General features: G+C 35.4%; 2 protein-coding genes, 1 non-coding gene and 1 pseudogene across 3 annotated transcripts; 1 reads left to right on the forward strand and 3 right to left on the reverse strand.

Moving 5' to 3' along the window:
- Positions 1 to 9,532: 9,532 nt before the first annotated feature.
- On the reverse strand, positions 9,533 to 9,614 carry TRNAS-AGA (transfer RNA serine (anticodon AGA)). The gene has a single exon. It is a non-coding gene; the product is annotated as a tRNA-Ser (tRNA).
- A 3,876-nt stretch (positions 9,615 to 13,490) lies between these two features.
- LOC131151794 (glutamyl-tRNA(Gln) amidotransferase subunit B, chloroplastic/mitochondrial-like) lies at positions 13,491 to 47,471 on the forward strand (annotated as a pseudogene).
- Positions 47,472 to 47,886: 415 nt separating this feature from the next.
- Positions 47,887 to 51,361, reverse strand: LOC131151795 (probable aldo-keto reductase 5). The gene is made up of 5 exons (XM_058103211.1): positions 50,903 to 51,361; positions 50,522 to 50,725; positions 49,651 to 49,823; positions 49,451 to 49,553; positions 47,887 to 48,563 (listed from the first exon to the last, which is right to left on the reverse strand). Exons 1-5 carry the CDS (start codon positions 51,125 to 51,127, stop codon positions 48,231 to 48,233), a joined length of 1,038 nt encoding a protein of 345 aa, XP_057959194.1. The 5' UTR covers positions 51,128 to 51,361; the 3' UTR covers positions 47,887 to 48,230.
- A 10,692-nt stretch (positions 51,362 to 62,053) lies between these two features.
- LOC131151796 (probable aldo-keto reductase 2) lies at positions 62,054 to 67,670 on the reverse strand. The gene is made up of 5 exons (XM_058103212.1): positions 67,266 to 67,670; positions 66,971 to 67,174; positions 63,435 to 63,607; positions 63,239 to 63,341; positions 62,054 to 62,613 (listed from the first exon to the last, which is right to left on the reverse strand). Exons 1-5 carry the CDS (start codon positions 67,479 to 67,481, stop codon positions 62,281 to 62,283), a joined length of 1,029 nt encoding a protein of 342 aa, XP_057959195.1. The 5' UTR covers positions 67,482 to 67,670; the 3' UTR covers positions 62,054 to 62,280.
- Between the last annotated feature and the right edge of the window lie 4,419 nt (positions 67,671 to 72,089).

A 72,089-nucleotide genomic window follows, 5' to 3' on the forward strand; every position in this document is an offset into this window, starting at 1 on the left:
GAAGAGAAGATCATTCAGTTCCCTTTCGTTAAATCTGAAGATCAGTTAGTTGACATTCTTACCAAGGCAGTTTCCAACAGAAACTTCAATGACTCACTTGACAAGTTAGGTGTTAGAGATATCTACACACCAACTTGAGGGGGAGTGTTGGCGTGAGTCCCGCAATTAGCCAACTATGGAAATCTTAGATTTAGGAATTCTTTTATTCAAGGGTCAAACATGATTATAGCTGTAAATATTGTATAGACATAGAATAACTTCCTAAAATAGTTTCTTGTATCTCTATATCTTGTACTCAATTTTATGGAAATGGTATGAATGAAAGTTACGTTTGACAGTCTCTGTCCCATAAGAGAGATCGATTTGGTTAAGTCTGGCATATTGGACTGGGGAGTTTCCATCTCATAAGGGAGACCAGTTGAGCTCAGCCTAGCAATTGAGTTGGGTTTTGGCACTGCCCATAAAGTGTGGCAGGCTTTTGGCTCCGCCCGGTAAGTGTAGCTGGGGTATTCCTCGCCCCGCAAGGAGAGGTTGTAAACGGCTTCTGCTCCACCCGTTTAAGTGAGTAAGGATAGTGGAATCCTTTGGAGGTATACCTAAGGGGGAGGAAGTAGGCTGATTTGGTCGAACCTCGATAACAAATCGTCTCTCTCTCTCTCTCTCTCTCTCTCTCTCTCTCTCTCTCTCAAATTTCCGCACTTTAATTTCTTTTTGTGTATGCTTGTGTTATTTACTATTAAACTTATTTGCATGCACACATTTAATTTAAATGAGATATGTTGCACTCGTGTATGTTTGCATTAATTGGTAAATCATTTTACATCTACGCTTATTCTTTGAATGAGATATGTTTTGTGGTGATTCGACACAAAGCTTAAATTAGCCAAATATTTTTAAATACCCAATTCACCCCCCTCTTGGGATTACATCAATTGCATCGGTCTTTAATTTCATCTAGAAATTTATCTACAAAGTCAATACTCATATTGATTGGAATGATTGTCTCATTTTCAATATTGTGTCCAAGAAATCTGATTTTTGTTTGGAATAAGATAGTCTCTTTTGCCGAGACAACTAAACCATTGATTTTAGTGATACTAATGAAAGTTTCAATATGTTTAAAAATGTTAATGAATATTTTTAGAAAATATTAACACACCTACATAGACAATGATAGATTGTGAGTAGGAATTAAAAATATCATTCATGATACTTGGAAATTCACTTGGAGCATTCTTTAAATCAAATGACATAACATTCCATTCATATTGCTTAAATGGTACTGTAAAAGCTGTTTTGTATTTATCTTTCTCAACAATTTGGATTTGCCAAAATCCAGATTTCATATCAAATTTTGAAAATATATTTGCATCATAAACTCTTTTGACAAGATCTAATTTGTTTGGAATTGGATATCTTATCCATTTTAAGACTTTGTTTAAGTGTTTACAATTGATAACTAGTCTTGGAGCACCTCTTTCAATTCGATGCAATTGAACTCCTAAAGTAGTCAAATTTTTATTTGCATAATTGTTTTGTTTTACTAAAGTTTCAACTTGATTGTGTTGTTGATTTTAGGGGTTTTTCAATATATGTCTTTGCAAATGGTGAGACTTCAATTTATTTATTTATTTTTCATTTGTTGGATATAAACTTTTTCTTTTGGAGGATGAGTACTTGCCACAACATTTGTTTTCGTTTTGTACACTTTTTGCCAACTTTATTAATTGCATCACAATTTTTCTTTCTATTGTAAAACCAATCAAAAAAATAAATATTGTTCCCTTATTTTTCCATTTCAGCACACTATCTTTGTTTATGTTCTTCAATTTTCTTTTCTATATATCTTTCAAAAAATTGGTTTCTTAAATTTTTATTTTCTTTGTAAAAAAAATGTTTAGTTATTTTTTTCTTGTCTATTTGAAAAGGTTTTTTTTTTTTCAATAACATGGATTTCATGGACTTTGTGATTGTGTTGGAAAAAAATTTTGTTTTGGTTCGTCATATATCGATTGAACAATTTGTTCTTCTATTTTTATTCCTTTGAGTTTTTTAGGGATATTAATTTTTAAAGAAAATGGTCTTGATTCTTCAAATTCAGCGATGTTTTGCCTATATTGACTAAAGAATCTTTGCCGCGAGAAACTTAGTTTGGTACTTTTGAAGTCTTCTAGACTCTAGAGAGTCGTGTCAAAAATTATATTGTTTCTTTGGAATATTAATTCCTAAATCTCCAATGTTATAAGTTATAAATCCTTCAAACTTTCTATTTGAAGTTTGAATTTGAGGTCTATTTAATTTTGACTTGGTTCATTTTTCAGCAATTCTATTTCTTCCTATCTTACGACTCTAGGGACCATCAAATTTATGAATCGTATTGTCTCAAAATAAATTGTTTGTCCTAGAGGAACATTTGGGAAATTATACAAATGGGTTATTGCAGATGTAAGGATTCAAATTTTGTAAATTAATGAATCTACATTTATCCATCTCTAACTTATGATGATGATGATGTTCATTGATGCATATACTAAAGTCCCACACATTTAGCAATAAGTTTTCTTCAAATGGTCATGTTTACTATTGAGAAAATAGATCATGTGAGAGTATATATAAATATATGATGTTTTGATTGTTTAGAATATATCGATTATAATGCATTATTAGTATTTAATTATTTTAAATTATATAATTTATTATTACATGCTATTTATATTTAGGTAATATGAAAAATTTTGTATTTGCTAATGTTTTTTTAGAAAAAAATTATTACATATTTTTTTATAAAATATTGTCCTCGGCTCTTGGGACACACAACTAAACCACTAAGAGAACATTCTTTTCTTTCTATCCTTTTCTACATAAATGATGAAGTTTTATTGAATTTACTTTTTTTGTAACCGAAAGATTATTTTGTTAAAATTCTATTATATTTAGGAATTTTTTTCTCCTTCTCATTTAGGTCCATTTGAAACTCAAAAAAATACTAGATAAAGAAAAGGAAAATGTAAAGGAATCCTCATTTTCATATTTGGTTGTCAAGGAAAATAAGAAAGAAAATAAAAAATATACCAAATCTATAAATAAAAGTTTAGTTTTACACATCATTAATATTTAGTTTTTAAAAAATTTTTGTCATATTAAAATAAACTTTTATTTTTGATAGTTTTTAATAGAGAAGGAAAATATAAGAGAAAATGAGTTTCCTCCTCATTTTCATTTCTTTTTCTTTTCTCACGTAAAATTCTTGACCCGAGTAGACCTTTAAATTCAGAAAAAACAAGAAAATACAGGAATAGCAAGAATTCTCTAGATTTTCTAATAGATTTGAGCCCATAATTGATGATAGAACAACTATCTGTTTCTAAGAATCTTTGTAGATTATTCCATTCGATTTTTTTAGTTGCCTTACTATTGTTCAACCTAAGACAGTTGAGAGAGAGAGAGAGAGAGAGAGAGAGGAATAACAATTTAACGTTTGACATCAATAGTTTGAGTTTTTTCCCATTTTATTATTAAAAATAAATAAAATATCAAATAATACTCTGATTGGAAAAAATTTCCCAAACTAATGCTCATGTAATCCCACAGCTTGATACTATGAGATTTAAACTGATGGACCGCTGGGAAGGTGACGCGTGGCACGGAAGGGAGCAAATCTCGTAGCTTAGTGCCGCGAGATTTGAAGCAAGTAGCCAGCGGGAAATTGACGCATGGCACGAAGGAGAGCGAATCTCGCAGCCCCAAGCTGCGAGATTTGTATACATTTTTTTTGTTAATGAATACACCTATATATATATATATTATATATTTATATATTTCTCAATATAATATATGGATTAATTTAAGGTATTCTTTAAAAATTCATGGGTGCTTCATGAATTTAAAATTCAATTGAGATTAGGAGTTTAAGCTATTGGACTCTTTTCCTGTTTTAAGTAAATTAAGAGTTAGGGTCTAAAATTAGTTTAATTTTTTTTTTTTTGACTGAATTATTGGAGAAAAAAAAATTATACCAAGAACTCGAATTGATTAAGTCAAAATAAAATTATTATAAGGAGAGTCAAAATTAAAATAGTTTAAGAATGTCATTCATGCCACTTGACGTATAGTTCCATAATGTATAGGAAAATTTGTAAATTTTTTGCAGTGATTTGTTACGAAAAAAAAGAACAAAAAATTTTAGTAACAAAATCCTGTAATCAAAATAAAGTTATTACAGTTAATTACATGTTCTATAAATTATACAACTAAATTTTAGTAACAAAATCATAAAATCAAATTTTTTATCAAAACAAGTTTTTCCCCAATCTTTTGTTCATAAACCCATAAAACTTCTAGTAGCTCAAAAATTCAACCTATAATCTCACTCTCATTGCATCTTTCTAATTTTTTTTTGAATACACAAGTAATCTTGCTTTTACTGCCCACGACACTAAATACATCAACAAGAGTAAAATCCATTAACCAAATACCATACAAATTTTAGCTATACGAATTTTGCAGTAAAAGATTATTCAATTTCAAGAATGAACTTAAATATTCAATATCTTCAATATTCAATTTTTTGTTCAATATTCAAATTAAAATTTCTATGTTCAAATTTATGCCAGAATAAACTAGTTAATCAAATTTATAAATACCATTCATACTTAAAATAACAAAACTTTGTTATCCATTGTCATCTTGAGTGAAGGCTTCCGCAAGTTGCATATTGCAACAAATATATAACTATTATGTGTCATTTTTTATATTTGGCAGTATTTAATTTTTTGGAGCAAAGGTCGAATCTTTCACTGTTTAGTTAAATAAAAGTTATTTTATTCATCTCAATTTAATTTGAAAAATTTTATAAATAAACTTTAAGAGTATGAAGTGTGCACAAGACACATGACTATATAAATGAAATTAAAAATAATCAAATATTATACAAGTAAAATAAAAATAATCAATGATATATACAAAAGAATAAAAAAATAATTAATACTATACAAATGAAATCAAAACAGTCAATGATATACATACAGATAAAATGCAATAAAAATAATGCTAAACTACTTCGTGCCGCAGCGAGGTCGTCTACGGGGTCGTGGTGGCTGCCGTCTGCGTCTACCCTCTCCCTGCTGGTCAGTAGCATCAGGTGTCCTGTCTCGTCGTCCTGGATGTGGATCCTCTCCGCCAAGAGGCACTGCATAATCAGCATCCATGCGGAGCGCACACGGTGAGAACTGATACGATGTCTCGGGACATGAATGAGGCGGCATATGGGGTGCATCGACCTCCACCCCATCGAAAAGATCATCCAATAAAAATGACATCGATGGGGTAGCAGCAGAGTCAGATGGGGCGTCAGCCGGTCTACTCGACAGTCTAGCAATATCAGCTGTAGTGGAAGGCGCATAAGGCGCTGACGCGCTGAACACGTACTTTGCCTGTACGACTAGTGGCGAATGCAAGGGGAAATATTTGCCTATATGCATCCGGACATGTCGCAATAAGGAGTTTTCCCTTGTACTTACCGTACAAGTGTGTCCCATCTGCAAATATAACTGGAGGACACTGGGGAAAACCCTGTATAGATGCTGTGAACACCCAAAATACTGATACAAATGTTGTGGTTTGATCGCTACCTGGTATAAGAGTCCACCTCCACTTGACAACAATACAAGGATTATACGCGCACATTGCTTCCATCCACCTAGGCAAAGTCTGATAAGACATCTCCCAATCGTCGAATACTTGGGCAATTGCCTTCTGTTTGCCCAACCAAACCTTCTTGTATGAGATGGAATAGGCGAATCGACGATCTATGAACTCCTTCAATGTAGCGATCGACGTCGACGCATCTCCCCTGATCATATTCACAATCTCCTTAACAATGAAGGACGACGTGATTTGGTTATGGTCTTGCGAGAGAAGTTCATTCAAGCATATGTGTGGACTACCATATTGAGTGATTTTGAAAAATCGGTGTTTCTGATGATACATCGCACGCAGTCTCCAACTGCAATCAGAGTTCATACACCTAACAACCCATAACAGTGGGGTCGATTGCACGACGTGGAAGTCATGGTGCGTTCGAGCGTAGTATATTCGCACAACAGCTATCAACTAATCTTTTGACCCAAGGAACATCCCTTTACTCAGCTCTGACGATTCATCCCAACGAGTTATCCGTATAGGAAGCTCCTCACCACGTGACAAATCTGCAGTATCTACGTCAATTACACTATACATAGGAGGTTCGTCCATGAACTCGATGGTATACGTTGCATCGTTCGTTTCACCGGGGGGTGGGTCGACATCAACGGGGAACTCGTTTGTCCCTTCACCAATTTTCTCCTCGTATGTGTCATCTTCTAAATGAACATCATTCGTGATGTTCATCCCCTCGTCTAGCGCGTTGTTCGCCATTGCAAACAATGATCCTAGTTGTTCTGTTGGAACTTCTTTGCAAACACCATGATCATCCGTGTCAATAATCCTTCGAACGTCTGCAGCTCGAACGACGATCCCGGACATTCGTTCATATCCACAACAAGCATCCCACCAACATCTGGATCTTCTTTCTCTACTTCAACCACGTGCTTAATAGACGTTCCCGGCTGCCCATCCGCGACAACACCCATGTGAGGAATGTTTTCGACATATAATTGCACAGTTAAATATGTCAGCCCTGCGCAGTATGCATTTAACACAATACGCAGACCGTAATCATCAGTTACGGGAACAGGCTCATAGAGGACTGTATCATGATGCCCTTTAATCGGGTATCTTGCGATCATCCGCAATACATATTGATTTGGATCAATATGCAAGTACTTGTATATCTTCGTATATAATTTAGTTAATTTACACCTATGGCCAATTCGAATAGGTCGAACTGGCGGAATACTATAACTAACACCGGTTTGTCCGGTTATAATGTGACCCCCTATGTACAACAATATCGTCACCAGAGTACTGCTTGAACTTCCTGTCATCTAGATTGACGCTCGGGAAAGATAAAAGACCTACGCAAAACAACAATTGTATGTATAAGTGATATGCTAAGTCAATAGTAATCAAGTATTATTTTCACTACGTTCATGTGCATGCAATTTTCCCTAAATGTTTCATTTGTCACTTCAAAAATATTTTTGTATGCATTTATAACTTTTATAGGAAAAGTCCTACCGAAATTTCGGTAGCATGCCGACTGTAATTTGAACATTTACCATTTTTACAATAACCCTGAAACATTTGCAAGCAATATAATAACATAGTTTGAGTACGCGAGAACCTATGATATCTACTAGCATGTAATTCACATCACTGCATCAGCCATGCAGGAGGCATTTAAATTCGCGTTCGGAAAAGAAAAAAGACTTATTCACTTGATAACAACGTATTTTTATACTTATAATAAAAGTAACTATCTTAATACTACTTGTATAAGAAAATGTTTGACAAAGTAGTGGTGATGAAAAAAAAATCATGTGTTATAAAATATGAACCACAGAAATTGAAACACTATGTTTTTTTTTTACGAACCCTAGCTAACATTTTGAAGCACAACACAACGCATTATTCATGGTTGTACCTTTATTTGAAAGAGTTTTGTTAATTACGTAACTAAAAATGATGACAATGGTAATATTTCTTTTACAACACATTTTTCTACATAAATGGATTAGTTGATTATGAGTTTGATCAAATAACAATAAATTTAAAATGATAAGATCTAAAACAATATGGATTAGTTGATTATGAGTTTGGTTAAATAACAATAAACTTAAGCATGAGAGTAGTTGTGAATGTTTGTTCATAAAACAAAATATTTATAAGTGCTCATTGTGATAGACTCAGTTTACTTAAAAATTTCTCGTTTTTAAATGAACTGTTCAAAAATATAAATTATAAGTTGAGTTCAACTTTACTTAGTCTCTTTGACTTATGTAAGAGATGAACTTAAAAAATAAATTTTAGAAGTTACTCATTCTTAATAATACCTTACTAAACATAACTACTATATTTTAACAAAAAAAACAAAACTTGATTCATTTGCAACTTCACTAATTTTTAAACATAACATAAAGGAGTCGGTGTTCAAATCCTTTTAAATTGTCATTATTTATTTAAAAATTAAGAAAAATAGTTGTGAATTAAACAGAAACTTTAATTTTATATTTCATAATAATATATATTAAATGGACCAACCATAAACGATAAAAGTAGCTACTTGTAGCATATAGGTTTAATTAATTAATTAAAACCGGAACCCATAAAACGACAGCAAAGAGAGGAGTCATTCACTAAATAAGTCTTTTACACTACATAAATTTATAATGTCAAGAATGTGATTTATATGGTGCAATATCTAAAATAAAACAATTATTCTTAAAATTATTCTTAGTATTATGTATGTGAGCAATAAATTTAACAGCCAGAACATGAAAAAAAAATATAAAAAATAAATAAATTGAAACTAACTTTCGTCTAGATGCAGCAATGAACCGAAATAATCCAAACAAAGCTATGAAATATATCGAACTCGAAGCAAAAAATTTCTCAGTAAGTAAAACAATAAATTCACGTTTTTGCTAAATAAAAAATACTTACCCCATCTTCTCCCTTAAATAGCCTCGCCTTCACTTGAACGGTCACCTGCAAGCGCAAACGGTCACCTGCAACAACCTCTCTGCAATTTGTTTCTCCTCTGCAAACGGTCGTCTTATGAGGGCTTGGGAGAGATATGAGCAGACGAAACAAATCTCGCAGGTCTATCATGCGAGATTCTCCACGTGTTACACGCCACGCCATTTCAAAGACAAATCTTACTGCGAGATTTCACCACGCGTCACCTTCCCGCTGGCTACTCCCTTTAAATCTCGCAGCTTGGGGCTGCGAGATTTGTTCCCTTCCACCACGCGTCACCTTTCCGCTGGTTGCTCGCTTTAAATTTCGCAACACCAAGATGCGAGATTTTCTTGCTACGCGTCACCTTCCCAGCGACCCATTAGTTTAAATCTCGCAGCATTAAGCTGTGAGATTATGTGAGCATTTGTTTGAGAATTTTTTTCCCAATCAGAGCATTATTTGATATTATATTTATTTTTAATAATAAAACGGGAAAAAACTCTCAATGGTTTTGTGACTTTAACTTTTTTTTTTTTTTTAAATTTATAATTTTTTTTGTTTTACATATGAGTTGAAATTTGAAATATTGATTTGGATTTGTATTGATTTGAAAGAAATTCAGAAAAAAAAAAAATTCACAATTTGAGTTTTATGTTTTGTGCATAAAATAAGAAATTAAAAATATAAAAAAATAAAGATGAATTTAGATTGTCTGTATAATTTCAGAAAATTAAAAATTAATGTGATATTTTTGTAATTGTTTAAGAAAAATTAAAAATAAAATAATTTTTACAAATAAACGGTATCAAATTTTTTACCGTGTTTTATGTCTCATATGAATGTTGTAAAATTTTTAAAAATAACAAAAAGTATAGAAATTTGAAGAAAAACAGTACTATGGTATGTAAAATAACGTGGGCGGCAGGATTCGAACCTGCGCGGGCAGAGCCCACATGATTTCTAGTCATGCCCGATAACCACTCCGGCACGCCCACTTGACGTTGTGTTCGCTGAGAAAAATAGATATTCCTATACATATTGCTCCTTTCCTTCCCCATCCTCCTCATCAACGCTGGAGGGCTGGAGTCCCAACCAGCTCATGAGTTTCTTTCAGCTGCAGACGAAGAGCAGCAATTTTACAAGTCCAGCGGCAATCAGCAGGTACGTTTCTCTCTTTCTCACTCTCTCGTAAGTTGTATCTAATCCCTTTGGGGAGGTAGCTCAATATGGGCGCATGGCCTAGGACGTAGGTCATGTTCTGGGCGTATGGGCCGTATGGGTCTGTTTGACGGCTGATGTTAACGGCTCTTTTTGACCGCAAGCTGCAAAGTAAAAATAGAAGAAGAAGAAGAAGAGGAAGAAGAGCGGGGAAGATGATGATTGGTGCGGGCCAAAAAAAAATGGGACCCGCCATTGCCGGCAACTGCTGGGAGCCCTTCTGGGGTTACGGTTGGCGGCAAACGAGTCAAGCCTTCGCGAGAAATTCTGTTGATTTGAAAATGGCTCGTTCAAACTCCGTTCATCAAAATATACAAGCCAACCTCCAGTTAAAATTGAAGTTAGTCAGTCTCAGTCAGGCAAATTAGAGAGAGAAGCTCTCACCTCTCTCTAGAGAGAGGCGCTTGCCCGCGGGAGATTCTCGTCCATGACTGAACCTCTGTCAAGATTTTTGGATTCCGATTGGCCTTGGGAAGTTTTCTCCTGCTGTGCCATGAAGATTATCACTCAGAAATTTCGATTGAAGGAAACTAGAGATGCCCAGGATTGCGTATTTCCTTGGGTCAAGATGGTTCCACTACGGACCTCTGTGAAGGCTTGGTGGATCTCAGTGGAGACAAAGCGTTTTCGGGGTGGTGTTGTTTGTGCTGGATTTTTCTTTCCCAGTAGGAAATTGCTCCCTGATGGTATGGAGTTCCATCTTGGTGTTTATGATGATTTCCCTACTTTGAAGGACTTTCGGCTTAACATTGTTGCCATCCTGGGAATTGTTACTGTTTTTCATCAAGCTGTGGAATTGGAATTCTGGTGGGTTGTCCGGTTTTGGAAGCTTAATATCATTTTTGATTTGGATCTGCAGATAAGAAATCACAGTTTCTGGGTCCGTAGATGTTTCGTGCGTCTTATTCCCCTCTCTGTCTGAATGGAGGCTTCTTTGTTTCGGTTCTTTGGCTTTTGTTTTTTTTTTAGTTCTTTGTTCCAGTTATTGTTTGTTCCTTTCTCATTTCCTAAGTTTGCCTTTGTCTTTCTGTTTGTTCTGTTTTTCGATCGGGGTCTTCATTTTGCTGTTTTGTTTTTGCGTTGGTTTTCTTTGTTCGTCAGTTCATGCCTTGTTCTTGCTGGGCGGTTTCCGTTCATCTCCCTCTGTTCCCGTTTGGAATTTGTGTTGTGATTCTACTGTTCGTGTGTTTGTGGTCCGCGTGTCACCCTTCCCATGGCCCTCTTGTTTGCTGATTTTCAATTTTGAATTTCAAATGCCGTCCACTTTGGCGCTTCCCTGTGTGCTTGTCAGAGTGCATTTATTACTTGTCAGCGTGCATTTATTCATGCCAGTCACGGGTTTGCTTGTTCTTTTGGTGGCCATGTGATATTTTTTTTTTTGGAATACGCACAGGTATTCATGTGTCCGTTTTACGGTTTACGTGACTAATCCTGCGTCCCTTAAAGTTGACCCCATAATTTCAAAAGGAGGGTAAATTCAGGAGTTTAGAGACGAAAACGAGTCCAAAAGGGTTTAAACACATGACCTTGTGAAAGGCATTCCTACAACCCGTACTATCACCTGAATCACACCTTGGGAGTGTGGCCATGTGATCTTGTTTGCCTTCTGATGTGTGGGTTTTATTATTTGTTTAATTTTTCCTCCATTTAGTTTGTCCTTTTTCTGAAGTGCCTACGTGTCCAGCTGTTGGTGTGTGAGCCTGCGAGATTTGGTGGAAGTTTTTGTTTGCAATTTGTACCAGCGGGTTTTGCAGAGTTTTTTTCCGTTTTAACCCTGACGTAATCTCTTTACTTAGAATAGCGAGATTTAAGCAAATCTCGCTATTTGAAGTAGCGAGATTTGCCACATGTCATTTTCATAAAAAATATATTATTTAATATATTTTTTAAAAAAAAGATAAATCGAGAAATAAATTAATTTGCGTAATAAATTATTTCTTGATTTATTATGCAAAATAATTTATTACGCAGAATAATTTTTTTAAAATATATATTTTCATATTAAATATAAAAATAAATATATATTTTTTTGAACAAATCTCAAAATTTTAAAATATATATTTTTATATTTTTCACTAAATCTCAAAAGCACTATCTTCTGTTTAAAATTTTAAATTAAAGCGATTCATATATTATTTTAGATACCACAATTTAATTTTTAAAAATTGCTAATAAATGACATAGTTTAAATGTCTTGTTGATAATTAGGTAGAATTATATTTAATAAATAATAAATTAACAAAATGTAAAAAGAATTATTTAGAGTTTGAAATGGTTTTTATTTACCGTCCCGTGACAAATCCCCAAAACTGTCATCGATTTTCTCTCCTCTTCAGAAAATCGTCGCCGATTTTTCTCCTTTCTTAGCCAAAAATCTATTTTTTTCAATTTCTTTTATTTATTATATTTTTTGGGTATTTACACCCAATTCTATACCTTTTTTATATGTATATTCAAAATATTTTTTAAAAAAAGCTAAATTTTTATAACTTTTTAAAATTTTAAATATTAGAAAATAAAAAATATCTTCCACAATTAAGCAAGTCTTTATCATTTTTTTTTCTCATCTCTTATAATAAAGATAATCCATCTTTACTTTGAATAATAAATGTATACATAATTATCATATCTTAATCTTCTCTCATCTTTTTTTATTAATTGAACAAAACAATAAGTGGAAACACACTTTTTAAGAAGTAGTCTTAGAAAGAGTATCCCACATAATTAGAATCCACAAATAAATACATTAATTACACAAATTTTTGAGTTAAAAATATTTAACCTCAAAAAAGGCAACACACTTTTTTTTTTTTTTGTTTCTTAAAAAGAATCAATTTTTTCTTTGATTTTTCTTATTCATCGATCATAAAAAATAAGTTAATAATTAAAATAAAAATTTATACTTGGGAATTTGAATTCGAGAGTCAAATTTAAATTTGGGTAAAATTATAAAAAAAATATTTATTTTTTGTGCAAATACATAAAAATCATATTCATAATTTAAATTTCAAACTCTAAATATATATTATTATTTTTAAATATTTTTTAAAAATGAATAATATTTTTGAACGTTATATTTTCTATCCCTTTAACAAACTGTCAGTGTATATATACATATATATATATATATATATATATATATGTTGTGTCAAACTCTAAATAATATTTGTTGTGTCAATATATATATATATATATATTAATTTCAGGTACAATTAAAATTGATAATTTAAAATAAAGTTTAAATTTTCAATTTATTATATAATAAATTTTTTTAATATATATATTTTAAAAATGATAAATCGGAAAATAAATTATTTTGCGTAATAAATTATTTCCTGATTTATTACGTAAAATAATTTATTTCTTAAATTTTTATTTTTTTTAAAAATATATTACGTTAGGGTTATTTTGAGAAATATATTTTTAGAAAAGGTATTATTTAATATATTTAAAAGAGAAAGGGATAAAACTCGGGTTTTGCATCTCCCACTTTTGAATTTTGGACGGAATTCTTTTCATCCGGTGGTTGACTTTTGTCATTGATCCACGCTTTTGGTTTCAGAAGCTGTCTTATTTTCCGTTGCAGTGGGTTCGGATATTGCCCTCACTTGCATGGTATTGTGGTTGCCTCAGGCGTGCATATCTTATGTATTCTGGGTACGCCCAGTATTGATTGTAATTGCCTTGTGCCCTGGGTCTGCCCAGGTTGATGTGTACTTGTTGCTAGGTTTTCGTTTCCTAATTTTGATGCTGTTGTATTTGTTTGGGAGCTTTGGCTACCCCTCTGGTATGTTTCAGTATTTTCTGTACATACCCTTTGATCAATATAATTTACCCCTAACTGATAAAAAAAAAAATAAAAATTGAAGTTTGTAAAGTAGACTAGGCAAGCTCGAATGACATCATATTCTGCTCTCCAAACTTGCTAGCTTAACGCTCATTTATAAATTCAACGATGTGTTTATTGAATTCGCTCGTTACCTAAACTTGTTTATATATAAATTTTAATTTTTAAACGATGTCATACCGGCAAGGCACCATGTGCGATTTCATTTCCGAAATATTTCCTTGTAACCTCCAAATTCAAATTTTTTGAAGTTTCTCGCTGACAACATCAATCTCAGCTGCGGGAAAATTTTGAGCTTGTTTCCTATTCTGTTGTTTTTGTTATTCTCGTTAATTTTCAAGTTTGGAGCACAGGGATAGGCTAATGGTATTTAATAATGTTATTTCTCATTTAGATGGTAGTTTTTGTCTATTGGTTAATCCTTGCTGATGTCCTGTTTGATGTTTTGCAGAAGCAGTCATCACTTTGTTTGATACCCTAACTTGGTTAAAAAGCGACTCTGATGGCTTATACATTCTTCAGAGGAATTCAAACTTATGGCCTCTTATTCTTTCCATCAGCATCGCTCAGGAGAACTGGTTTTTTGTATTGTACGATGAAAAGTGCACAAACTCATGCTAAAACCCATGGCAAGCCACCGCCAGAGACTAAAGTCACACAACAGTCCCAGAGCAAAACCCTTGATAGATTCTCACAAGATTATGAAGCAGTTATTGGTATAGAAACACATGTTCAGCTCTCCACTCTCACCAAGGCTTTTTTTAGTTGCCCGTACAATTATGGGTCTCCACCAAACACCACTGTTTGTCCCATTTGCATGGGTCTGCCTGGCGCGTTGCCAGTTTTGAATTCAAAGGTCATTGAGTATGCAGTGAAAGTGGGGCTTGCTCTCAATTGTCATTTGTCTCTCAACTCAAAGTTTGATAGGAAGCAGTACTTCTATCCAGACCTTCCAAAGGGTTATCAGATTTCTCAGTTTTACCTCCCAGTTGCAACTAGTGGTTTTATTGATTTGGATTTGCCAGTTGAGTTTGGTGGTGGGCATAGAAGGTTTCTAATAACCAGAGTTCATATGGAGGAGGATGCTGGAAAGCTACTTCATTCAGGAAATGAGAGTCACTCCCAGGAAATTACTTTCACCTTTGCTAATTTGCTACTCTGCTTTGACCTGTTTCCTTTGTGGATTCAATATATACCTTTTTTTTCCTAGAAGATTAGATGCTAATTGCTTATATTTTTGGGTTTTTGAAATTTCCTTGACTATTATTATTTTGGTTGTAGCTATTAGTGTTATGGTTGCATAATAGAGTTTCAAGTTTATCAAGCACTCTTTTTGTTGTTGCTTATTTTTCTGGTGGTTGATTATTCTTTCTACTACTCTAGGGCTTATGGCTGGTCTTAGTTAATAATATTTTGTATGCTGTATGCTTGTTGACTTTTTCATGCTTTTTTTGTGCAGGTTGATTTGAATAGAGCAGGGGTACCTTTGCTTGAGATTGTTTCAGAACCTGATATGCGAACTGGTATTGAAGCTGCAGAGTATGCTGCAGAGTTGCAGAGATTGGTTCGATATTTGGGAGTGAGTAATGGCAATATGCAAGAAGGTTCACTTCGTTGTGATGTGAATGTCTCAGTTCGACCGCTTGGACAGTCAGAGTATGGGACAAAGGTAAATGTAGTTCGATTTTATGCTTCACTAAGATATGATGTAGACATATTAGCATGGAGAGATAGTACTTTCATATTGCAATATAATTGTTTCTTCAAAATTTTTCTTACAAAGTATTTTTGCGGCCTTCCTCTTGTTTTTAATTTGTTCAGTAAATTTGTTTAGAATGTGCTTGTTGTGCTGGACACCCCACTTGTGCCAAACACCAATATTACAACTAATGCTATTGAATATATAAGAAACTAAAGCAATGCAGAAACTAATAATAAAAACAGTAAAAAGAATAAGATAAGAAATTAACAAGGTTCAGTATAGAATTACCTACGTTCTCGGGCGCCGATGATCAATCCACTACTTCTTGACAAAGTACAACTTTGATGTGTGTTTTACGAATTGAGAGTTGAGCACTTTATATAATTTCAACTTCAAGTCCAAAAAACACTTCTCACCAATATGGGACAAACAAAGAAAAAATTCAAAATAACTTTTTCTATCAATGTGGAATTATTCTACAAATGTGAAACAAAAAATAACAAATCTTCACCTTGACGATAAATTTAACAAAATTTTTAGTCATCAACATTTTCTGGAGTTCCACATCATCGACGCCTTTCCAAAAATATTCAGACTTGCAGGATATTGATCAATTCCAAACAATGTTTGAACTTGATTGTTGTCACAATTTTGGTCAACAGACCTGCGAGATTTTCAACTGTAGCAATCTTCTGAAGAAGTATCTTCCCTCTATCAATAATATCCCGCATAAAATGAAACCGAACGTCAATGTGCTTCGTTCATGCATGGTAGACTTGGTTCTTTGGTAAATGAATAGCACTCTGGCTATCACAGAACACAACAATGTGCTTCTAAATAACTCCCAAATTTTCAAGTAAATCCTGTAACCAAATAGCTTCCTTAACAGCCTCTGAAGCTACCATGTACTCTGCTTCTCTTGTAGACAAGACAATGGTAGACTGTAAGGTAGACCTCCAACTCACTGGACCATTAGCAAATGTAAAAATATATCTAGTAGTTGATTGACTTTTATCTAGATCTCCAATAAAATCAGAATCCACATATCCAACAATCTGTTGATCAATAGTATTATTTTTCTCAAATACTATACCAACATCAATCGTATTTATAATATATCTCAAAATCCATTTCACAGCTTGTCAATGTCTTTTACCTGGATCATGCATATACTTGCTCACCATACTAACAACTTGTGAAAATACTAACAACTTGTGAAATATCAGGTCTAGTACAAACGATTGCATACATTAGACTTCCAACAGTTAGGGGTGAGCAAACGGTCGGTTCGGCCAAATTTGGGTAATTAATCGAATTAATCAAAAAATTAATAATGCTGTTAACCGAACCGACCGAATTACTGAATCGCACCGAACCGAATTTAACCGAATTTATTCAATTATACATTAAATAAAAATTTCATAACTAATTTATTTTAATAATTGTGTTAATGCATTTACTCTATCACATAGGCTTATTTATTTTGAGGTGCAATAAATTTTATTTATTTATTTATTCTAGGTCTTCGCAAATCAAGTGGAAAAAAAAAAAGGCGATGTTTTTTTAATTATTACAACATTGAAAATAAAAAAATGAAAAAAATTTTGTTGAAAAAATTTATTGTCGGCGTCGTCATCCCCTTCGACGACGACATTAATTTTCATAAGGTATATCCATGTTCATAATTAAAAACAATTATATTCATAATTTATACTTAAAATTTAATTAATTAATAATTCGGTTAATCGGTTAACCGAATTATTTTTGGTTGTTAACCGAACCGAAACCGATTAACCGAATTTTTGTAAAATCCCAACCGAACCAAGTTTTTTACCAGAACCGAACTGACCAATTTCGGCCGGTTAATTCGATTAATTCGGTTTTCACCGAATTATGCTCACCCCTACCAACAGCACTTGCATAAGGAACCTGTGACATATACTTACGTTCCTTGTCTGATTTAGGAGATAAAACTGCACTAAGTTTGAAATGAGGAGTAAGAGGAGTGCTTATTGGTTTTGACTGCTCAGACATGTCAAAACTTTGTACTACCTTCTTCAAATATTGTTTCTGAGACAAATTAACTCTTCCTCTCATTCTGTCTTTGCGAATCTCCATTCCAAGTATCTTTTTTGTTTCACCAAGATCTTTCATCTCAAACTCTTGATTTAACTGATTTTTCAACTTGTTGATTTCTTCCCTGTTATCTGAAGCTATCAACATATCATCAACATACAAAAGTAAATATATAAAAGATCCATTTTGTAATTTGCGAAAATAAACACAATGATCATGTCTATTTCTGATGTAATTGTGACCCATCATAAACTGATGAAATCGTTTGTACCACTGTCTTGGAGACTGTTTTAAATCATTCAACGATTTACCCAGTTTACATACCCAATTTTCTTTTCCAGAAGCCTGAAATCCATCTGGCTGAGTCATAGATTTCCTCTTCTAAATCACCATGTAAAAACTGCAGTTTTTACATCAAGTTGAACTAGTTCAAGATCAAATTGTGAACTAAAGCCAACAAAATTTGAATGGAAGAATGTTTAACAACTGGAGAAAATATCTCATTATAATCAATGCCTTCCTTCTGTGCGTAGCCCTTAGCTACCAATCTAGTTTTGAAGCCAACATTATTTGCATCTGGAAAACCTTCTTTCTTTACATAAACCCATTTGCAACCAATTGCTTTCTTACCCTTGGGCAGCTGGGTTAGCTCCCAAGTCTGATTCCGATGAAGACACTGCATTTCTTCATCTATCGCTTTTTTCCACTTGTTTGATTTAGAGTTCCTCATTACTTCTTTGAAAGTGTAAGGAACATGATGCTCCACAACTGGAAGTGCATAGGCCACCATATCAATATACTGAGCAGGTTTCGAATTTCTCGTCTTGGCTTTTGAGAAACAATTGATTCTTGTTGTTATGAAGATTCTCGAATTGAAATCTCCTTTTCTACACTATTCCCCACTGTAACTGGAGAGTTACCTTGTGTAATCTCATTTCTCACTGGGTTTCCCAAAATTGTCTCAACCTCCACCTGTTGTTAAGTACCACTGGTATTTTCTTCAACTCGTGATTCCTTGCGTATTGTTTTTTTCATCATCACAAGTTCATCAAAAGTCATATCCCTGCTTAAAATCATTTTTTTTTTTTTGTTCCAAGACACCAAAGATGGTATTTTTTGACTCATGCACTTATCCCCAAGAATATTGCTTTCTTGGCTCCTGGATGCAACTTAGATTCTTTAACATGATAATAAGCCATAGTACCAAATGCATGTAAAGAATCATAATCAGTACTAGGCTTTTCAGACCATACCTCATAGGGTGTTTTCCCCCCTATTGCAGATGATGGTAGACGATTGATGAGATGACACGCATATCTAATAGTCTCAGCCCAAAACCTTTTGTCTAACCTAGCATTAGACAACATATATCGAACTTTCTCTAGCAAAGTCCGATTCATGTGCTCTGCCACCCCATTTTGTTGTGGTGTATCTCTAACTGTGAAGTGTCAAGCAATACCTTCATTCTGACATACGTTCATAAACGGGTCACTATTGTATTCACCACCATTATTTGATCTGAGCCATTTAATCTTTTTGCCAGTTTGAGTTTCAACTAATTTTTTCCATTTAAGGAAAATATCACACGCTTCATTTTTATTCTTCATAGAATACACCCAAACTCTTCTGGAAAAATCATCAACAAAAATGACAAAATAATGTATACCACCCAATGAAGCCGTTTTTGTGGGCCCCCATACATCTGTATGGATGTAGTCTAAAATACCTTCAGTCTAGTGGATTGTAGTGCCAAATTTCACTCTAGTCCGTTTTCTCAGAATGCAATGCTCACAAAATTCAAGTTTGCACACCTTTGCACCCTTTAACAAACCTCGCTTAGCTAATTGTTGCAAAAATTTTTATCTTGCATGTGCCAATCGCATAATGCCATAATGTGGTTGTATCTGAACCTGCATTTTTCTTAGAAACAACAGCTGATGAGCCAATAACTATACTATCTTGTAAATAATATAAGTTATTTTTCCTTATTCCTTTTATCACAATCAGCGCATTTAATTTAATTTTTAAGGTTCCATCTTTCAAAGTGATAGTGAACCCTTTAGATTTCAAGGCACCCAATGAAATCATATTTTCCTTTAGGCTTGGAACATACCTAACTTCAGTCAAAGTTTTAATAGTTCTGTCTGGACATTTCAACTGTATTGATCCTATTCCAGTTGTTTTATAAGTATTATCATTTCCCATAAAAACAACCCCACCATCTAATTCTTCAAAATTAAAAAACCATTCCGTATTGGGACACATGTAATAGGAACAACCAAAATCCAAAAACCTACTAAAATAATGTGATGAAGATATTCCAACAAGAGAAAAATTTGACTTACTTCCATCATCATTGGCTATATTGACATTAGAATGTGTTTTGCCTTTATTCTTCTGCTGTAATTTATGGCAATCTTTCTTTTAATGCCCTCTCTCATGACAAAAGGTGCATTCGTCTTTAGCAGGTCTCCCACAAGTTTTACTCCTTCCATGAGATTTACTCCTCCTTCCAAGCATACGACTTTGAGAACGTCCCCTTATTGTTAGTGCGTCTGCTGTTTCCTTATGGACCATCTGATCCTTCTTTCTGCATTCAGTACTAATCAATGCAGTACAAACAACATCAGAAGTAACTTTATCTTTTCCATACAATAAAGTGGTGGTCAGATGTTCATAATCATCAGGGAGAGAATTCAGTAACAATATGACTTTAACCTCATCTTTTCCCTTTTTATCCAAATTTAACAAATCAGCCAAAATTTTATTGAAAGCATTTATGTGGTCATTAATCGAAATACCTAGTTGATACTGGAAGCGAAACAATTTCTTTTTCAAATAGAGCCGATTTTCTAGACTCTTGGTCATAAATGTATTTTCCAATGTCTTCCACAATTTCTTTGTAGATGTCTCCCTCATAACACAATATATCTGATTTTTAGCGAGACACTGACGAATTGTACCACATGCCCGACGGTTGATCTTTTCCCAGTCTCTGTCACCCATATCTACTGGTTTATCATCCAAAGCAATATCCAATTCTTGCTGATACAAAATGTCCATCACCTCACTTTGCCACATGCCAAAATTATTGATACCATCAAATTTCTCCACCTCAAACCGAGCATTAGTTATTGTCTTTGACGATGATGTCGAAGCCGAAGGGGTTGGAGTTCGTGTGGATAAAGTTTCTTCTATTGCTGCACGAGTTTCTGCCATCTTCTATATATTCAATAGCAAACAACAAAGTAAAAGGCCTAGGATGAGTAGTACGTACCAACTGTCTCTACTCTGTTTTATCTTATGAAATTTCACTTTGACCAGACCGACCTCCACGGAACGACTAAGCCACAATGGTCTCTGAGTACTCGCTTAGACAAGTCTTTCTTAGGTATCAAATGTGGAATCAAGGATCCTAACAGAGGAACACCTCCATATCAACACTATTCAACCTAACTTTGATACCAATTGTTGTGCCGGGCACCCCACTTATGTCAAACACCAATACTACAATTATTGCTATTGAATATATAAGAAACTAAAGTAATGCAGAAACTAATAATAAAAACAGTAAAAAGAATAAGACAAGAAATTAACGAGGTTCGGTACAAAATTACCTAAGTCCTCGGCCGCCGACGATCAATCCATTACTTATTGACAAAGTACAACTTTGAGGTGTGTTTTACAAATGGAGAGTTGAGCTCTTTATATACCTTCAACTTCAAGTCCAAAAAACACTTCTCACCAATGTGGGACAAACAATGAAAAAATTCAAAACAACTTTTTCTACCAATATGGGACAAAAAACAACAGTGCTGACTAGGAAGCAACATTAACTCATCAGCTTTAGGTAATTTACTTGCCAATACAAAATTTGGAAAATTATAGGAAACTTATTGCGGTTGGATGATGAGAGTGAGCTTGTGCCATAAAAACATGGTTAGAATGAAAAGGAAAAGAACAGATGTTATGAAAAATCATCATATTTTGTCACTATAGAATTATTAACTTAATTGGTGAAGTGACATTTGTTATACTATGTGATTGTCCACATCATTTAATTTAGTGCTGAATTGGTGATAGGGGCTGAACTTTGAGGATCATGCAAGCAATATGGAGAGCTCAGAAAAATCAGAAGTAAAGAAAAGCGGCAGTGGAGGGGATCTTCTTTGTGGAAGGAGGGGGTTTTTGTGAAGAAATAATTGTCCAACGCAGTTGGGATGGAGTATTGCAGGCCAAAGTCCAGGGCTCCAAGGTTAAAAAGAGAAAAATATAAAGTCTCCTCTTTTATTTATTTTTAAATTTTATAAATACTATAAATATTAAGAGAATAGCGAACATACACCATAAATACATTTTTATCAGCAAGGTGGTGGTGTAGGAAGAGGAAAGAGAAAGGGACAATATGCAAATTCTAACGTAGCCAACTGAAACAGTGAACCATAGACCACTGGTTGATGGTATGGAATTTATTAGAATCCTGGATGAATCATCTGGTTTCGGAGGCCTCTTGGTGACAATGAGGTGTTGGACACTTGTTGGATCCTGATGGATTCACTATGGCCTTTTTTTTAAAAATAAAAATAAAAATTGGTATTTGTTGAAGGAAGATCTTTTTGAGGTGTTTTCTGATATTTATGTGACAGGAGATTTTGGAGGAAAATCTGAATAGGAAATATTTTGATTGGAGAATTATCAATTTCGTCTTAGAAAAAAAATTGACATTGATTTGGGTCTTGGATTGATATCAATACCAACGACACCTTCTTTGCTTTGATTTGAAGAAAAGTGGAGCTACTTGCATTAAGGGTTTTTGACTCATTACTTTAGTGAGATGTGCCTATAAATTGCTATTGAAAGTCCAAGCCAGGAGGTTAAAGTAGCTGATGGGGCTGTTCTAAAATGCCTTTGCAAAGGAAGACAAATCAGTGATGCAAAACTTGTGGTTAATGAGCTTGTGGGTTGCAAATTAAAAAAGGAAGAAAAGGGACTATTGAGCTTGACAAAGCGATTGGTGAAAGTGTATGATCATGCTTGTTGGGCCTTTCTTGTATGTGTATTGGAGAAAATGAATTGGATGTGGAAGTTTTTGTACAGTCATTTTTCCATTCTCATCTATGGGACTCGTTTTTCACTCATCCAGGGGGCTTCTTTCCCTTGGCTCCTTTTTATTTTGTTATCAAGGTTCTAAGAAAAATTTCTTCAGCACATGGATCATGGTCTGATAGCAGGTTTTGTAGTGGTGGAGGACAATAGGAGGATAGTTTTGCACTTGATCGTTGCTGATACGCTATAATATTTCGTGATGCTAAGTTGAATGAAGTTCTAAATCTTGGTTGCATTTCGCTTTATTTGAAGGTTATCTTTGAGAAGAATGAGTTAATTCCTTTAAGAGATGGGGTTGAAGGTGAAATGCTGCAAACAATTTGGGATCCAAGGTTGAGAGTCTCCCTTTGACCATTTGGGGGCTTCCGTGAGTTAATTCTTTTAGGAGATGGGGTTGAAGGTGAAATGTTGCAAAGAATTTGGGATCCAAGGTTGAGAGTCTCCCCTTGACCATTTGGGGGCTTCCTCTTGGGGCTAAATTTGAAGATGAATGGATGTGGCCTATGTGAGCCAGTGATGGAAAGATTCAAAAGTGAATAGGGTGAAAAGAGATTATCTATGAAAACAAGGGAGAATTGCATTCGTTAAAATACTTCGCCCAACTTTCTTGTGTAGTTCATGTCTCTCTTCTTGATTCAAAGCCAGTGACAAGGAGGGTTGAAGCAATTTAGAGGGATTTTTAAGGGGGCAACATTGGTGGGCTGTTTTACTACCAGTTGATGAGGTGGTAGGTAGTAAAACAACTGATCTTTGAAGGCTGGGTATTAAAGATCTGACCGGCTGTGGGCAGTCTTGCTAGGGAAGCGGTTATGGATATTCATGGTGGAAAAAGGAACAGCTGTGGAGGGTGAGTGTTTGGGCTAAATATGGGAGGGACTACAGTGGGTGGAACTGTGAATAACTAAAGAGAGTAGGGGACTGTATGGGTTTGGGTTGTGGAATCATATGAGGAAAGGCCGGGAATGTTTTTTTGACAACTATGTCAAAAATGGTGACAGGATGAGGAAGCTAGTTTAAAGCCTATGGAAGGTGTTAATGTGACGAAAAAGGAGGAAACACAGGCCAGTATTTTTGATAAACAAACCAACATTTTACAGGAAATGAGGGAGCTTAAGCTCTGAATGCTTCCTCAATTGAAAATCAAGTTATAGTGGACGAAACTTTTGGTGCATTTCCTCTCCTTTGAAGATATGAGTGGGTTTACAACGACAGCAAGGCTGTGCCACTGATGTTGACCTATGAATAGTTGCAACAAAAATAAGGCTTTTGACAATGAGCAACAAGAAATTGACAAAGTAAGTAGTTGCTGCTACCCTAGCCAAATCAAAAGTGAGACAACAACAAAAGTTTTGGAGGCAATGATAGCTGTTAATGTACAGGAAATTAAATTAAAAAATGATACTCATTTCCAATTTCTGGTGATGTGGAAAGGAAAGCCCAACCATTGGAACTCTTGGATAGGCAAATAGGAGCTTATATGGAGTGACACCAAGATGTGTACCATGAGATGGCAGCTTGCACAATGGTGAGTTTCTTCTAACAAGAGGGTAATGATGCAGTGCTGGTGCAAGAGTGACGCATGGTTAATATTCTTAGTTGCTAAAATATTTATTAGTTATTATCTAGGTATCATTACTAGGGTTTAGTCAAAGTGTGTCATTTCCTATGTCCAGCTTTGTTTTCAGAGTTCATTAATGAGGTTTTCAAAGTCTAAGAGAAGTTAGAAACAGCCATAGTCAACAATAGTCATTTCTCAAGTCACAATAGTCAACAGCTGTAGAAACAGCTGCGCAAGTCTCTTGGGCTAGATAATGAGGGGGCAGTACAGAATTTTCCTTTTATTTGCTTACCAATTTTGACTTGTTCAGAATTTCGTGAGAACCTGGAAGTGTGGGTTGGGGATTTACCAGTGGTTCCTTCACCCTCCACTGCTGCATTTCGCACAAGAGGACCTCACTTTTGCCTCTATATTTCCACGTAATTATGCCTAATCTGTAGTGAAAATTTGAATTGTTTTTTTTTTATTAGTACTCTAATGCTATGTTTGACTTTATATTGTAATAATTATTATTATAAATGAGTAATTGTAAAAAATTGACTTAATAAAATAAAAAGCTTTCAAATGTGTTATGCATGAGACCCTTAGCTCGCACTAAACATAGGTCCCTAACTACCTTAAGGGGGTGTTTGATTCGCGACATGTTCCATATTCTTGGGAATGTAATGTTTATGACATTTCATTCCTATAATTGTTGTGGGGGTTGGAATTTGACGTGGTGGTAATTTCTTATTCTTGGGAACAAAGGATTCTTACAAAATATGGGAATCTCGTTCCATGCTCACCCATGAGTAAGTTCCATAGTAATTCATTCCCTTGGTTATCCTGTTCTTGAGACTAAATTGTCCCCACTATTTCTTTTTTCGTTGGACTTTATGGCCCCCATAATATTGTATTATTAAATCCAAATAAAATATTATAACAAAAAATAAAAATCTATAAAAGAAAAAAGTAATATTATTTGTGTTAATAATATAAAATAATGGTTGAAATTTTGAGATCATATTGCCCCCATTATTTTAGTTAATTTTATTATCATGTGTTGATTCTTTTTCTAAATTTATGATTGAAAATTTTAGGACATGGATTTAATTTGGTACTGTTTATTTTTTTATTTTTTTATTTTATATTTCTTTTTACGGTTTTTGTGCTAAAAATACGAATATTCTTGATTTATTATTCATACACCGGTTGTTAGAATTGGTGTAATCCCAAGAGGGGGAGTGAATTGGAGATTTAAAAATTCCAGGTCAATTAGTAGCAGCAGTATAACCCCACCTAAGGTCTTTTCAAAACAGATCCAATTACAACTGATTCAAGCTAAGCAAATAAAGCAGTTCCAGTATTACATAAGCAATTACAAAGTTTTAGTTAAATGTCCGTGCAATGAATTTAGCGGATAGAAAATAAACAAGCAAGCCCCAGAATGTAAAGACAGTAAAGGCAGAATGACGCACAATATGTTATCGAGGTTCGGAAACTATGCCTACGTCCTTGCCTCAAGCTTACAAGAAAGAGGATTCCACTAAAGCTCACTTGTGGGTGGAGCAACACCAATTACAACACTCTTTCCTTATTGGGTAAGGGAAACCCCAGGTCAGATTAACAGGGCTGACCCCAATCTTTACAACTGATCCTTACGGGCTAGATCAATACCCCTTGAGACCACGCTTGGATTACAATCAATCAATATAAACTTTGTGTACAATAGAGATACTTCTAAGTTAAGCAGATACGTACAGCAATAAGTACAATACAACCAACTCACTCAAATATGATAAAGATTTAATGCTCAGTAGAGAATATGTGCAAATATCCCTTCAAAGATGTATATGAAATATGTAAGAGATATTGATCTTTGAATAACCACAATATGTATATTAATAACACTTAAAAGATCTAGTGCTTTAAAAAATTTATCCCCAAAAGGTTATTTTCAAGAGCAAGTGCAGGAGATATTAGATATTGCAAAAATAATATTTAGCAATAATCACAAAGATTAGCTCTTAAGTCTTGCAATGAGGATGCAAAAGACTCACAAGCAATTGAGATTTTCCCAACGATATTTATCAATATGAAATAATATGGGAAAAATCTTTAAGCAACTCTCAAGAGAAAATATTAAAAAAAAACTATCCAAGGTGGGAGTTTAAGCTTTTAACCACAATATGAATGAGCACACAATACAAGAATTTAATCTCTCTCAACGTTGCAAAGAATTTGCAAATCAGTAGTACAAAAAGCTACTCTCCTTTTGGGAATGATTTTTGCAAGAAAGATTCAAAGAGAGCGTATAAAATAGGCTTGGAAAATAATTTTTATTAGCAATGGAAGCACAAAAATTTGAGAGAGAATTTTCACTAATCAAAAGTTAATCTTTTTACTAATCAAGGCAAATGAAGGAGTGTATATAGTTTTTCCAAAAAATATAACCGTTGGGGATATAATGGGAATTTTGGAAAAGTTTAATGAAAATTTTAACCTTTATTAACACGGTAAAAATGCTGGAACTCGAGAGGTTCGGTCTACCTAAGCTCGGGTTGATCAACCATCCAAGGCAAAAATAATATTTTCGTGTTAAACTCGGTTGACCAAGGAGTGGGACGGTCAACCTAACAAGAGGCGATTTGGAACCCTTTGTGGGTTCGGTCGACCAAGGCAAAAAGGCCGGTCAGCCATTCATGAGGTTTGGTCGACCATGGTGATTTTGAACTAATAGGCCGGTCGACCAAGGGCAGTGGAAAGTCAAATTTATTAAGGCCGGTCGCCCGTGGAAGATGCGTTCAAATTGGGTCGGTCGATTTAGGCATGGTCAACATTTTGACTTCGGGCAAACAGTGCTTCGGTCGACCAATGGATTATAACACAAGATTGATCAGTCGATCGAGGGCATTAAAAAGTTAGTATTTTTTGCCCTTAATTTAACCCAGAAAATCCAACGTCACCGAATTCCTGTTTTTGTCCTTTGAACTTAGTCAACCATGTGTGAATAAGTTAGCATTTTGCTGTAAGGGTTTTGGGTCCTAATGGTCAGTCTATGGCCATTTGAGCATTAAATCCTATTATGCATGAGATGCAATTATTATAGACCATAATATTATTACAGACCCAGAGAAAATATAATGCAATTACAATTGACAAATTTTGTTTTCATTCCTATTACACTTCGTATTGCCATGCCATACAATATGTGATGTTGAATTTCAGCTCCTCATGGCTTCTATTTTATCCTTACAATCCGTGCAAGCAAAGTGATAATCCTGCTCACATACTCAATGCACAGCTAAGATACTTTGTATTTGTCATAATCAAAACGAGATAGGACTCAAAAAGTCAACACAAGTCAAGCGTATAATAGTAATATTTTTGAAATGCGTGTCAGGATACCATATTTCTATGTTAACTGAACAATGGCATGGGCATCATGTGCACAGGAATGAGATTTTTAGGAATGTCATTCAATGGGGATATTTATGATCTCATGAATCAAATCCCACCTAAATGATAATTGGCTTAGAACTCTTTTTTTCCCGAATTCAGCGGGTAGTATTTTGTAACTATCAAGCTAGTCATTTAATTCGTTGATGTACTTTTATGTGTAATTCCTGTCTTGTCCTTGGGTTGCACCGCCTTGGTGCTTCTCATAATAGTCTTCTTGTTGCATTAAAAACAAAGTCAGGCTACTTTTGAACGATCTGTGGAATAATATGCAATAAAATAAGGCTAAATCTGATTTAATAAAAAAGGGTATAACTTGGACATATAATTCATTTTTATAGCTTACATACAATTTGTTGCATATGATTTTCTTATGGAATTTGTCACTGGTTTTCAATATACTATTTTTATTGTAGTAAACAATATCGTCTTGATGTTGATTCCTATATGAGGGGATCTGAAGGAGATTTACCAAATTTATGTTAAACATTTTCCTGCGATCTAGAGTGATATATTGGACCTGGGCTATTTAGTTGGCCGTTTAACATGAAAATCATATGTTGTCCAATTTAGGGATCACAGAGTCCTTACTAATTTTTCATCTACCAGAAAAAGTGTAAAAATTGATTACAAAATAATTTTCATGGGTCAATTGGGCACTGATTTCCAAGTTCACCATCCCTCCTGGTTTGTCTTGAATGAGCAAAATTTTAATTTCTTTTGAGTGATAGGTTGACTTCATGAGAACTGGTTTATTGATGCAGCTAAATTAAGTCTAAGCTAGATTATACATGATGGTCAAGTTCTATGGAGATAAATACCTTCTGATATCCTAAGAATGATTTCCATTTCTGGCGCAATTTAGGCACCATTTTTTATTTTCCGGTCTGATTTGTTGCATCATCTGAATTCAACTTTGAGATAACTTTAACTGAATTTGTTATCAAAACTGAAATACAACTTCTTTAATTATCTCTTATGGCATCTTAGAAAAGCCCTTCTTGTGATTTGTGATGCATACAACTTGAAATGCATCATCTATGTCTTAAAGAGTCTGTCCAATACTATTATACTGCATACAAAAGTACAAATGATTTTGAGTTTGTAAGACATCATGTTTCCTCCAATTACCCTTACAAATTATTTGTACTTTCCAAATTTTATTTACATAGAAATACTCTTATATGGGCCTACCTTAGGCACTGGTGCAACTAAATTGTATGCTGAATCAATGTTTTGGAAGGCTCAATCAAGGCTCTCCTCAAGGCAAGGCAAACCTAAAATGCCTTGGGGTTCAATGCAAAATGCCAAATCCCAAAAAGGCTACCGCATTACACACTAAGGCTTAAGCATTAGCACAAAAGACATGCCTTTTAAGCTTTTTTAGTTGAGGCTTATGCATTTTGTTGTGTGAATCTGAAGTTAGATTTGGCTAGAAAATTTTAACTCCGTGTTTATATAGAAGGAATGTCATAATATGAGTTGATTTCCAAAACTATTGAACCCTCGGCCTTCCAAAATAATGGAGAGTTGTATCTTAGATCTTGAAAATAATTTTATCTTTGTAATTTTATAGCTATCTCTTGTCATGATTTGTGTAATGAATCCAAGTTAGAAATTTTTGTATACCCAACAAGGAGTTTGCAAAATATATTTGATTTTTTTTCATTATATTGTGATTTTCTTTATTTTTCTTTATTTGTAAAATATATGTAATTTATTAAAATATGTGTAATTTAATTATATATTTTTATCTAAACATAAATTCCCAAAAGGCTTATGCCACAACGTCTTAATGCTTACGCCCCAATGCCTTGAGGTTGCACCTCTCCTCTTAAGGGTTGGAACGCCGTGCCTTTTACCTTCGCCTTTTAAAACATCGTGCTGACTGCTGAATGAAAGAATATCTTCCTAGAACCAATAGCGCTGTCATTATCATCCACAATTTCATCCATTAATATTTGATAATAAGATACAAGAGTAAGACACTTTAAAAATGTCAATTCAGAACATTTGTTACTAGAAATTCAGTGACTTGGATACACTAAGTCAAACAGGCAAATTAAAAATCTCATTATGACTTGATGGGAGAAAAAATATTATTATGAATGTATTCCCGAAGAATTCTAACATGCAATTTAAAGTCATGCTCATACAAAGATACAATGTGTTCCCATAAATTTGAATTTCATGCAAAAAAAAAAAAAAAAAGGTTTCATCATATCTGTATCAAAATTAATGATTAACATTTATTTTATCTACATCCAACTGTGAAACAATAAAGTAATATAATAGTGTAATTCTAAACAAAGTCTCATCATCTTGCACTAATTCTTGTATTTTTTTTTTCACAGGATATGTACCTGTGTGTTATAAGTATCATATTTTAGTAGTAGCAAATAAAAATATAAAATGTTGATAGATTACATTACTTTTTTACATGTCTTTTAGTTCATGTTATTTGATTGACATATTCATTTATAAATTAAGTAGTTTAATTAGATATACTCAACATTAATAACTTGCAATAATGTGCAACGTGTGACTGTTCCAAGAAATGACGCAATTTCATAGTCATAAGTTTTTTTTAATTATTTCCCTATTTTTTGTTGTAAATCCGTTTTTAATAGTGAATTATTCCTTCAGATGCTTTGATAGCAAACAAGGTGGTTTTGAGATTGAATTATTCCTTCAAATTTTGTTCAGTATTGAAACTGCCCTCTGAAGTATTTGCATTCCTAATCGGTATTGGCAGGTTGAGATAAAGAACTTGAACTCGTTTTAATCAATAAACAGGGCAATTGATTTTGAGATCTCGAGGCAGGTTTCTCTGTATGGTCAAGGTCATGGTGATCAAGTTGTTCAGGAAACTTGACTCTGGGAAGAGGCTGCTCAGGTCAGAGCAACATCTTTTCTTTTTCTCTCATAAATTGTGGCAAAAACTATATCTTGAGCTTACTGACTTTTCAGTTCCTTACTTTATTAACTGTTGCATACTGCGTAGAAAACAATTACAAATAGAAAAAAGGAAGGCCTTTCTGATTATCGTTATTTCCCAGAGCCAGACCTTCCAGAAGTTGTTCTCACTAAAGAATATGTTGATATTATTCGGGATTCTTTACGAAAACTTCCAGAAATGAAGCGCCGACGGTATGAGAAAATGGGCCTAAGCATGCAAGACATACTTTTCCTCACCAATGATACAAGTGTAAGTTGTGTTCATTATAATCCTGAGTGTTGTTATGTATATTGCTACCTGGAATTTCTTAGCTTTTCATTTTCAAGAGTTTTGGGGCAAAATAGCGAAGGAAGGAAGCTCAGATTTAATCATCAATTACTATCTCACAACAGGATTTCAAAAAGTAAAAAAAATTATGTTGCTGCTTAATGGCTGCAGAAAGTCTGTTATTGTAATCTTTAATTTATATGGAATCCTTAAAATTTTGATATAATTTCATTAATTAATTTTCCAACTGTTAAGCATAAAACTTAATTAGCGAAATCAATATTTTAAAGGGCTCAATTGTGGCTTGCCTCAAGACGAGGCATGGTTAAAATGCCTTGAGGTTCGGTCTAAAATACCAAATCCTTGAAGATCAATACATTATACACTGAGGCTTATGAATTTGTACAAAAGGATTGCCTTTTGTACTTTTTTAGTTGAGGCTAACACATTTTGGGTGTGTGAATCTCAAGTTAGATTTGGGTAGAAAATTTTAACTACATGTTTCTAGGAGAGGAATGTTGTAATGTTAGTTGATTTCTAAAACTCTTGAACCTCAACCTTTCTCAAATGATTGAGAGTTGCATCTTTGATCTTAAAAATAATTTGAACTTTGTATCTTATAGCTGTCTCATGTCATGATTTCCGTAATGAATTCAATTTAGTATTTTTTGAATGGGCAATAAGTAAAATTCACAAATTATAATTGCTTTTCTTTTTTACATTTTTTTTTTGTAATTTTCTTAATTTTTCTTTATTTATGAAATATATGTAATTTATTTGCATACTTTTATCTAAAAATAAAATTCTCAAAAGGCTTACATCTTAACCCCCAAAGGTTTACCCTTTCCCTTTTAAGAGTTACATGCCTCACCTTACGCCTTTGTCTTTTAAAACATTAAGTACAATATCTCTATAGCTGTCAGATTCATAAACCGCCAGATATTTGGTTTCAATTTCCTTCCAAGAACTGTCTTTGAAGCTGCAAATTGAGACTTTTTTTTTGAGCTTGACCCTGACACAGCCTTGAAGCATGGGGTGCAGATGGACTTTTAGATCATATTCTTTGAAAATTATAAAGAGGCAAGAAAAGGTGCAAAAAAGGCTGTTAGTGAAGCCAAACGTAGATCATTTAATAATTTTTATGCTAGATTCGGTACAAAAGAAGGGGAAAGAAATATATTTAAACTTGCTAGAGCTAGAAAAAGAGAGAGTAAGGATTTAGGTAATGTAAAATGTATAAAAAGTGAGGATGATATTGTCTTGGTTAAAGAAGAATACATAAAAGAAAGATGGCGAAGTTGCTTCAGTAATCTATTTAATGAAAACCAAGTAGAAGGTTTAAACTTTGAATTGAAAATTGAGGAAAAGGCTAAAAATATGGGATTTATTCGCAAGATCAGAGATAACGAAATTAATTTTGCACTAAAAAAGATGAAAAATGGAAAAACTAGAGGACCAAATAACATCCCAATTGAAGTTTGGAAATGCTTAGGTCATAACGGAATTTTATGGTTAATTATTTTATTTATCACAATTATAAAAATTAAGAAAATGTCAAATAAATGAAGGAAAAGTACTTTAATACCTATATACAAAAATTAAGTAGATATTCAAAATTGTAATAACTATCGTTCAATTAAACTTATGAGTCATACAATGAAGTTGAGGGAAAAGGGTAGTGGAACAAAGATTAAGGTTAGGAACGAAGGTCTCAGAAAACAAATTTGGTTTTATGTTTGGGAGATTTACTGTAGAAACTATATATCTTTTAAGAAGATTAATGGAAAAGTTAAGGGAAAAGAAGAGGGAGTTGCATATGGTATTTATTGACTTGGAGAAAGCATAGGATAGGGTACTGAGGGAAGTTCTATGATGAGTGTTAGAGAAAAAAAAAGGGTGTATGTAGTAAGTATACTGATGTTATCAAGGATATGTATGATGGAGTAATGACTAGTCTTAGGACTATAGGTGGAAAGACTAGAGAATTTCCAATCATAATAGGTGTACATCAAGGATTTGCCTCGAGCCCTTATCTTTTTGTTTCAGTGATGGTTGAATTGATTAGGAGTATCCAAAATGACTTTCCATTGTGTATGTTGTTAGCAAATGATATTGTCTTGACCAATGAAACTAGGGGTGGAGTAGAGTCTAAGTTAGAATTATAGAGAAAAATTTTAGAATTTAGAGGTTTTAGGATTAGTAGAAATAAGACAGAATGTATGAAATGTAGTTTTTGTAATAGTAGGTGGAATATTGGAGACAGCTAAACTTGATGATGAAGAAATCAGTAGCACTACTAGATTTCGATACCTTGGATCTATTATGCAAGCTGAGGGAGAAATTGAAAAGAATGTAATGCATAGAGGTAAAGCAAGTTGAGTAAAATGGAGAAGTGCTTCAACTGTGCTTTGTGATCGTAGAATACTCTTAAAATTAGAAGGGAAATTTTATAGGACGACTGTAAGACCAACTATGTTATATGGATCAGAATGTTGGGCAACTAAGAAACAAAATATCCAAATAGTAAAAGTTGTTGAGATGAGAATGCTTAGCTGGATGAATGATGTAACATTAAAAGGTAAGAAATGAACAAATTTGTGGTAAGTTAAGCGTAGCTCCTGTAGAAGATAAATTAAGGGTGAGACGACTAGGATGGTTTGGACACTTGCAATGTAGGCCACATAGTGTACCACTGAGGAAGAGTTAGTTACTGTGAGGGGCTGTAGGAGGGGTAGTGCTAGACCTAAAATAACTTGGAATGAGATAGTGAGCAAGGATTTAATAGCCTTGAATTTGTTGAAAGAAATTGTCCATGGCCGCGTAAATTGGCGGAAAAGGATTCATGTAACCGACTCACCTAGTGGGACTTAGGGCTTGGTTGGTTTTTGTTGTTATGTTATTCTTTGATGTCATTGCCTCAATGAATGATCGCTACAGGTTGCAGATTTTTTTGATGCGACTGTTGGAAAGGGTGCTGATGTGAAGCTAGCTACCAATTGGATAATGGGTGATATTGCTGCTTACATGAAAAATGAAAAGGTGTCTATAAATGAGGTTAAGCTTAGCCCTCAAGAGCTGGCGGAGCTGATAGCTTCCATAAAAGGTGGTACCATTAGTGGAAAGATTGGGAAAGAGGTAAATCTTTGCTTCTGGCAATTCCTTTTATGCTGTATTGAGGATTTTGTTATTTGCGTTGCGATATTTTATTCAATGAACAATTTAGATGTTTGAACTACCATTCTGGTGTCTAGATATGGTTAGCATATCGTTTTTGAAGTTTGATTCTTGTCCTTGTCTTATAGTTTAACCATGAAGGCATTCTCAGTTTGCATGTTCAACTATCTGATGAATATGAACAGTTTGCAGCATCGCTTCCCTTTTTTATTAATTTTTAATTTTTTTTTCTTCAAGATCCGTTCTTCTCCTCTCGAATTTCCTTTTAGTATTGGACTATGATAGCCTTTTTAACATAGATACATATGATGTTTTCTATTGACATGAGAGAAATTAGGCATGGAACATACTACCAAAAAACTACTTGGCAAACATAAGTTCTTACTTTCAATTGGCTGATAGTTTTCGTGTTTAATAGCTGAGCAGCCTAACATATTTGAACATAGCATGGAAGATGATTTTTCAAGTGGTTAAATCTTAAAATGTTTATTATTTATTTATGTTTAGTATCTTTGGTCATCCTACCATGCTTGTGTTTATTTTTAAGTTTTTCTCCTGTTAAAACTTGCAGATACTGTTTGAGTTATTGGCCAAAGGGGGAACTGTCAAGGGATTAATTGAAGAAAAGGATTTAGTTCAGGCAAGTTATTTCATTTGTTGCTGGAGTTCTATTAGATATTACAATTTTTTATGCTCAAAGATACTTATACAATGCTCATTACTCTTTGATTAGCGGTCTAATTGGATTTCAAATAAGTGAAAACTACAATGAATAATAAAAAAAGATGAAAGAAATTTGGCAAGAGATTTAATGCACCAATTGAAGATTTTTCACGCACTTAGATTTAAGTTTAAAATAAAATCTTTATGAAGATGTGCGAGCGAATCTAAGGTAAGAATTTAATGACAGAGATCTTATATTAGAATGTATTTCAAACTTCTATTCTGTGCAGAACACCCCGGGGGTGGGGGGGGGGGGGAGTGTGTCCTCTCCATGTACCCTGCATTTGAAGTGAATTTTTTTTTCTTTTTAAGGTGGTGGGTTTTTTTTTGCCTTCTGATTTTTTATTTGAGGCATTTTTTTTTTTTGTGTGGGGGGTGGGGAGGTGGGTGGGTGGTGGTGTTGGTTCTTCTACCTCCTTTAAATATTCTTTCCCCTGCAAGAAGTTTTTTCTTGTACCAGGGCTAGTGCACCAACAGCTTGCATGTGTTACCCTACAGTGTGTAGTAACCCAAACTTCTTTAGAGAAAACACATGCATTTTAACATGTGTTATTTATTTACATTTTGTGTGTGTGTGTGTGTGTTCAAATATATGCATATAATTTGCTTATATTCTGATTTTTCACATGGTTTAAGTGTTAAACTGAAACAGAAACTGAAAGATCAAATAAAAAAAAAAGTGAAACTAATTAATTTCACAAAAAATCCGAACCAAAATGAAAAGTAGTTCACCATGTATGAAAGGAACTGTGCCAACCGCCCTGAGAGACCCCCTTCTCTCATCTTTTGCCTGGGTGCAGACGGATTCGGGGAGGGAATGAGTGGAACTTTACCAGTTGACTGAAGGTGAAAGAACTCAATTACTGAGAGGATAAGTGCTATTGAAATGTCTTAACCTACAAATACCAGTGTTAGGGCTAATATTGTGTGCTTTATTCTTTTCATTTAGCAGTAGATAGGATTGTTGGTCTTGTGCCATGTTGTGATGGGAAACCTCATTTCTTTTCTCTCCTTTTATTTTTATTTTTTTTGGGGGGGGGGGTGTGGTGAGGAGGGGTTTGCTCCAGTAGGTAGCATTACATTTTTTGAATATTTTTCCTCAATTACTTTATAATTTTCTTGTTTTGGTTCCATTGATGATTTGTCCTGTTAGCAAAGCTTTCAATTTTATTGGGTTTATACGTCTTCTGTTGTAAAAAGAGTGCACATTCACCTAAATGTCCATGGTTTCTCCACAACACATGCATCTAGTCTTCGTGAAACCATCATTTTTAATCAGAGCTGGACCCACCTTGGGGCTGCGGCAGTGCTCATGTGTTAGTTTTTGGGGATGCAGCAGTGTTATGCTAGTTTGTGACTCATTCAAGGTCATTTTAGTTATCCACCTTGTTCGTGGTTGTTTCTGATTGTTGACGTTGTTGTTTAGGTTGTTTCTGATTGTTAACCTTGTTGGTCTCATTTGTGAGGGGTAGGATGGAGTTCACAAATACCAAAAGTATGGTTCCCTTATGAGTCACTTATTCGGAAATTCGTTAATGGCATACTTTAACTATCTCAGAGGAAGAGTATTCATTGTTCCTACACCATCAGGCGTCCAACAAGCATCTCATCATTGCATCTTTTGCTCAGAAAGGTAATACTGCAGCCTGCATGCCATTTGGTACCTGTCCTTGCTGGTCCTTGGGCTATCAATTCTGCTGCCATGAACAGATTACAAGTTTAACGGACTTCTTCTCTGCCCTCAAGTGTTCTAAAAATATACCTTGAGTCATACTTGCTGATGGCTCCACTACTACAATTAAGGGGATGGGAACAGTAAATCGTACTACCATAATCTCTATTTCTTCTCTTTTGTTCATTCCCAAATTTCCCTTCAATATCATATCTTTTAGTAAGACTATGAAGTCACTAAAGTGTTTTGCAACTTTCTTTCTTGATCAAATTTGAAGACGAGGGAGAAAATTGGTACCAGATGTGAAGCTGGTGGACTCTACTATTCTGAGTTGCTCTTGCCTCCTATTGCACGTAGTGCTGCTACTACACCACTTCAAATCCACTATCACCTTGGTCATCGATGGCGAAGTTACAATAGCTACTTCCTAGTTCGAATTTTGTGTCTAATCTCGAGTATGAGTCTGGTCAATTGGGAAAGCACCATTTTTCAAATAACTCGGGCCTAATTGTTTTAGAAATAAAAAGCATAGGCCCGACCATTTCCTAAGTAAAAACTTGGCCTAGGCCTGACTTTCAAAAAGGGTCAAACCCAAATTTCAAAAATGGGCTTCGGTCCAATTACCTAAAAATCCGGACCAACATTTTCTAAGTAATTCAAGCCTAAGTCCTTTTAAAACTAGGGTCCGATCTCATCATGAAATACATTGAAGCCTATATTTTAAAATACTCAAGGCTCAAGTGCACACTAAAGTTCACAAGTCAGCATTGAACAAATCCAACAGGTTGACTACCTTGGGTCAACCCCAACCTTAGATCATAATCTGACCCTTCATAGAATTTGAGGTACATAGATCATCAACAAGGAAAGGAATGGTTGAGGGAAGATTTGAACTGAAATTGTGGCCCATCAATGGTTGTGTTAATCTTGAAATCTTTCATTAGTGAAATTTTTCTAGAATTCTGGCTAAGTAGTCATTTAGGTTACATCATATTCATGCACTTCATTTCATACATAGTCATGCACGATAGGCTGCATGCACGCTCATATCTTTGTTTATATGTATGAGTGCATTAGTTGCATCCATGCATAAACACCTATTGCATACCTTGACCATGCATCAAAACACATTTACTCAAGCAGTACATAATTGTGCATTCATGAATTTAAAAAGGAAATTTTTGGTTTTCAATTCCTAATCAAAGAGGTTGTTTGAGTAACATAAAGCAATAATTGAGACCACCACGCATCAGTACAACACTAGGCAAAGAACAAGAGAAATGAGTGAACTATTGGAAAACAGGGTCCTGGGTCTGGAACAAGGACAAGAAGAGATAAATGATAAGATAAGTAAGGTCCTAGAGTTATTGATGAACAAAGGAAAGGCGGTGCAGGTTGATCTCGAAGTAGATGTAGATCCCACTCATCCCCTAGGGTTCACCCCAGATCATGGACAAACATCAGTCCACCACCTGGTATCATGGGGGGTCCACTGCCAAATATGCCTCCTTTCATCTTTGCTATGCCAACACAGGGGTTTCCAGTGGCAGAAACTCCTCTGTTAGTTCCTTCTGATATGAGGATAAGCAAATTTGAGGCTGAGCGTCGCTATGATGTATTGGAAGAGTGCTTGAAAGAAATGGAAGGATCTAATACTTTCGATTCCGTTAATCCAAATGACCTTTGCTTGGTGCCAAAAGTTACCCTGTCGCCAAAGTTCAAAATGCCAGACTTTGAAAAGTTTGACGGGACCCGGTGCCCTCGAACGCATTTAGTGATGTACTGCCAAACAATGACTGCTTACTCAGACGATGAAAAACTAATGATGCATTGTTTTCAAAGCAGTTTGACCAGGTCCGCTATCCGTTGGTACATTCAGCAAGATAAGGCTCGGATCTGCACTTGGAAGGACTTGGCGAATGCCTTTGTCACTCACTACCGCCATGTGACGGAAATGACGCCTGATCGAATGACTACAAGAAATGGAGAAGAAATCCACCGAAACATTTAGAGAATATGCTTATAGGTGGAGAAATATGTCGATCCAGGTGGACCCCCTGGTGAGTGACCGAGAAGCCATCTCTTTGTTTGTAAGCATATTAAAAGACCCCTAAAGCACACATCTTTGGGGAGCAACTCCCAACGATTTTATGAATATCGTGGCTGCAGGAGGAAGAATTGAAGGCGATATCAAGGCAGCACTAGTCAAGGATAGTGGCGTAGAAACTGGTCCGGGAAAAAGGTGGACTAATAGGAAGGAGGAAGAAGTACAAATGATACATGAACATTCTAACTAGAAGAATCAGTACCCAAGAAGTAGGAACCAATGGTTTAAGAGAAACTTTGGTTTTGATCCCGCAGTAAATCAAACAGTGCATACGGGCATGAGGCTCCAATTCGTGACTCCTAGGCTTACGCCAATCCTGCCGAATCAGCAAGCACGAAACAGGAATGTGACCAGAAACTTCCGAAGGGTGAACCCCATTCCCATGACATAAGCCGAATTATTTCCTTAACTGCAGGAAAGGAGAATGGTATCCGCAATCCCTGGGATGCCCTTTACGAACCCTCCTCCACAGTGGTATGATCTTGGGGTTCATTGTGAGTACCATGCTAACTCTCCCGGTCATACTATTGACCGATGTTGGGCCTTCAAGCATAAGGTGCAATCATTAAGAGATGCGAGATGGTTAGCTTTTGACGACAAACAACCGGGAGTCCAGGGGAATCTTTTGCCCAAACACAAGGAAGGAAGTGGTTAACATATCAGGGAGGTTCCCAAATCAATAGTTTCAGTCATTATCCACAGAGGCTAAAGTGTTGGAGTAGCGAGCTTTTGACTATCTAATCTTTTTCATTTGATGTTCTTTTGTTTTCCCCATTATTATGTCTTTTGTAATCCGTAGACACCTGTGTCTCGAAAGATTTTCTATCTTTAATAAAATGAATTATGCATTTCGTTATCTCGAAAGATTTTCTATCTTTAATAAAATGAATTATGCATTTCGTTATCTCGAAAGATTTTCTATCTTTAATAAAATGAATTATGCATTTCGTTATTTCACTTGCATCATGAGTCCAGTTGCTAAATTTTGTTTGCTTATGTTTCATACGGGAATAGGGAAAGTAATATTGCCAGTATTCACAAGCTGGAAAGAGCTGTTAATTTTTGAAAATTAAATCCAAGAGGCTAAAGTAGAGAAGGATGAAACAATCATTAAATTCAAATGTTATGAAGAAGTATCTTACTTTCCAAGGAATTCAACGAAGCGGCTGCGCTGTTCTGATAATTTTGTGTCAATTCATTACTCATGTTTTGATCAAATGATGGATGACCCTTTTTGGCCAACCAGTTATCCCTAAAAAGAGCTCAAACAATGATTTACTATTTGTTAACCAAGTTGAACGTAAAAGTTAAACTAGTTTTTTTCTCAAAAATCAGATTATTAGAAATCTAACTTGGGCTTGGGTACCTTAGCGTTTGGTGAATCATTTGAGACAATAATCATTACCAAAAGGATGGTAGGCCATTTTTCTGCTATCCAAAAGAACGTCAAAGAAGAAATCCTTTGCAAGCCCTTCTTGAGCCTAAAAGATTCATTTCTTAAGTAACCCGTCAAAGGATCACACCCCACACTGGGGCAGTTTTTTTAAAAGATTGGTCCCAAATGAAGTTCAAATGAAAATGAAGTTAAGATTCCTTCATAAAGGAAAAGCGAAAGTTGTGGCAAAAGAAGAAAAAGAAGATAAAAATGGAAGAAATAAAAGGAAAGTGAGAAAGCAGAAGTAAAGGAAGAAGAAAGAAAAAATAAGGGATATGCTATATATGTGATCTTTGACCAAATTATCTTTGATGAAATTGATGATTTTGAGCCTTATGTAACTCCTTTCTTCTTTAACCTATACCCTTAGCCTACATTACAGTCCAAATGAAAGTCCTGACCAGATTGGTATACATTGTTGTCTCTAATGATTTGTCAGACGCAGTTCAGACTCAATATTGCGTCTGATGGGGTGAGATTTTGAGCCTTAGTGTCCCTTTTATTCTGAAAGCCTACATCCCTAAGCTTACGTTTTGTCCCGAGTCTTAAAGACTATCTTGAGATCAAAACATGGGTTGATGGAACTGGGGCAGTCGAAGAGAAAGACAGTCGTCTAGGCTAGGAAATAAACGTTATACGACTTTTGAATACTAGTATGAATTTTTCCCTACAATAGCATTGAAATATGGTAAAACATTTATTTGGTGCCTGTGGCCTTTTGATGTAGCAAGTTGATGTCATAGTAGCATAATTATTTCTCGTTCCAAAAATAAATAAATAAATAAATAAAAAATAAAAAACCCTTCTTACTCTTTAGAGTGTTAAAAGATGATAGATAGTCAAAGAATTTCAAAATCTCCAGTAGTTTCTACGAAAAAGATACTTATGGAGAAAGAGCAGCCTAACTGGGGCAAATGTTATGTTAGGTTTCAATGATCTGCTTATTCAAAAAGAATCCAACAATAGAGTCAAGATCGGTGGCAGATGAATTTAACTGGAGTAAATTTCGAGTTGAGTTTCAGTAGGTCCCATTCAAGTGCCTTCTTATCAGATTGGAATATGAAATCAGAGTCAAGATCAACTGTAGGTCCATTCAACTGAGCCAGATTTTGTGATTTTCATTTGAGTCGAGTGAATCGCTTCCATGACCGGATGAATTAAGAAGATTGAGCCAAGACCAGTTACAGACCCATTCAAATGTGGCGAATTTCATGTAGAGATCAAAGATGAGGTCATTGATCATAAGCGCGTTGGGAGAAAAGATTCATGCATTGTCATGCATTACCTAAATTTCACGCATTGCCATGCATTTCATGCATTACCTAAATTTCATATATTGTCATGCATTCCATGCATTACCATACACCTCATGCATCGCCATGTATTTCATGCATCACCTGAATTCATGCATTGCCATGCACTTCATGCATTATCAACATTTCATACATTGTCATGCATTACTCTACATGACATGCATTGCCCAAATTTCATGCATTACCATGCCTTGCATGCATTACCTAAATTTCATACATTACCATGCATTACTCTACATGACATGCATTACCTAATTCCATGCATTTCATGCATTACCCTACATGTCATGTATGTATTGCCATGCATTTCATGCATTACCTCATTTCATGCATTGTCATGCATTTCATGCGTTATCTTGCATTTCACGCATTACTATCTATTTCACACATTTTATGCATCATTGTGCATTTCATGCATTGCACAAAAAATAATAAATAATAAAAAATAAAAAATAAAAAAATCATAAGTAAGTAGCATGCATATTGATAGCAACATATTACTGCATTCTAGCATCATAAGTTATCAACATGCATACATATAGTAGCATATCATTGCATTCTAGTATCATAGGCAGCAATAGAGTACCCTTCATACTTTTCTTGTTGAATAAGCTTTCAAATGATCATTTGACATTTTTGATTGAGAGATTCCTGCTATACTAATATCTGAGTTGGGGTAGCTGACCCCAAGCGCACATTGATTTACTTGGAAACTGGGGCAGCTCACCCCAAACACACATTGATTTATTTTGAAACTGGGGCAACAGATCCCAAAGGTAAAGGGAGTCATTCATTAACATTCAGACCTTACCTCAAGTGTATTTTCCAAATAGAGTAACTATTTTCTAAACTTTGCTTACACACATTGTTACCGGTTGAGGTGGCTCAGATCATTGTATCCGCAACGACTCGGATTCTTACATTCGAAGCAACCCATCATTATGTCCCATAACTCGGATCATCGTATCCCTACGGTTCGAATTCTTACATTCGAAGCAAGCCATCATTGTGTCCCATGACTCGAATCACCGTATCCGCTATGGCTCGGATTCTTATATTCGAAGTAAGCCATTATTGTGTCCCATAACTCGGCTCACAGTATCCCTACGGCTCGGATTCTTACATTCAAACCAAACTATCGTTGTGTCCTATGACTCGGATCATCGTATCCGCTACGACTCGAATTCTTACATTCGAAACAAGCCATCATTATGTCCCATGGCTCGGATCATCATATCCCTACGGTTCGGATTCTTACATTCGAAGCAAGCCATTATTGCGTCCCATGGCTCGGATCACCGTATCCCTACGGCTCGGATTCTTACATTCGAAGCAAGCCATCATTGTGTCCCATGGCTCCGATCATCATATCCCTACAGCTCGGATTCTTACATTTGAAGCAAGCCATTATTGTGTCTTATGGCTCGGATCATCATATCCCTACGGCTCGGATTCTTACATTTGAAGCAAGCCATCATTCTGTCCCATGACTTGGATCATCGTATCCCTACGGCTCGGATTCTTACATTGGAAGCAAGCCATCATTGTCCCATGGCTCGGATCACTGTGTCCGCTATGACTCGGATTCTTACATTCAAAACAAGCCATCATTGTGTCCCATGACTTGGATCATCGTATCCTTACGGCTCGGATTCTTACATTCGAAGCAAGCCATCATCGTGTCTCATGACTCGGATCATCGTATCCCTGCAGCTCGGATTCTTACGTTTGAAGCAAGCCATCATTGTGTCCTATGACTTGGATCATCGTATCCCTACGGTTCGGATTCTTACATTTGAAGCAAGCCATTATTGTGTCCCATGGCTCGGATCACCGTATCCCTACGACTCGGATTCTTATATCCGAAGCAAGCCATTATTGTGTCCCATGGCTCGGATTATCATATCCCTACGGTTCGGATTCTTACATTTGAAGCAAGCCATCATTGTGTCCCATGGCTCGGATCACCTTATTCCTACGACTCAGATTCTTACATTCGAAGCAACCCATCATTGTGTCCCATGATTCGGATCATCGTATCCTTACGGTTCGGATTCTTATATTCGAAACAAGCTATCAGTGTGTCCTATGGCTCGGATCATCATATCCCTATGGCTCAAATTCTTACATTTGAAGCAAGCTATCATTGTGCCCCATGGCTCAGATCATCGTATCCCTATAACTCGGATTCTTACATTCGAAGCAAGCCATCATTGTGTCCCATGGCTCGGATCATCGTGTCCACTATGGCTCGGATTCTTACATTCGGAGCAAGTCATCATTGTGTCCTATGGCCTAGATCATCGTATCCCTACGACTTGAATTCTTACATTCGAAGTAAGCCATCATTGTGTCTCATGGCTCAGATCATCGTATCCCTACGGCTCTGATTCTTATATTCGAAGTAAGCTATCATTGTGTCCCATGGCTCGGATCATCGTATCCCTACGGCTCAAATTTTTACATTCGAAGCAAGCCATCATTGTGTCCCATGGTTCGGATCATTGTATCCTTACAGTTCGGATTCTTACATTCGAAGCAAGCCATCATTGTGTCCCATGGCTCGGATTCTTACAATCGAAACAAGCCATCATTGTGTCTCATGGCTCGGATCATCGTATCCCTACGGTTCGGATTCTTACATTTGAAGCAAGCCATCATTGTGTCCCATGACTCGGATCATCGTATCCCTACAGCTCGGATTCTTACATTCGAAGAAAGCCATCATTGTGTCCCATGGCTCGGATCGTCGTGTCCTCTACGGCTCGAATTCTTACATTCGAAGCAAGCCATCATTGTGTCCCATGACTCGGATCATCGTATTCGCTAAGGGTCGGATTCTTACATGCGCAGCAAGCCATCCCTGTGTACCTCAACCTGGATTCTTACATTCAGTGCAAATCGTCCTTGGTTGGCAGAAATAAACAACTCTTGATTAACCTAGAAAGCCATAGGGAGTTGAAAGACTTGGCTAAAATATGTGTTTTTTATCTTTGGAGGCTTGTTGCTACAAAAAACGCAGGAGAGTTCCTACCATTACATTGAAGCAACCAAGCCTATAAAGAGGGGCAGTTGTAGACACCCTATTTTTGCCCTAACCAAATAGAACAAGGGGTCCCCTATTATTATTATTATTATTATTATTATTGTTATTTATATTATTTATTATTATTATTTTCACTATTATTATTATTATTTTCCTATATTATTAGTACTTACTATTATTTAGCTATTATCATTATTATCGTTATTATTATTATTTTTTATTACTTTTATTATTATTATTATTATTATTATTTTGTTATTTTTGCTATCATTATTATTTTTGTCTTATTATTATTATTATTATTATTATTAATGCTATTATTATTATTATTATTATTATTATTATTATTATTATTATTATTATTATTGCTTAAGTATGGTTTTATTGGAAGCCTATATATAGGCTCTTGAACAGTGGCGCACGAGCAGAGGAGCCAAAACAAAAAAAAAAATAAAAAATAAAAAAGGCTTCTTCTTCTTCTTCTTCTTCTTCTTCCATAGCCGCCGAAAACCCCTGCTCCAATTAGCCATCCGTGGACCTCCTACCAACAGCCGTGAGTCACCCGTTTCCCAGTCACCTCATCACCCAACTCCGGCAACCTGCTCCAAGCCAATCTCTGGCCACTCCTTGCTCCGACAAACCTCTCCAGCACCATAGACATGCACGACCGTTCCTCTCGGACCTCCCGCAACCTGTGCACTAGACTCAAGCTATTGTAGCAGCCAACCACTCCAGACCCTCCGTGCACAGTCGAGTCAAACTCCCCTGCAGCAGCAGCAGAAGATCCGTCTGCAACTAGCCATCTCCGTCCCCAGCCATCCCCTTCTGCAATCGCCGGAGGTCCTCCACACCCGAGCACACAGCCCCAATAACCAGCAGCAGCCGCTACGCCACCGTCGGCGTTCGCTCCCACCAGCAGTCGCCGGCAGACCCCCCACTGTAAGTGCCTCCCTCTGCAAGCTCCCTGCACAGAACACACAGACAGAGGCATGCAATTTTATTTTATTTTTGTTATTTTGTTTTATTTTATTTTTATTTATTTCTCTTCTGATTTTGGTCATTGCTAATATCTAATATTCGGGTTTTTGTTTTGTTTTTTTGTTTTTTTTATGCAGGTATGTATAATATATTTTTTTTATTGTAATATATAGTTTTCATGTTTAGACTTTTATTATATATATATATATATATATATATATATATTAATATTATTGTTATAGGTATTGGATTATTATTTAATACTTTATTACATGTCCATATTTATTGTTGGAATATTGGTTTAAAGTGCTTATGTTATCATTGTATTTTCAATCATTATAATATAATTATTTATTACTTAGGGTGTCTATGTATTTGTTGTATATTATCCTAAGGGTTTTTATTTATTTTAGTATATATTGTTTATTTTGGGTTTAGATTATTATAGGTTTTATTTAGGATTTTAATGGTATATTTAGGGTTTTGTTCATCGTATGTTTTATTTAGGGTTTGATTGGTCTCTCACATTATTATTGTATATTAATGGTAAGGCTTCCATTATTTCTATAATTATTATTGCATATATCGTTTATTTACTCTAGGGTTCGAATTGTTTCCATCGTATTATTATTATTTTTTAGGGATTAATTGTTTCCATATGTGTATATATATTGAGTGTTAACTTAGGGTGTCATTATTATATTTATAGGATGTTAATGTCTTATTATATGGTAGTGTATTATTATTATTATTATTATTATTATTATTATTACTCTAAGTTTAGTATTATTATGGTATGTGGTACATTATTATCATTATTATGATGCGTGTATTGTTACTATCTATTAGGTTGGTTTATTATTAGGGTAAGTTATTAGGTATTATAGTGATTTATTATTATATAGTACATATGGCATATAGTTGTTGTTATTATTATTATTATTATTATTATTATTATTATTATTATTATTATTATTATTATGTCTTTTTTTTTTCATTTTATGTATCATGGTATTTTTGATATCGTTGTTCACATTATATGTTTATATTTGACACCCTTTGAATTCCAAAAAACTCCCATACTAGTATTTTCCTATAAAAAAATTCAATACAATTTCAAAATTTGGGAATGTATTTTTTTAAGTATTTTTTTAATTTTTATCCCTATGATTTTAATGCGAGGGTATGAGCTTTCGAGCTTCACGTACCTTTAGTTCTGAAGGAATATATATAATACATATATTTTTGTATGATTCACTTATTTATTTATTTATTTATTTATTTATATTCCATGTATATTTGTAAATCCACTAATAGAGGAGTAATGTGAAAGACTTTTTAAATTAACTTAGGGATAATTCCAAATTAGTTAGGTACCGTTCGTAAGAATGGGCGCGTAGGGGGTGCTTGTACCTTCCCCTCACGTAACCGAACTCCCGACCCTAGCTCTGGTAACGTAGACTCACTCTACCCTTAACGGGGTAATAATCATGTGTTCTAACCACACTAAAAGGTTAGTGGCGACTCTGACATTCTTTATTTTCCCCGAAAATTATAAACAACATTTTCATTTCGCCGCCCGGGGCACCACGTGCTCCGGGACGTCGCGACAATGTGTGTGTGTGCATGTATGCACTAATGTGGAATTAGTACTGGAACTACATTTAACTTCATGTATGTTGCATCATGATAACACTCAAATGCCACACACTGATATAACCTGTATTCTTCCTTATTAAGATGTGTCTCATCCCTACTGTACGTACATTTTTATAGGTCGTTCGAGTATTGGAACTAACGTCCTTGTGTCGGAAGCGTAGTGACAGGTGTATTGCGGGTAGCGCTTGGGTAAGTACTAGGACTTGTGTTTTGTGGGTTGCCATTTTAAGATATGTTGGACACCAGAATGTACGTTGTATGATAGAGTCTTGTTCTGCTCTTGTATAGACTCTGCTATGGTACTGTATGTGTATAGAATGACTTTTTTCCGCTGCGTATGTTCTGTTGTGTTGGGATGTGTATAGGGTGTCTGGGAATCCCACGGGATCGAACCCTCATCCTTTGTACTGTATCTGTGGATGATATGTATGATACAGAGACATGTTAAATTACATTTTCACCCTTAGGTTCCATTTCAGGATTCGGGGCGTGACAGATTGGCCCTTAAGGCAAATCAATGTGCGCTTGAAGAAAATTTTCTTCTTTATATGATGACAGCCAATTTGATGGTCAATCATCCCAGAGGTGGTCTAACGAGCCCTATGTATGGTTAGTCGATAATTCATTTGATGGATTAAAATGAGTTTCTTTGACTATAAAACCTAGCTACAATAGTCCCCTAGCCCTAAGCTTCTAAAAAACTCTCTTATAATTTGGAATCTGTTTCTAAATTTGTTTCTAAATCCTCGTACAGTAATCTCTCAAAGCACTTCATCTTGGTCCTTTTCTTTAAAAGAGGTTCATAAATTTCATTCTGCCATGTTTTATTCATATTATTGCAAAACAATTGTTCCTTTTCAATTGTTTTTAGGAATTGTGTGGTTGTCTAGCCTCCATATATAGAAAGGGATTATAAGATTTTGAAGTGAACCTCCCTCACTCTCATACATAGATATGTATAGGACATTTCATACATGAGGCATCATCACTTCATTCAATATCTTATTTATTCCCTTGCACACTATTAATACACCTTCAACAAATATATCTTACTTGAACACATACATTAAACCCATAGTTATATATCTAAAACAAAAGCATATAAACTTAAGTTCATTTTTCTAAGAACTGCAAGTAGGCATTATTATAGCTTTCTTGGCATCTTGCATCCCCAGATTGTCCAAGATAGACACAGGGCCAAGGTGGACCCTACTATTAAGGCAAGCCTTGTAGTCCTTTCTTGTGTCTTCTTGGATGACTTCGAAATACAATATGCGAGAAATCAATTATTTCCCTACTAGTATGCAATCGAGAAGGTACTATAGGCATCTCTTTAATTAGCTTTCCATGAAGATAGAGGGGCAGTCTCCGAGTCTTTCCATGTAATAACACCAGATGCATATCTGTTCCCCTTCACTATAGCAGCAAGGGATTCCAGGGCAGCCATCTCTTCTTGTGTTAGTTTTAGGGACAAAGCACCCACATTTTGATTGAAGTTCTCAATCTTAGTGGTTCCAGGTATGGGACACACATCAGCCCCTTGTAAATGGACCCAAGCTAGTGCCAGCTGCGACGGGGTGCAACCCTTCTTGTTTGCCAATTCATTTACCGTCTCAAATATGTGCTTGTTATGCTCTAGATTTTCTGGTTGGAACCTGGGTAAAGTCTACAATAAATGAAATTTATATATTAGCGTCCAAAATGAAAATCTGCCACAAAACATGGACATTATTAGAATATAGCCCTTTCTAAAACTAAATGAATCCTAGAGCAGTAGGTTTAAATTGTAACCATGGAAATATTGCGCGAGCTTGTTACATTAAATAGAAGTACTTGGTTGAAACCATGGCTACAATATTTCTTAAGTAGACCACGAATTTTCAAAATTTCAAGAAAGAGTCTTTTTTTTTAAAATTAGTGTAGAAAATTTTGTCCTTGTCAAAGTTTGACCTTTCAAAAAATTTGGGAAAAATATTGTGCAAAAAATATTTCCAACTCAAAAAGTATAGTCATACTTAGTTCACTTAAAATATTTGCAAGAGTTCCATTAGAAAACAAAACACTTGACTAATATTATAATGAAGCGATTTGCACATTAATGAACCATGGTTAAAAAGTTGAGTCTAGGTATTCAAGTGTAGTTTCAATGCTTATTGTGCATTAGATTTTCAAAAATTAGTGTCCACTAAGTGGTAGTCTAGTAGAACTAGTTTTGTGGGAAAATGAGTGAGGTGCTAAAAGGTTGAGGTTGAACTTTTTGTTTTCCACTAGCCCAAATGCTCTATTTGAAGCTATTGTACGTGCTTGGAATGCATGTTGAGCATTTTATAAGTGGTTTCCATCGCCAATGATGCTAATTAAATCAGTGTAAAATGAGAAAATATAATGAATGTCAAGCATCAATCTAAGTCTGAAGAAGGACATCTATGTTCAAGTATGAAGGTGATATTCAAAACAAATTTAAAAATAATGGCACGAAAAATTATTATTGCAAAAGCTATATGATACATCTTTGAATGAAATGCAAATGACATGCATGCATATTATACGAACCTTTCGAAAGTCATTATTTGTCAAGTTCTCAGTAACATTTGGCCCATGTGAAAGGAAGCCCCTTCCTAAAGGACTAAAAGGAACAATCCCAATTCCAAGTTCTCTGAGATTAGCACAAGATCAAGATGAAATTAGAACTTCAAAATAATAACTAATCATCATTACTAGACAACTAGCTATAACATTAATTAGCGTCTTGCCTGCAAGTGGGAATTATTTCTTCTTCTACATCTCTTGTCCACAAGGACCACTCTAATTGCACTGCTGTTATTGGATGAACTGCATGTGCTCTTCGTATTGTTGAAGGACGAGCCTCGGATAGACCTATGTATTTTATTTTACCCTCCTCAACTAGTTTCTTGAGTTCTCCCATCTTGCATATACAAGTTGCAAGTAAAGAGAAATAAACATCAGTATTTGATCAATGGTAAATACTAATTAATGTGAAATCGTAATGATTAAGGAATTGAATAGTAAAATGAGCAATTTGGAGGAGTCAACCACAAAAAAGAAAAAAAAAAAAAAATAAATCCAAAGCTTAAGCCAATTAGAAAATGCCATATCAAACATGCACATATTGAGGCAAAGTCCACGACATTTAACTAAAACAAAATTTTGAGTAACTTTCATTTACATTAATCATGGGCATGTACAAAAGTATTTTGTGAGTCCCATATCTTTGGGGCATTTTGGGTAATTAGTAGTGGTTATAGGGGTAATCTTAATAGTTTGGGTTGTTTAGGGGTGTTTTAGGAAAAAATCGGTAATAGTAATAAGTGCATGTGAGTTAATTTAAAAACTAGTCGATAAAAAAAGAATCTCCTTTTTAATAGTAGAGATAAAATGTGATCTTATTTAAGAAATAAAAAAATCATCCTCGACTTTTCTTTTTTGAGTTGTCAAATACCAATAATAAAAAGCCAACGAATGTAATAGACTCAAAGTTAGCAGTTAGGAAAGGAAGTGGGGATGCTAGATTAATAAGAAGTAAGCTTTCACTATCAACATATATCTATTTCTGTCCAATTCCACTAGCTAGATTAATAAAAGACTCTGGGGGTCGGAACAAACCGTGACTTCAATGGGCAGGCGGGTATCAATGCGATGCACATAGTAGAGATCGATGCAATCAATGCCGAGGCGCTTCAAGCTCGCCTCGCACGCCGCCCTCACGTACGCCGGATCCCCGCACACCTCAAGCTTCCCCTCCACCCGTCGGCACCCAAACTTGGTCGCTATTTGAACCCTTTCCCTCATCCCTCCCACTTTCAACGCCTGCGCGCAGAATTTTTACTTCATCGATCAATTCACCAATCCAAGTCATTACCAAACCCACAAATTAAAGACATATATATATATATATATATATATATATATATATATATATATATATTATTAGGAAATGTGGCGTATTGAATTGAACCAAAGTGGGGTGGGTATAATCAAGCTGACCTTTCCGATGAGGAGTTCGTTGGTGTGGGGGCCGTAGACGTCGGAGGTGTCAAGGAAGGTGACTCCGGCGTTGATGACGTGGTGAATGAGAGTGATCATTTCGTCTTCGGGCTTCGGAAGGCCGTAGCTCTGGGACATGCCCATGCACCCCAATCCCTGCGCCGATACTTCCAGCCCCTGAGAGCCCAACTTCATCCTCCTCACGGCGCTGCCACCACTGCACATTCTCGGAATTAATTAATTTGCGCGGCCGGGAAGAACGCACACTGGCGATCTATGTGAATCAGTATCAGTACTGTGTGAGGCAGTGTTTTCCGTTGCTCGAGCTTAAGCATTCGTGTGTGTGTGTGTGTGGTTACTTATAGATATCATTTCATGGGGGAAGCCATGGTTGCAGGGAAATTGAAGATTTTGGGTGCTCAGCGCTTGTGATGTGTGGGGACTGGAGGGCTGTGCGCGTTAACGCGCCTTAGCGTAAGGGCCGACGTCAGTATATGGCTTGCAAGCGTAATCGCTGACGTTATGTGCCGATTTTTTCTCACGTCAATTTACCGACGACAGTGGATGGTCTTGTTGGTTTGAAATCATGTCAATATCCTGTCTTTACTCTTTTAATTTTCGCTGCAGGGAACATGGCATCTTTTGAATTTGTGATATTCTTCACATTTTCGGATTAGATTGGAGAATTTTGGTATTAGCAATTAATTCATTGCATCATGATTCATGAACATTGTTGGATCAGCGGATAAAATGCATCTTAATTATTGTTCATGCACATGCACATAGGTTCATTTGTTTCTTTGTTCTTATTTTCTTAAGTTTGAACAAATAGAATAAATAAATTAAGAATCTATTTAGTATTATTGTTCTTTTCTATTTTTTTATTTCTGTAAAATTAAAAAATAGATTATAAAATTATGTTTTTAAAATTTTTTATTTTGTTATTGATTTTCAGCTATTTGTAGAAAAAAATGATATTTAAATTTAAAATTTTCACTTTTTTGATAATATATTAGAAACTTCAATGTTTAGAAATAGTTCTTTTAGACTAAATAATTCAATTTGTACACCTTTAAATTAAAACTAAAATAAAAAGATCACATGAATTTAAATATAATAAAAAAATATACATTAATTTTTAAAATAATAATAAAGTTAATTATAAATTATTTTTTCTATTTTTCAATTGTCATTTTCAATAAAATATTTATTATAAAGTAAAATTTGAAAGTATAAAATGCTAGTTTTGGTGAAATCCCAAAAGGGGGGGGGGGGTGAATTGGATATTTAAAAATTTAGGTCACTATTTTACTTATTTTTCAAACAAAGACAATCTCAAGTTTAGGGTTTCTCAACCAATCTGAAATGTTATAAATATTTAAACATACAATTGCAGAAATTTAAATGAGAGAAGGGTTAGAGAATATAATACTGAGATTTACAACGTTCGACGAATCCCGCCTATGTCCTCGCCTCAAGATAACTGCTTGAGGATTTCCATTATTCAATCCTTCAATCAAGGCGGAGCCACCTCATACAAACCTCCTTATTGGCGGAGATGCCTTTTACATCACTCCTTGTAGGTGGAGCTACCTCTCTAAATGATATGCCCTCGCTTGGCACGATTCAAAATCCGAATCACAAAAATACGAATGAGAATAAAGCTTGTGTACAATGAATGCTCCCTTTTGAGCTAATTGTTGACCCTATAGGTCACGCCCGATTTTGATTATAACGAATTCTCATTATATATCTAATGGGTGTTTGAGAATATGTGCAGGAACCAAAACTATCAAAATCATAATACAAATGCACATGGAGAAAATGAAGAACTAAAGACAAATCTTTTATTAAGTGTTGTAATATATATATTCCTCTTGCACATTTGGTCTGTAATAGTAAATTAGGTTATTTGGTTTGTAATAAGCATACACAACACATGCATGTTTTAATCTGTAAGCTCAAACTAAATAGTGACCTAGAAATGACCTTAGGGCTTTTCTTTCGGTCAACCGACACCAGACTTTTTCGGTGTCTCTATTTTGGACCCAAGTGATCCTAGGACACACACATGCACACACATGATTGTTAGGCACTTAAATAGGGCTTGATTGTATCAAAATGGGACCGAAATGCACACTTGGTGCACTTTCGGTCGACCGGCCAAATCAGTTCATTTTTTGTCTAGTCGGCCGAACCAAACCTGGGTCAACTATTGACCAAGGTCCCGGTCAACCGAACCAACTCTGTTCAAATAGCCCTGGTCGATCGAAACCCTCCCTGGTCAACATTTTGACCATCTAGTCGACCGAGAACTTTTGTTCTCCAACTACCTAGTCGACTGGAGGGTCCTCGGGAGAAATCCCAATGGCCTGGTCGACTGAACCAGGCAGTTCAAAAAGGTTCAGTCGACCGAACCTCTGAAATTTGAAAAATCGCTCTCTTCCGGTCGACCGAGACCTCAGTTCAAAATTCCCCTGGTCGACCGAACCATATGAGTCCTGGTCGACCGAACTTGTTCTGGTCGACCGAACCTCTCGGGTTGCCATAATTTTTACCACGGATAAATAATTTTTAAATAGGGTTAAAATGATTTAAGTGTCATTAAACTTTTTCAATAATTCCTAATAGGTCTCCAACGGTCAAATATTTTGGTATGTCTATATATACTCCTTCATTTGGGATAATTAAGCATTGATTAGAAAATACACTCAAAAACTCTCTCTCAAGTTAAATACATCCTACTTCTCAAACTCATATAGAATCCACTCAAACTTACCTTCTCTATCCTTCTGTATCATTTGTAAGTGCATTGAGTTATATTGTTTAGAGGTTTGCTCTCATTGTTTAAAGTGTATTGAATCGATTTTTCTTACGAGAGCATAACCTAAGTATTCTTATGAGGCTTTTCTAATAAGCCTACCCTAAGAAGGCTTGAGGTGAACTTCCGAGTATTGCATTCCTATTGCAATATCTTTAGAAGTTTGTATTTGTTTTTGATTTGCAAAAACGTTTTTCAAACTTATTCAAATATCTTGTGGAATCATTATTGAACTATTTGAGAAAAGATATTTATGTTTGTTACATAAATCTTTGTGGCAATATTTATTCAAGTATATATCCTTTACTGAATACAAAGATTATTCATTTTGCAATCCAAGCACATACATATTCATGAGATTAAGACATACTACTGATTGATATTCTTGAGGTTAGCTCAATATTCTGTGTGAATACATTTGATTGAAATATTTTAAAATACACTGATTGTTTGTTTGACACTCTCACGTACATATTGTACTAATAGAAAATATTTTTGAGAGTTGAACCATTTAGACCACACCGAGCTTACATTATTAAATCATCTGTGGTGTTAGTGATTGTGCGCATTTGTGGTACATATCTGCTTTACTTGAAAGCACCCTTGTATTGTACCTTTTGATTGTATATCAGAGAGATTCCAGGCGTGGCCTAAGGGGACGGTAATCCAGCCTGATAAGGATTGGTATAAAAGTTGAAGTTAGCTCTGTGGTAATTTGACCTGGTTTGTATAGGTGCCGCTCCACCCGTTTAAGTGAGCAAGTTATTATGATAATCCTTGTGCTCATTAGCCAAGACGGGGACGTAGGCAGTTGGCTGAACCTCGATAACATATCTACGTGTCATCCTCTCTTTACTACTTTCTGGAGCTTGTGTGATTGTTTAAATTGCTTTATTTAATTTCTGGTATATTTACACTATTTGCATTAGATTGACCATAGGCTTGTGAATATACTGCTGTTAGGAGGAATACCTAGGAGATAAATTTTAAAAATACCAATTCACCCCCCTCTTGGGCGGTAAAGCTAACACTAATGAGTATGATGAATAAGCATTTTTAATGCACTCTCAAATGATAAGATTGAAACTCAAAAGATTTTTTTTAAATAAGAACAGTATTAGTGATGGTTTCAAAACTGTCACTAATACCCTATTATTAGTGACGAGTCTCCCAATCTGTCACTAATACCCTTAACTAAATTTTTTTTATATATTCATAAATATTAGTAGTGATGGTTTGTTAATCATCACTAATAATTGACTTTTAGTGACGAATTTAATCCGTCACTAATACCCTAGAATCGTCGCTAATGTTTTCATGAAAAAATTTTTGTGCAAAAATTATTTACCGCATAGTTTTTAGTGACAAAAGTATTAGTGACGATTTTAAAACCGTCACTAATAGTGTTGTATTAGTGATGACTGCTAAAACCATCACTAATGCTTACACTATTAGTGACGGTTCTTAAAAACTGTCACTAATACAAACTTTTAGTGATGAAATTGAATTCATCACTAATATTTTCGTCACTAAAAACCAGTTTTTTTTGTAATGAGAAGTATTTTGCCTCCATTAATAATATCCTGCATAAAATGAAACTGAAAGTCGGTATGTTTCGTTCGTGCATGTAGACTTGATTCTTTGTCAAATGAATAGCACTCTCGCTATCACAGAATACAACAATGTGCTTCTGAATAACTCTCAAATTTTCAAGTAAACCCCGTAACCAAATAGCTTCCTTAATAGCCTTTGAAACTGTCATGTACTCTGCTTCTGTTGTAGACAAGACAATGGTAGACTGTAAGTAGACCTCCAACTCACTAGACAATTAGAAAATGTAAAAACATATCCAGTAGTTGATCGATGTTTATCCAAATTACCTGCAAAATCAGAATCCGCATATCCAACAACACGTTGATCAATAGTATTATTTTTCTCAAATACTATACCAACATCAATCGTATTCATAATATATCTCAAAAATTAATTTCACAGCTTGCCAATGTCCTTTACTCGGATTATGCATATACCTGCTCACCATACTAACAGCTTGTGAAATATCAGGTCTAGTACAAACCATTGCATACATCAGACTACCAACAACACTTGCATAAGAAACTTGTGACATACACTTACGTTCCTCATCTGATTTAGGAGATTAAGTTGTACTAAGTTTGAAATGAAGAGCAAGAGGAGTGCTTACTGGTTTTGACTGCTCAGACATGCTAAAACTCTGTACTACCTTCTTCAAATACTGTTTCTGAGATAAAACTCTTCCTCTCATTTTGTCTCTACGAATCTCCATGCCAAGTATCTTCTTTGCTTCACCAAGATCTTTCATTTCAAACTATTGATTTAACTGACTTTTCAACTTGTTGATTTCTTCCCTATTCTTTGAAGCTATCAACATATCATCAATATACAAGAGTAAATATATAAAAGATCCATTTTGTAGTCTGCGAAAATAAACATAATGATCATGTTTATTTCTGATGTATTTCTGACCCATCATAAACTGGTGAAATCGTTTGTACCATTGTCTTGGAGACTGTTTTAAACCATACAACGATTTACCCAATTTACATATCCAATTTTCTTTTCCAACAACCTGAAATCCATCTGGCTGAGTCATATAGATTTCCTCTTCCAAATCATCATGTAAAAATGCAATTTTTACATCGAGTTGAACTAGTTCAAGATCAAATTGTGCTACCAAAGCCAACAAAATTCGAATGGAAGAATGTTTAACAACTAGAGAAAATACTTCATTATAATCAATGTCTTCCTTCTGTGCGTAGCCCGTAGCTACCAATCTAGCTTTGAAGCAAACATTATTTGCATCTGGAAATCTTTCTTTCTTTACATAAACTCATTTGCAACTAATTCCTTTCTTACCATTGGGCAGCTGGGTTAGCTCCCAAGTTTGATTTTGATGAAAAGACTGCATTTCTTCATCCATTGCTTTTTTCCACTTGTCTTATTCAGAGTTCCTCATTGCTTCTTTGAAAGTGCAAGGAACATTATCATCCATAACTAGAAGTGCATAGGCCACCATATCAATATACTGAGCAGGTTTTTGAATTTCTCATCTTGGCCTTTGAGAAACAATTGATTCTTGTTGCTGTGAAGATTCTCGAATTGAAATCTCCTCTTCTTGTACACTATTCCCCACCGTAACTGGAGAGTTACCTTGTGTAGTCTCATTTCTCACTGGGTTTCCCAAAATTTTCTTAACCTCTACCTATTGTTGAGTACCACTGGTCTTCTCTTCAACTCGCGACTCCTTACATATTGTTTTCTTCATCATCGCAAGTTCATCAAAAGTCACATCCTTATTTAAAATCATTTTTTTCGTCTCTAGACACCAAAGACGGTATCCTTTGACTCCTACACTTATCCCCATGAATATTGCTTTCTTGACTCTTGGATCCAACTTAGATTATTTAACATGATAACAAGCCATAGTACCAAATACATGTAAAGAATCATAATTACTAGCAGGCTTTCCAGACCATACCTTATAAGGTGTTTTTTCCCCCTATTGCATATGATGGTAGACGATTAATGAGATGACACGCATATCTAACAGTCTCAACCCAAAACCTTTTGTCTAACCCAACATTAGACAACATACATCGAACTTTCTTCAGTAAAGTCCGATTCATGCGCTCTGCCACCCCATTCTGTTGTGGTGTATCTCGAACTATGAAGTGTCAAGCAATACCTTCATCTTGACATACCTTCATAAATGGGTCACTCATGTATTCACCACCATTATCTGATCTGAGCCGTTTAATCTTTCTGCCAGTTTGAGTTTCAACTAATTTTTTCCACTTAAGGAAAATATCACACACTTCATTTTTATGCTTCATAGAATACACTCAAACTCTTTTGGAAAAATCATCAACAAAAGTGACAAAATAATGCATACCACCCAACGAAGCTGTTTTTATGGGTCCCCATACATCTGTATGGATGTAGTCTAAAATACTTTCAGTCTGGTGGATTGTTGTGCCAAATTTCACTCTAGTTTGTTTTTCCAGAATGCAATGCTCACAAAATTCAAGTTTGCACACCTTTGCACCCTTTAACAAATTTCGTTTAGCTAATTGTTGCAAATATTTTTCTCCTACATGTGCTAATCGCATATGCCATAATCTGGTTGTATCTGAACCTGTATCTTTCTTAGAAACAACAGCTTCTAAGCCATCTTTCTTAGAATCTAAAGGGTCCTTTAGATTCTAAGGCACCAAATGGAATCAGATTTTTCTTTAGGCTTGAAACATACCTAACATCAGTTATGGTCTTAATATTTCCATCTTGACATTTCAACTGTATTGATCCTATTCCAGTTGTTTTACAAGTATTATCATTTCCCATAGAAACAATCCCACCATCTAATTCTTCAAAATTAGAAAATCATTCCCTATTGAGACACATGTGATAGGAACAATCAGAATCCAAAATTCACTCACCAAAATAATGTGATGAAAATGTTCCAACAAGAGAAAAATCTAACTCACTTCCATCATCATTGGTTATATTGGCATTAGAATGTGCTTTGCCATTATTCTTCTGCTATAATTTAGGGCAATCTTTCTTCCAATGCCATCTCTCACAACAAAAGGCGCATTCATCTTTAGCAGGTCTCCCATGAGATTTACTCTTCCTTCCAGGCATACGACTTTGAGAACGTCCCCTTAATGTTAGTGCTTTTGCTATTTTCTTATGGACCATCTGATCCTTCTTTCTGCATTCAGTAATAATCAATGCAGTACAAACAATATCATAAGTAACTTTATCTTTCCCATACAATAAAGTGGTGGTCAAATGTTCATACTCATTAGGGAGAGAATTCAGTAACAATATGACTTTATCCTTATCTTTCACCTTTTCATCCAAATTTAACAAATCAGCCAAAATTTTATTGAAAGCATTTATGTGGTCATTAATCGAAATACCTGGTTGATACTGGAAGCGAAACAATTTCTTTTTCAAATAGAGCCAATTTTCCAGACTTTTAGTCATAAATGTATCTTCCAATGTCTTCCACAATTTCTTTGCATATGTCTCCCTCATAACACAATATTTTTGATTTTTAGCGAGACATAGACGAATCGTATCACATGTTTGACGATTGATCTTTTCCCAATCTCTGTCACCCATATCTACTGGTTTATCATCCAAAGCAATATCTAGTTCTTGTTGATACAAGATGTCCATCACCTCACATTGTCACATACCAAAATTATTGGTACCATCAAATTTCTCTACCTTAAACCGAGTATTAGCTATCGTCTTCGATGATGATGTCGAAGCCGAAGGGGTTGAAGTTCATGGGGACAGAGTTTCTTCTACTACTGCACTAGTTTGTGCCTTCTTCTATATATTCAATAGCAACCAATAAAACAAAAGACCCAGGATGAATAGTATGTACCAACTGTGTCTACTCTGTTTTATCTTATGAAATTTCACTTTGACCAAGCCGACCTCCAGTGAGCGACTGAGCCGCAATGGTCTCTTAGCACTCGCTTAGACAAAGTCTTTCTTAGGCATCAAACGTGGAATCAAGGATCCTAACAGAGGAACACATCCGTATCGACACTATTCAACCTAACTCTGATACCAATTGTTGTGCCGAGCACCCCACTTATGCCAAACACAAATACTACAACTATTGCTATTGAATATATAAGAAATTAAAGCAACGCTGATATTAATAATAAAACAGTAAAAAGAACAAGAGTTGAGCTCGTCAATGATCAATCCACTACTTCTTGACAAAGTACAACTTTGAGGTGTGTTTTACAAATGAAGAGTTGAGCTCTTTATATATCTTCAACTTCAAGTCCAAAAAACACTTCTCTCCAATGTGGGACAAATAATATAAAATATTCAAAGCAACCTTTTATACTAATGTGGAACTATTCTACCAATGTGGGACAAAAAACAACATCAGGTGCTTGGACTCAAGGGGTCAGTCTCCTGGACTTTAAATTTCAGCAAATTTAGGAAGTTAGTACAGGGTCAGCCGCCTAGACTCATAGGGTCAATCGCCTGAAGTGGTTTTGTTTACTGTTTAGTCATCTGAACAGATAAGATCAACCGCTTGACATCTTCAACCATATTTCAGTATTTTTATCATAACTTTTTCTGTACAGCTCCAAATTAGACATGCTTAGCATCAACAGAAAGATAAGAGAAACTCCCACAACTTTTATGTTGAATAATTTTTAAGATAAGGAGTGTTTGATAGAGAAAAATGCTCATAAGTGTATATATATAAAAAAAAAAACAGAATTTGGAAAATTCTGTTTTGATGCTTTTTATTCTAAAAATAATTTTATCCATTTTGAAATAACTTTTGACCTTATAAAAATATTTTCCAATTATTTTAAAAGGTATCTAGGTCCAAGTAAATTAACTTAAGAGTTTCATGTATCCATATTGAAATCGCTTGAAGTACTTACATAAAAACTTCTTAAAATTTTGACATTCCAAGTACTTATGTTTTCATGTTTTTCCATCTCTTGAGTCTATCTTGACTTCCAACTTCAATTCACTTTAAGTTTAATCAAATCATTTATGAATACATGCTTTAATAGTATAAACTTTATGAGATCTTCTTTCTTTGGAGTATAAGCTTTCAATAATTCTTGTGTGCACTTAACCTTGTATTCATATACTTGACTCCTGAAATATCATTACTTAAAGATTTTAAATCTTGTAAGGCCAAAAAACCCTATCATGCATGCAGATGCATTGTTACAAACCATAATAATTATTACAAACCCAAGAATAATAAATGCATTTACAAATAAAATGAACACGTCTTCTTCTTTGCTCTTTATATTTCCATGGAATATGTCAGGAGTATATGTTCTTTAAGTTCCTTCTGGCTTCCATTCCCTTTATCACATGTGCATGTTAGATATAGACTTATTCAAACACTAGATGCACACATGAGAAATATGTGCATTGTTAACATCAAAACATGGATCAGACTCAAAAAGTCAACAACTATATCATCTTCTCTCCCTTTAATAGTTCTTTCACATTAATATGCACACCTCTCAAAAGTAAAGCATGCATAGTTGCAATCATGCTCAATCATGTGCCCATAAGATCTTAGTTTCTCTCTCTCTCACTCTGTGTGTGTGTGTGCGCGTGCGCGTGTGTGTGTGCGTGTGCGTGTGCGTGTGTGTGTGTGTAAAGGGATAAGATCTTGGTCTATGTCTCCCTCTTTCTCTTTGCAAAGGGATATCAGAGTGTTATTACAAGGGAAACAAGGTCATCCTCTGCCTAATATATGTATGCTTCTTTATTCCCTAGCAATTCCAAATTCTTGAAAACTACCAACTAAATAAATCAAATTTATTAAATCCTACTTGTAAGATGTGCAATTTTATCTAGTCATGAAACTAGAGATCATTTATTTTATTTGTCAATTGCTAAACAAGCTTACAGATCTACTAGAAGAACATTGAGTTAAATGGGACTTCCTCAAATTGGATGAGATTCTAGGATAGTTTTCTTCATTAAAGAACACACACTTTGGGAAAATAGGCAAATTGAATATGTCAAACCTGGAAAACTAGGAACATTCTGCTATTTGAAGGGACAAAGATAAATCATGAGATGATAGCAATGAAAAAATAAAAAAAAATAGTTCTAGAAGCCAAAGCAAGATGTTCGCGGATAAAGGGATATGAATTTGTAAATGAAGAATCAACAAGATCTTGACGCTATGTTAGAGTTTAGAAGTAAATGAAAATTATTTAGATAGTTGCTTTCAGTTCTACCTGTTGTAAGGCTGGGTTGCCCATGTTCTTTTTTATTAATATGTGATGCTTAATTCTTTTTTTTTTTAAAAAAAAACCTTCTTAAAAAATTGATTGTAATTTTTTTGTCGGGTTTGGAAATGTTAAAGAGTGTTTAAAATTATTAAAATAAGGAGTAACATTACAAATCATCTACATTACATATATTTTTTGGTCAACTACAAGCTCGGTATCTAGACTATACAATGGAAAGTAGTTCATCTCCCATCTCACCGTCCATGGATTCATACCTAAGATCTCCAACCCAAAAGAGAAAATTAAATTTGAACCATATAATAAACCATCTAAGTGTATCACTCAGGTTTCCATCTAAGCACAAAAACACACACTGAATCATTGAGTGTGTGGTTGGGACAATTTTGTCTTGAAATATATAAAATTGCACTGTTAAAAAAACATACGTTCAAATTTTAAAAAAAAATTCAACCGTAATTCAAAGCCTGCATATTTTCATATGAACTAGAGTCCAATCATGCAAATAAAGAAATATTATAAATTTAAATAATTATTAAAATAAGTTATTAATTAGAATATAAGTTCAACCTTACAAAATCCACACATAAAAAGGACCAGAAAAATGCCTGAAATCCGCAAAATATAATAGCTTCTCACATAATCATAAGTGGCTAGGGAATTATTTAATTTAATATTGTAGCTGTTACACTATAAAACTTTGGCCCATTAGGCAAAATAGTTCCATGGATAGAGGCATGTCTTCACTCAGGTTTCCAGGAAGACAGCAGTGGAGTTTCTGAGTCTTTCCAAGTGACAAAGCTGGGTCTAAATCTTGCCCCCTTCACTGCAGCAGCAATGGATTCCAGTTCAGCCATTTCGGCCGGTGTTAGTTTTACAGACAGAGCACCCACGTTCTGGTTGAAGTTTTCAAATTTCGTGGTTCCTGGAATTGGACAAACATCGTGCCCTTGGTGATGGACCCAGGCCAGAGCTAGTTGCGACGGAGCGCAACCCTTCTTTGCCGCCAGTTCATTTACCCTCTCAAATACGTACTTGTTATGCTCGAGATTTTCAGCCTGGAACCTGGGTAGAGTCTACAGTAAAGGATCAAGCATTTCAGCATCCAAACTAAAAATCTAGTATTGATCAGAAATCATCAGTAAAACTAAGTGGATCCTAAAAAACAAAATCAATGCCAAGATATTTCAGCTGTAACCCCGGATTAATCATACGTAAGCTTGAACCAGACGAAGCTTTCAGTGTACAGCATGGCTCACTGCATTTCCTATCTAATCATTATTACTCATAAAATTCATAAATCTTTGGCAATTTTCCGCTCAGTATAGAACATTCTGCCATTCTGATACTTGAATTAACAAACCATGGCCAAAATGCCGGTTATGCAGTCTATTAGAAGAAATTTTATTGGGGCAAAAAAGTAAGATGCCAAAACTTTAAGGCTGAATTTTCGATTCCCCCACAAGCCACCACCTACGAAACTCTATTTTTGGCCTTTGTCCTATTCAAAAATGGAGCCACTGCCTTTTGACTTAAATGGGACCACTGCAGAAATTGTGACCAAGGCAAAGTGATGCTACAAATCAAGAGTGTCACTTGAGTACAAGTCTTGAGTCTACCATCCTGTCAGCTGAATTAGCTAGCAAGGAGATAAATTCAGAGCATTCGCAACAATCTTAAAAATGATGCTAATTATGGTACCTTTCGGTAGTCATTATTTGTCAACTTCTCAACTATGTTCGGACCATGGGAAAAGAACCCGTTTCCCAGAGGACTAAATGGAACGATCCCAATGCCAAGTTCCCTGAGAACAACATAAAAAGAAGAAATTAGATTTATGAGTCGATGGATAATCATAGGCGTTAAACGTCTAGATGTAACATTAATCAATGCTTGCCTGCAAGTCGGAATTATTTCTTCTTCCACATCTCTTGTCCACAAAGACCACTCCAACTGCACAGCCGTTATTGGATGAACTGCATGTGCTCTTCTAATTGTTGAAGGACAGGCTTCAGAAAGTCCTATATATTTTATTTTACCCTCTTCAACTAGCTTCTTGAGCTCTCCGATCTTGCATCAGTATGGAGAATTATAAACCTCAATTAGAAGCTTATTTGAAAGAAACATTATAAAGAGGGAAGAATAATAGCAAGAACAAAAAGAAATAAATAAATAAATTTCATGTCACTCCCTACTTTATTACAATCTCTTTAGTTCATATTTTCATCTTTACATTTAAATATTGTAAAAATATGATCAAAACAATAAAATTACAAATAATACAAATTAAAAATAAGTTATTATAATAAAAATAAAATTTATTATAATTATTTTACTAAATTATTTTACTTTCAAAATTTACTTTACAATAACAATTTTATTGGATATGATAACCAAAAATTAGTAAAATTATTACGTAATTGGTTTTATTATTATTATTATTATTATTTAAAATTTTATATATTTGGTTGATAATTCCACTTGTGAGCTTGTCCAATATTGAAAAATTAGAGTGGATGATAGATGCTTATATACATGGTTGGACCCAGGACCCAATAGGCTTAAGTTTTTGGGTCAAGTTGGTATTCACTCATGTGTATTAAGCCCACTCATAGGCTCCTCTGGTCCTAACAAGTGGTATCAAAGCCAACGGTTCATAATTCTAGGTCAGCGACATAGTAAAAATCGAGACGAGAAGCTAATTCTCCTGACATGCTAACTGTTGGAGGAAAGTGTATGATCGATGCCAATAAGGATCATCTAGGCCTGAGATGTATCTAAATAGGGTCAAGACGTGGGAAGTAGGATTGGTTCGAAGGCACGAAAAATGCAATCTGAGACATATAAGGCATCAGTGGTAAGGCCCACTTGAACAACTGTTGGGGAATTGGGTTTACTCCCATAAGGGAGATGGTTTCTATTCAAGGGGGAGAGGTTAGAACTCACAAGTGAGGGAAAGATTGTTAAAAAGTTCACTTGTGAGTTTGTCCCACATTAGAAAATTAGAGTGGATGATGGGTGCTTATATACATGGTTGGGCCCAAGACCCAATAGGAAGACTCAATAGGCTTAAGTTTTTGGGTCAAGTTGGTGTTCACTCATGTGTATCAAAGTCACTCATAGTTCCTCTGGTCCTAACAAGTAGTATCAGATCCGACAGTTGGTAATTTTGGGTCAGCGACATCTAAAGGAAGTTATAAAAAGAGAGGGGAGAAGGGAGGAGTCGTCACTTTTCAATAGAAAGAGAGAAAAATGTGATTTTTTTCATGCTGCCATGATTTCAAGACTTTGATCCCACTTTGTCTGTGGTCTGATCGAGTTGAAATTTGGAGGAGAGGTTCACAACTCAAGGAACTACAATCTGAACGGTGGAGATTGGATTTTGAGTTTTGACATAATCATTAAGATTATGTTAAAATACACATGCTCATTGCAAAAATGCTAAAATAATCAAGTCATGGGGATTTAAAATTTTGGGCAATTGAACTTGGACAGAGTTCTCAGGTTAATTTCAAGAAGATATATATTATAACTAAGCTTACTGAAGAAGTATCAAGACAGGGCAAAGAGTACTTTGAAAGAAGCAACACATTATAAATTTCAAGAAATTGAGACAAAGGCAAGGTCCAGGGATATTCTCTTCTTTTTTTTTTTTTTTTCTATTCCGGGCTTTTCAAATTACGATTTTGTAAGGGCATCAATTAAGCTTTTGAACACCTTCCATATGACTATGCTTAGGAAATGCAAAGGTGTGGATGTCCAAATTCACGGCGAACTGTAATTATTGCCCAGACTCTCAACAACCAAAACGACAACAATGTACTAGCCTAGGACCGGCTCTTGATAATATGGGGCCTAGGTGAATAATTTATTCAAGGACCCTTAATATTTTGTTTAATTTTTATTTTTATTTAAAATTATTTTTTCCAACTTTTTGAGATGCAAAATTACTAATTAAAGTTTTATATTTAAGATTTTCAAGTATTAGCTAGTTGTTGGTTATTTAATTTTTGGCCAAATAACTTACAACAAAAATAAAATATTTTATCTAAATCTTTAGAATATATAAGTCATTCTCTATCATGTTTCTCTCCATTTGATAATTTTTGAATATAATATATATTTGAAAAATGTCTTGAATTTTCATCTTTTGGAAAAATTAAATCATTATCCCTAATAGGACTTTTTCAACTAGTAAATTTCGTAATTTGGTATCTATATTTTCCCAATATTTTGGATCATAAATATTATCATCATTATTATTTTTTTCTTCTATATTGTTAAAATGTCTTTCAAAAGAAATATCATTAGTGAACATTTCCTGTATATCAATGTTATCTTTATTATTATTATTATTATTATTATTATTATTATTATTATATTAGATTCTAATTCCATCTCTGGAATTAATTGCTCGTTTTTTGGAGGATTTTCATCTTGTTCATTTATATTTTACTCAAAACTAAAAATAAATTTATCAAGACCTCCCTTTTGAGATGACATTAATTTTTTTTTTTTCTTTCTTCATTTTTCATATCCGGAGTCATATTTTCTCGTTGACATAATTAAATTTTAAAATTAACACTAACTACAAATTGACAAATTATGTAAACAAATTTAATAAATCTATAAAAATAGTAGATTGAAACAATATAACCTGATTATTATTATTATTACAAATCGATCGGTGAGCAAGACTTTAGAGATATCAGATTCTTACCGGATACAACGCTATAATCTCACAACTTCCAAAATTTAAGAAAAAATAGGAAAAAAAATTCATAGTGAAAATAATAGAAAAATAATATACAAACATTGAAATAAAAATTATAGTTTATGAAAATTACATAGAATCGGAGGCCCGAAGATGATAAACACAATAGTTTGAGCAAAAATCATAGAGAAACCAAGAGATGAAAGTGTGAGAGATGAAAAAAAAAATTTAGAGAGACTACGAGAGAGAGATGAGAGTAATAGATAATTTGAAATATAATAAAGTTGTTAGTTGGAAAATATAAGATTTGAAAAAAAAGAATTAAATTGTATTTATTTTATATTTTAAAATATAATTTTATTATTTATTAATTAGTTGAGAAGTCAATTATGAGAATAGAGTATAATCAATAATATTAATATTATTTAATTAAAAAAAATTTTAGAACTCAAAAATAATATTATTATTTTAAAAATAATTGAGAGCCCCAAAAATTTAGGGCCCTAGGCGCTGCCTTAATTGCCTAAAGTCAGGGCCGCCCCTGACTAGCCACAAGAAAACAAGAAAGAGAGCAACAAATTCAAATCACTCTCAGATGTGTCTCGAGTCTTGACAATAATAAATTAATACCCAGATGGGTTTTGAGTCAAACCAGCAACAAAGGAAAATGCCACGACGAACCAATAAAAATTAACCAAAGGGGGCAAATTAAAACAAACCGTGACTTCAATAGGCACTTTCTTGTCGATGCGATGGACATAATAGAGATCGATGCAGTCAATGTCGAGGCGCTTCAAGCTCGCCTCGCAGCACGCTCTCACGTATGCCGGATCGCCGCGAATCTGCATCTTACCGTCCATGAAACTGCACGCAAACTTGGTAGCCAATTGAACCCTATCCCTCATCCCTTCCGCCTTCAACGCCTGCACTTCACTTCGCTTCAACATTACTTAATTAACCCACACGACACAATCAATTGATCACATAAACATTTACAAAGAAATTATAAAGCACCTTTCCGATGAGGAGCTCGTTGATGTGGGGGCCATAGAAGTCGGAGGTGTCGAGGAAGGTGACGCCGGTGTTGACGGCGTGGTGGATAAGAGGGATCATTTCAGCGTCGGGCTTGGGAGGGCCGTAGGCGTGGGACATGCCCATGCACCCAAGTCCCTGAGCGGAGACTTCCAGGCCCTCAGATCCTAGCTTAATCCTCTTCACTGCGGTACTCATTTTTCAGAAATTCTTGCGCAGGCGCGCTGGCTGTCTGTTTGTGTATTTTATGGGGGGATAAAGTGTGTCGCTGCCTTGGGTTCGTCGGTCTCTCTGTGCGCTTTTATAGGCAATGGAGTGGGCGGCCCTGTCGTAGGGAATCGAAGGTTGTGGGAGTTGGGGAGGAGGCGGGGGAGAGTGGAAAGTGAGCGAGAGGCTGATCGCTGCCGGTTTTTATAGCATAAGTGCCGACGTCTAATCACCAATCGTTGACATAAGCGATGACGTTTTCTGCAATGTCGCATAAGTTCGCGCTCTTCAAAGATGAGATAGACTTTCTTTTTTCCCAAAAAAATAAAATAAAAATTGATACAATTTATGCATGTCATGTGCGCATAAACATAAGCTGGTGGGGGAAATATTATCTTAATAAACTCAGTCTACTTTTGAAAAACCAATTGAGTATTTAAAAAAAATTAAAAAAAACACATAACCAACTTTCCAAAAGTCCATTATGTATCGACTAAACAGAACGACTTGCTACGTGTTAGTCTGTGCACAAAATTCCAAAAAATTAGTCTGCTTAAAAAACAAAAAAGTAAAAAATGACATAACCGACTTTTGGAAAGTCGATTACGGTTATGTCTACGTGGCACGACCTCGTCCACTCAATTTCGTCCCGCTCATGCTTAGGCCTCCTTGGTCCCCCTCCCACGTGCATGCCCTGTTGGCGTGAGCTGTCATTGTAAACAACCAAAAGAGATTTGAGACATTTGAAATTTGTAACATCCCATAAATCAAGGGTGGTTAGCTTGAGTCTAGGAGATGAAAACTATATAGCAAAGTTAAGTTTTTTGTATATAAGAAAAGACAGACAGCTAGAAAAAAAAAAAAGAAAAAGATGAAGGTGTAGAATACAAAAGACATATTTTTTACATGGTATCAGAGCCAAACGAGTTCTGGCTTCCTGTATTGAATCCTAATCATACCTCTATTCATGGCGGACTCAGATGATCTGAACTCTTCTAGCGACACGTCCAATCTCTCTAATTCTATCCTTGAATTGACTACAAGGATGACCGAGGTTTTGAACAACACTCGGACCCCGACCATCACCACTAAAACATCCGCTGCTACGATTGGCATTAAGTTGGATGGTTCCAACCATGCATTGTGGTCTCAGGTTGTTGAGATGTATATCTCTGGTAAGGATAAACTGGGGTACATTGATGGCGACTTTCCCCAGCCGCTATCCACTGATCCCTCCTTTCACAAGTGGCGCACCGATAACGCCATTATTAAAGGTTGGTTAATTTCTTCCATGGATTCGTCCTTGATTGGCAATTTTATTCAGTTTCCTATGGCAAAGGTAGTTTGGGATTCCATTGCCACTACCTTCTTTGATGGTAGTGATACATCACAAGTGTATGATCTTCGACGCTGTGACACGGCTGAAGCAAGCCGCTTGCTCGCTGGAAAAATATTATACTAAGTTGCAGGGTTTATGGCGTGAAATTGATTTCCGCCGGCCAAATCCTATGGAATGCTCTGTTGATATTCAACATTATTATCGGATCATCCAGAAAGACCGTGTTTATGTGTTTTTGGATGGTCTTGACTATCGGCTAGACAAAATACGGGCTGATGTTTTGCAGATGAAACCATTTCTTACTATTGAACAAGCGTATGCACGTGTTAGACGGGAGGCTATTCGACAACAGGTTATGACTACCCATGACCCCGATGGGCTCCAAGGGGCTGTCTTGGCCTCAAAATCACTTACATTAAGCACCTCTGCCCCTGGTAAATCTTCTAAGCCCCGAAATTCCACTGATTCGAAAAAATGTTCTCATTGTGGAAACTAGAAGCACACACATGAAACCTGTTTCAAATTGCATGGGTACCCTAATTGGTGGCTTGACCTTCAAGCCCGTAAACGTCCTGCTGGAACCAGAATGAATGGAAATTCAGGCACAACTGCTGTTGCTGCTGCAGAGCCTCATCTCTCCCTTATACAACCAGCTACAATGTCCATGGATGCTCCTCCTAATTTGAACTCAGGTATCCCTGGTCTTGCTCTTCCTACCTCCCACCGAGATGTAGACTGTAGTGCATGGCTTCTTGACTCGAGGGCCACTGACCATATGACTTTTGCTGCCTCGGACTTCTCTCATACCTCTCTTCCACGACGCACCAGCATAGTTAATGCAAATGGTGTTATCTCACCAGTCACTGGCGCTGGTTCTATGACTTTATCTCCATCCCTGCATTTATCTAATACTTTACTTATTCTGTATTTATCCCATAAATTGTTGTCTATAAGTCAGATTACTGCAGACCTTGGGTGTGTTGTGCTTATTTATCCCAATTTCTGTCTTATTCAGGATATTCTCACCAAGGAGATAATTGGATGTGGTACTAAGAGGGAGGGATTATATTATGTGGAAGACATTAGTATCGGCCAGGCCAATCACATGAACCATCCGCATGCCGATAAAGAGACACTACTTTGGTTGTGGCATCGACGCTTGGGACACCCATCTTTTCCTTATTTGAAGCATGTCTTTCCTGATTTGTTTAAGCATTTACAGACTCCAAATTTGAAATGTGACACTTGTATTTTGGCTAAGAGTCATCGTGCTACTTATCCTTTAAGTATGAATAAAAGTGACACTCCATTTACGTTAATTCACTCTGATGTATGGGGGCCCTCACCTGTTACTAATATGTCTGGCTTTCGTTGTTTTGTGATTTTTGTGGATGATTGTACTTGTATGACATGGCTTTACTTGATGAAACACAAAGATGAGGTTCTTAGTGTGTTTGAAACATTTCATGCTATGGTTGGTACTCAATACGGTGCCACCATGAAGGTTCTCTACTCTGATAATGGTGGTGAATATGTTAATAAGCACCTTAAAGCGTACTTTACTCAACATGGTTTAATTCATGAAACTTCATGCTTACAAACACCTCAACAGAACGGTGTTTCCAAGAGGAAGAATAGACATGTTCTTGAGACTGCCCGTGCTTTGCTTCTTGGTGCTCATATGCCCAAACGTTTTTGGACCGATGTCATCTCAACTGGTGTCCATCTTCTTAACCGAATGCCTTCCAAGGTTTTATCCTTTAAGACACCACTCCAATGTCTTTCTACTTATATGTCACTACCTACTGCACTAATGCTTCCTCCTCGCGTCTTTGGGTGTGTTGTCTATGTGTATCTCCACAAAAATCAGTGCACTAAACTTGATCCGTGTGCATGTCGGTGTTTGTTTTTGGGCTATGGCGTCCATCAAAAAGGGTATCGGTGCTATGATCCTACCACCCGTTGACTCTATGTGACTATGGATGTCCAATTCTTGGAGACTGATATGTTTTTTTTCCTCTTCGGCACCTACTTCTCCTCTTTAGGGGGAGATACATAATGAAGAGTTGAATTGGTTCCAACATGAGGCACCAAATGAGTTTGATTGATTGGCGCCAAATAAGGGGCCACGTCAACTCTTCATTATGCATCTCCCCCTAAAGAGGAGAAGTAGGTGCTGGAGAGGAAAAAAACATATCAGTCTCCAAGAATTGGACATCCATAGTCACATAGAGTCTACGGGTGGTAGGATCATAGCACCGGTAGACTCTATGTGACTATGGATGTCCAATTCTTGGAGACTGATATGTTTTTTTCCTCTTCGGCACCTACTTCTCCTCTTCAAGGGGAGATACATAATGAAGAGTTGAATTGGTTCCAACATGAGGCGCCAACCAATCAGGATGGGCCGAATGATAACTTAGGCATTATAAACTGTGAAGCTGAGATATGTCCTACTATAGAGCATGCAACATCTGAGACTGAACCTATATCCCCTCCCTCTAAAGTGCCAGCCGAATCATCTCCTGAGAATACTCCTGAGGTACGTAATGTTATTACACCCTTACATACCGATGATATAGATGCTTCTGTGGGTTATGTCTTACCTCACAGGTACAATCGTGGCAAGCCACCTAATAGATACTATCCAGATATTGAGGAACAAAGGTCGAGGTATCTTATTGCTAATTATGTATCCACCAAGGAACTCTTTGAACCTCTTAAGAAATTTGCACAAAAACTCTCCATATGTCAAATTCCTACTAGTGTTCATGAGGCATTGGCAGATCCAAGATGGACCCGAGCTATTGAGCAAGAAATGGAGACACTACTAAAAAATGATACATAGACTCTTGTTCCATTATCTAAAGGAAAACGAACTGTGGGGTGCAAATGGGCGTTCTCCATTAAACACAAAGCAGATGGATCTATTGAACAGTACAAAGCACGACTGGTAGCGAAGGGATATACGCAGACATATGGTGTCGATTATCAGGAGACTTTCTCACCTGTAGCGAAGCTAAATACAGTTAGGGTATTATTGTCTCTTGCTGCAAATCTTGATTGGCCTTTGCATCAATTTGATGTAAAGAATGCTTTTCTTAACGATGATCTCCAAGAAGAGGTTTATATGGATGTTCCTCCTAGTTATACAACATCTTCAAAGAATGGAGTGGTGTGCAAATTGCTGCGAGCGTTGTACGGACTGAAGCAATCACCACGAGTGTGGTTTGGAAGGTTTAGCTTGGCAATGAAGAAAT

This window comes from Malania oleifera, chromosome 3 (assembly GCF_029873635.1).
Source record: "Malania oleifera isolate guangnan ecotype guangnan chromosome 3, ASM2987363v1, whole genome shotgun sequence".
Taxonomy (NCBI): domain Eukaryota; kingdom Viridiplantae; phylum Streptophyta; class Magnoliopsida; order Santalales; family Ximeniaceae; genus Malania; species Malania oleifera.

Bases quoted from the DNA above. Each gene is read 5' to 3' on its own strand.
- LOC131151796 (XM_058103212.1), bottom strand. From the start codon at position 67,481: ATGAGTACCGCAGTGAAGAGGATTAAGCTAGGATCTGAGGGCCTGGAA. The intron at 67,175-67,265 runs GTGCTTTATAAT...AGTGAAGTGCAG, and splicing joins ACGAGCTCCTCATCGGAAAG to GCGTTGAAGGCGGAAGGGAT. The intron at 63,608-66,970 runs GTTTGTTTTAAT...TACTGATGCAAG, and splicing joins AAGTGCCTATTGAAGTCACG to ATCGGAGAGCTCAAGAAGCT.
- LOC131151795 (XM_058103211.1), bottom strand. From the start codon at position 51,127: ATGTGCAGTGGTGGCAGCGCCGTGAGGAGGATGAAGTTGGGCTCTCAG. The intron at 49,824-50,521 runs GTTTGTTCCGAC...TGTATATGCAAG, and splicing joins GCCTGCCCATTGAAGTCACG to ATGGGAGAACTCAAGAAACT. The intron at 48,564-49,450 runs GTTCGTATAATA...CATTTATTGTAG, and splicing joins CAAATAATGACTTTCGAAAG to ACTTTACCCAGGTTCCAACC.